The sequence below is a fragment of the Pipistrellus kuhlii genome, unplaced genomic scaffold, assembly GCF_014108245.1.
Source record: "Pipistrellus kuhlii isolate mPipKuh1 unplaced genomic scaffold, mPipKuh1.p scaffold_m20_p_18, whole genome shotgun sequence".
NCBI classification, from domain to species: domain Eukaryota; kingdom Metazoa; phylum Chordata; class Mammalia; order Chiroptera; family Vespertilionidae; genus Pipistrellus; species Pipistrellus kuhlii.
This window is the reverse complement of record NW_023425493.1, coordinates 6,816,790-6,875,693: the sequence shown is the minus strand read 5'-3', so window position 1 is coordinate 6,875,693 and position 58,904 is coordinate 6,816,790. Positions and strand designations below refer to the sequence as shown.

The window sequence follows — 58,904 nt, the reverse complement described above, 5'->3', positions numbered from 1 at the left end:
GAACAAAGAATTGTCTGGCCCAGAATGTCAGTAGTTGGGAAACTCTGGCCTAACTAGGGAAGTCCTAAAACTTGGGATATTGAAGGATTTTTCAGCTCATATCTTGATAATGAAATAAAGGTTTCTAATCAAATTAAAGGTGGATTGCCCCGGCCAGTGTGGCTGGGTTGGTTGGGCATGGTACCGTGCAAGGAAAGGTTGCTGTTTGATTCTTGGTGAGGACACCTGCCTGGGGTTGTGGGTTCGATCCCCAATAGGCGTACAGAGGCAGTCAATTGATGTTTCTCTCTCACATGGATGTTTTTGTCTCTCCCGTGGCCTTCCTCTCTTTAGAAATTAACAAACGATTCTTAAATAAATAAATAAATGGCGGATCTATGCGGAAAAAACCCCTGTGGGCAGATAGATGGTGACAGAATTTTCAGGTGAAATCAGGGAACATTTTGCCCAATTTTCAGTGCTGCCAATTTATATGTAAATTATATTTGTGATAATGGAAACCATTTGAAGGAGAAATACCAGTGGAGCAGAAGTGGATTATTCTATACCCCCGGGCCACACTGAGACACACACATACACATCCTGGCAAATAAATCAACTGGGCTGATTAAGATAGATGCCGGAATGGTGGTCTCCTCAGAGAATACGACAATGAGCTTGTACAATACGATAAATTTAATAACAGTGATACTCTGGTCTAGTGATTGGCAGGCGTCAGGCTGCTCCTATAATTTATGGAACTGGCTTTGTCTCCCAAGCAAGACTTCCCTTAAGCAGTGTGGCATGATTGTGCATTTAGACTCTGGATTCCACTGCCTAGGTTTAAGTCTCAGCTCCATCGTTTGCTTGTGTGATCTTAGACAAATTATTTAGCTCTTATATGAATCCGGTTTTTTTCTTTCTTTATTATTAAAGTATTACATATGTATCCTTATCCTCCCATTGCCTCTCACCCCCATTCACCACTCATGCCCTCACCCCTCTGGTGTCTGTATCCATTGGCTAGGCTTTTATATCGATACATGCATACAAGTCCTTTGGTTGACCTCTCCCTTACCCCCATCCTCCCCTACCTTCCCTCTGAGGTTTGTTGGTTCTGTTTCTGGATCGGTTTTTGTTTATCAGTTTATGTTGTTCATTATATTCCCCAAATGAGTGAGAGCATGTGATATTTATCTTTCTCTGATTGACTTATTTTTTTAATATATATTGATTTTTTTTTACAAAGAGGAAGGGAGAGGGATAGACAGAAACATCAATGAGAGAGAAACATTGATCAGCTGCCTCCTGCACACCCCCTACTGGGGATGTGCCCACAACCAAGGTACATGCTCTTGACTGGAATCGAACCTCGGACCCTTCAGTCCACAGGCTGATGCTCTATGTACTCAGTCAAACCAGTTAGGGCTGACTGACTTATTTCGCTTAGCATAATGCTCTTCAGGTCCATCCATGGTGTTGCAAATGGTAAAAGTTCCTTTTTTTTACCATAGCATAGCATTCCATTGTGTAGATGTACCACAGTTTTTTAATCCATTCATCTGCTGATGGGCACTTAGGCTGTTTCCAAATCTTAGCCATGGTAAATTGTGCCACTATGAACCTAGGGGTGCATATATCCTTTCTGATTGGTGTTTCTGGTTTCTGTGGATATATTCCTAGAAGTATGATTACTGAGTCAAATGGAAGTTCCATTTTTAGTTTTTTGAGGAATTTCCATACTGTTCTCCACAGTGGCTGCACCAGTCTGCATTCCCACCAGCAGTGCACAAGGGTTCCCTTTTCTCTGCATCCTCACCAGCACTTGTTTGTTGATTTGTTGATGATAGCCATTCTGGCAGGTGTGAGATGGTACTGCATTGTCATTTCGATTTGCATCTCTTGGATGATTGGTGACTGTGAGCATGTTTTGATGTGTCTCTTGGCCTTCCTTACGTCCTCTTTCAAAAAGTATCTATTTAGGTCCGTTGCACATTTTTTGATTGGGTTGCTTATCTTCCATTTGTTAAGTTGTATGAGTTCCTTGTAAATGTTGGAGATTAAACCCTTATTGGAGATAACATTGGCAAATATGTTCTCCCCTGCAGTGGGCTTTCTTGTTGTTTCATTGATAGTTTCTTTTATTGTGCAGAAGCTTTTTATTTTGATGTAGTCCCATTTGTTTATTTTCTCTTTAGTTTCCATTGCCCTAGGAGCTGTATTGGTGAAGATATTGCTTCGGCATATGTCTAAGATTTTGCTGCCTATGGATTCCTCTAAGATTTTTATGGTTTCCTATCTTACATTTTAGTCCTTTATCCATTTGAAGTTTATTTTTGTGTATGGTGTAAGTTGTTGGCTTAATTTCATTTTTTTGCATGTACCTGTCCAATTTTCCAAACACCATTTATTGAAGAGACTATCTTGACTCCATTGTAAACTCTTGCTTCCTTTGTCAAATATTAATTGAGCATAGTGGTTTTGGTCGATTTCTGGGTTCTCTATTCTCTCTCTCTTTTTTTTTTAATAAATCCTTATTTTTCATATTATTACAATTGTTCCTCTTTTTTCCCCCCATAGCTCCCCTCCACCTGGTTCTCACAACACCCTCTGCCCTTACCCCTTCTCCCCCACTGTCCTCATCCATAAGTGTATGATTTTTGTCCAGTCTCTTTCTGCACCCCCACACCCCTTTTCCCCCCAAGAATTGTCAGTCCACTCCCTTTCTATGCCCCTGATTCTATTATATTCACCAGTTTATTCTTTTCATCAGATTTTTTATTCACTTGATTTTTAGATTCACTTGTTGATAGATATGTATTTGTTGATCATAATTTTTATCTTTACCTTTGTTGTTCTTCTTTATCTTCTTAAAGAATACCCTTCAGCATTTCATATAATACTGGTTTGGCACTGATGAACTCCTTTAGCTTTTTCTTGTCTATGAAGCTCTTTATCTGACCTTCAATTCTGAACGATAGCTTTGCTGGGTAGAGTGGTCTTGGTTGTAGGTTTTTGCTATTCATCATTTTGAATATTTCTTGCTACTCCCATCTGGCCTGCATAGTTGAGAAATCAGCTGACAGTCGTATGGGTGCTCCCTTGTAAGTAAATAATTTTTTTCTCTTGCTGCTTTTAATATTCTCTCTTTGTCTTTTGCTTTTGGCATTTTAATTATGATGTTTCTTGGTGTGGTGCTCTTTGGATTCCTTTTGTTTGGGGTTCTGTGTGCTTCCTGGACTTGTAAATCTATTTCTTTCACCGGGTGGGGAAAGTTTTCAGTCATTATTTCTTCATATAGGTTTTCAATATCTTGCTCGCTCTCTTCTTCTGGGACCCCCATAATTCTGATGTTGGTACGCCTGAAGTTGTCCCACAGGCTCCTTACACTATCTTTATATTTTTGGATTATTTTTGCTTTTCTGGTTGAGTGTTTTTTGCTTCTTTGTTTTTCAAACCTTTGACTTGATATTTGTGATCCTCTAGTCTGCTGCTGGATCTCTGTATACTATTTTTTATTTCAGTCAGTGTATGCTTAATTTCTAGTTGGTCTTTTTTCATATCCTTGAAGGGTCTCACTAAATTTATCAGCCTTATCTAGGAAATTCTTGAAAAACCTTATAAACGTGGTTTTGAACTCTATTTCCAGTCATTTGCTTTTCTCCATTTCTTTCATTTGTGAGCTTGGGTTGATAGAGTGGCTTTGTATGCTAGGTGTCCTATAGGGCCCAGTGGCTCAGCCTCCCCAGTTACCTGAGGTGGACACTCTTGGTGCACCCCTTTGTGGGCTGTGTGCACCATCTTGTTGTATTTAAGCCTTGATTGTTGTTGGTATCACTGAGAAGAATTGACCTCCAGGCCAATTGGCTGTAAGGATCAGCTGTGTCTACAATGGGTGATCTTCTGTGCTGGAGACACCCTTATGAGGCAAGACTTGCTTCAGTGGGGCTTTGGTGCTCACTGAGTCTTCCCCCTGAGTGTGTCCCTTATGGATCTGAGGAGTTGTAATCTGGAGGTCTTACTCTGACCCTTTGGTACACTGCCTCTTGGATCTCCAAGGAGGTGCTAATTTAGCCTCTTCCTGAGGCCATCCAGCAGAAGCTATGTGGAGATCTGCAGATTCCTCTTCTTTGTTTGGATTTTGGAAGTGCCCAGATGAGGCCCAGCTGTGAAGCAGTGCAAGCTGCTGTGGGATCTTGGGCCTTCTTTTGGATGTTCTGGGTCTCAGTGACTCAGCTGCAGTTTGTTAGGTAAATTTAGATTTCAAAGGACAAGGCCATTCATATGTGCACAGTTTGGATGGGGTAGAATCTCAGGGCAGAGCAAACAGCAATGGCTTCCGTTCAGCCCTGCCTGGATCTCAATGTCCCTTGGTAATTGCTACAAGCACCTCTGAGAGAAAGCCGCCTTCGAGTTTCGCCCACGGCCAGTCAGTCCAGTTTCTCCCCGAATGAGTTTAGGTCCCCAGAGTCTCATCCAGAACTGGAGTTCAGAGCAGTTGGGAGCTTTTGTTTCCCTCTCGCTTGAAAATGTCAGCCACCTACTCAGTTGCCAGCCCTCTTTGTGTGCTAGCATCCATACTTCTGCCTTTACTTCCGCAGTTCCTCCTAATAGTGTGCTTTTCTCTTCCCTTCAGGTTGTAGAATTTCCAACCAGCCAGCCTTCCTGTGGTTCTGGATGATGTCTGTTTTGTCTTTTAGTTATAGTTTTGAAGTTGTCGTGCAAGGCAGCAAATTCAGGTGTTTACCTATGCCACCATCTTGGTTTCTCCTCTGGGTTCTTTATTCTATTCTATTGGTCTATATGTCTGTTCTTGTGCCAGTACCAGGCAGTTTGGAGAACAGTGGCTTTGTAATACAGCTTGATATCTGATATTGAGATCCCTCCTTTTTTGTTCTTCTTTCTCAGGATTGCTGCAGCTATTTATGAATCAGTTTTTCTATAAATAAAATAAGGCTGCAATCATGTCTGCTGTGGGAATGAACAGAAGTCATATATTTGGAGCACTTAAAACAGTGCCTGATGTACAGTGATCTGGGAGCGTCAGCTGCTAATGTTGTTGTGTCTCTCCCTGTGTGCCTCTTCCAGCTCATTGCTATGGACAGTGCTATCACCCTATGGCAGTTCCTTCTTCAGCTCCTGCAGGAGCCTCAGAACAAGCACATGATCTGCTGGACCTCTGACAACGGGGAGTTCAAGCTTCTGCAGGCGGAAGAGGTGGCTCGGCTCTGGGGGATTCGTAAGAACAAGCCTAATATGAACTACGACAAGCTCAGCCGAGCCCTCAGATACTATTATGTAAAGGTAATACACGCCCACCCGAGAACAAGAAGCATTCCTTCTCTTCTGTTCAGGTTATAGGTACAAAGATGCTGATTTATTTACTTAATTTTTTAAATCTCTATATATAAAAGCCTAAGCGATCATTACAATGGGACGACCAGAATGACTGGTCGCTACGATGCACACTGACCACCAGGGGGCAGACATTCAACGTAGGAGTTGCCCCCAGCCCACAGGCCCCGATCACTGATAAGGCCTGCCAGCCTACTTCCTGGTCCCTCCCCCTAGTCTGCAGGTCTTGATCACCTGATTGGGGCTTGGCTCTGGGCTGGGATGGGGAACTGGGGGTGGGTGGTGGCAGATATGGGTGGCAAGGGAAAGATGAGGGGGGGAGGGGCGGAACCTGATCAGCCCTGATCTCCGGCCAGGCCTAGGGACCGCACCTGTGCGTGAATTTTGTGCACCAGACCTCTAGTTGAGATATAATTGAAATAGTTTCAGGTATACAACATGATTTGATATTTGTTTCAAATATCAAAATGATCACTGTCATGGTTTATTTTAATCCAGTTTATTTTATAACTTGAACAGTTTGGAATTAAGATGGGGGCTAGAAATGTTCCAGTTGTCTTTCTGCAAACTGCTATTCAGTACCCCACCCCATTGCATCTATTTTATTCCAAACAGTTGTCTGGAAAAGTAAGGATAGGGTTGAAATAAGGAAAAAGAAATTTGAGATTCTTGAGGATAAATATTATTTTGTATATCATGATTTACTTTAAAAATTGTCATAGGCACTTGTTTCTTAGCTTTACTTAGTTTTTACTTTTTAATTTAATCCAGAGAACACAATTAATACATGCCTGTTTACCCATAGAATTGACTTCTTAGTTAAAATTTTAAATTCTCATTTTGAATACACATTGGGCCCTGAGGTAAAATAAGTGACTCAAATGGATAGAACTGGAATGAGAAGCTGAGATCTTTATTTCTTTCACCTTTAAGTGGTTGGTCTTATCAGCTTTGCTGTCTGAGACACGAGTAAAAGCAACAACTGGAGTTTTTGAAGGACGTAGGAACCTTAGTAGAAGTGATGTTTTCAATTCCTTTTTGCTTGCTCTGCATGTGTATGGCCTGTACCTTTGGACTTATTGTAGATTGTGTGTAGGTCAGCGATTTTTGACAATACAGGTCATTGGTTGAGGGCGTTAAGCAATTACAATCAGCTTTTATGTAATGTATTCACTACAGTTGTTAATACGACATGTAAGTGCTCTTAACTTACGCTCCACAACAGTAGGCACTGTGGTGAGTGTGACGAGGTAGTAACTTAGAGGATGTTGGATGAATTGGAAGCTTGAAGTAAACTGCTTGTCACACGGAGGACACCATTAGGTCAGTTTTTTTTCACGCGCTACTCGAGATGAGATTATAAGAAAGTATAAGAATGCTTTTTATCTATCTACAGAATATCATAAAGAAGGTGAACGGTCAGAAGTTTGTGTACAAATTCGTCTCTTACCCAGAGATTCTGAGCATGGACCCGATGAAGGTGGGCAGGATCGAGGGGGACTGTGAGGCCCTGAGCGCCGGTGAGGTGGGCGGCGGCTCCCGGGACACGGAGAGCGGAGGGAAGGAGCGGCCCCCGCAGGCCGGTGCCAAGGCCTCCAGCCGCAACGACTACATCCACTCCGGCTTGTATTCCTCGTTTACCCTCAACTCTTTGAACGCCTCCAAGAGGAAGCTCCTCAAGTCTATAAAGATGGAGAACCCAGCCGAGAGACTGGCAGAGAAGAAATCTCAGAAGCCAGCACCGTCCGTCATTAAATTCGTAACAACGCCTTCCACAAAGCCACCGGTGGATCCCGTCGCTGCCCCCGTTCCAGCGGGCGCCGGTGTTTCCCCATCTCCGGAGGAGACTCTGCAAGCGCTGGAGACGCTGGCGTCCCCCTCCCTGGAAGCCCCGGCCTTTCCCAGCACACCCGTCCCGTCCCCTTCCTTCCAGGAGCCCCCGAGATCACCCTCCCCGCCGCTCAGCTCCAACCCAGACATCGACACGGACGTCGACTCCGTGGCCTCGCAGCCTGTGGGGCTGCCAGAGAGCTTGGCGCTGGAGCCCAGGGACCAGGACTCGGCCTCGCCGGGAAAGGACAGGACAAACAGCTCATCCAGATCCAAGAAGCCCAAGGGCTTGGAGCTGGCCCCCATCCTCCTGATCACGGGCAGCGACCCCAGCCCCCTGGGCATCCTGAGCCCCTCTCTCCCCACAGCGTCCCTGACGCCAGCACTGTTCTCACAGGTAGCTCCTTCCTTCTCTCCCGTGCCACCGTGGTCTGTGTTCACTCGCCTTCCCGAACAAAGCCAGGTTTTTAACCTCAAGTTTTCATTCTGCTAGTTCGGTTTTTATTTTTTATTATCATTATTTTTAAAATATATTTTATTGATTTTTAACAGAGGGGTAGGGAGAGGGATAGAGAGCTAGAAACATCAATGAGAGAGAAAACATCGACCAGCTGCCTCCTGCATACCCCCTACTGAGGATGTGCCCGCAACCAATGTACATGCCCTTGATTGGAATCGAACCTGGGACCTTTCATTCCGCAGACCGATGCTCTATATCCACTGAGCCAAACCGGTTTCAGCTGCTATTTCGGTTTTTAAATGACCCCATGAAAGTCACCCAGTTCCTTATCTTGGTTAGGATCACCAACACAGAAGGTTTGGAGCACTGTGCTAAATAATTCATTGTTCTACAAGTAAAGAAATATTTTGGCTTTCCACTTCCTTCTATAGAAAATAAGTATTCTTTCTCTCTTTTTTTTTCCTCGTATAAAAATCTTACTAAAAACAAACAAACAGGGATAATCTCAACTTGCTTACGTGTAACATTTAAATGGATGGCTCGCTCACAGACCACCTCGTTATTAAGGAAAAACTACGTTTGTGACTCAGTTACCCGCTATTTTTCCATAGCTGAATTCAGATTCGTTTTTCTGTTTGAGAAAGACCCTACAAAAAGTAGGTTAGAAAATATTTGGACTTTTTCTTAAGATGTAAAAAATAACTTTTGAGTATATAAATGTCAGACGCGGAGAGATGTAGTGACGAGGACAGTATTCGGGTTCCGGGCTGTGGTATTATCACCAGGAGAAAGCATAAGCCCGATGCGCCGCTCAGTGAATGTTTTGCTTTTGTGTGTTGCAGACGCCCATCTTACTGACTCCCAGCCCCTTGCTCTCCAGCATCCACTTCTGGAGCACCCTCAGCCCTGTCGCTCCCCTCAGCCCAGCCAGGCTGCAAGGTGCTAACACACTTTTCCAGGTAAGTGGCGTAAAGCCCGTCTCTTGTAAGGGGGCATGGTGAACGGGGAGAGAGGCAGAAACACAGTATCTCCTGCTTTGGTGTAAGCATTATATTGTATAAAACTCCTATTTAATAAATATTCTTTACTTTTGGTTTTGAATTTCATATATTCATACAAACACACACACAACATATATGTGTGTGTATGAATATGTGCATGTGTATTTGTATGAATATCTGTGTGTATACATGTTTTTCCTAATCAAAAAGGATTTCTACAGTTTTAAAGTGATAAAAAACTGAATAGTCTCAAAATCTACAGTGATGAAATGTATGTGTGTGTGGAGGGGATTTTAGGGGGGGAAAATAGAGAAAACTCTTGATAATGTATTAAATACTCCCATTTCCCCCTCAAAAGACAAATTTATTAACATTTTAAATATATTTTTTAAATGACTATTGTATTATCTCTTAAGCAAGATCTTAGGAAAAGTCTCACAGCTTTTAATTATTATTTTGCCCAGAACATCTAGACTTTTTAACTGGTAGGCTTTCTTATGGTTGATTCATTTACTACTATTTAGAGGTGACTCCCTGGAGGATTTTCTTATGTTTTTGTGATTTAACTCTTCATTAATTCTTATGAAAATGAAATGTTAAAGAAGAAAACAACTTAAAAATACTCCTACTTCTGCACTTTTTGACAAAAAGTTCTAAATTATTGAGTAGAAAAAGTTGAGAATTTTCTTTGTTTCATTTTTCTTTGCCTCTTGCAAACCAGTGATTGCGTTATAGAGGGATCTGAGACCTTAAGCAAAGTCCTGCTCAGGTGGCTTCGGCCTAGAATCTCCTTCTAGAATTGGCCTCAAAATATATGATGGGGTGGGAATGGGGGGATGAGGACAAATATGTGATACCTTAATCAATAGAGAAATTTAAAAATACACATATATGATGGGGAACCCTCCTCTCCGATGAGCACCCTGTAACTGTTTGCACCGTTAAAGAGTTAGCAGGTGGGTGTCTCTTTCTGGATCTCTTTTGGACAGTCTGCGATTTGCCTTGTGATTGAATATACTCTGTAGGGTTATTGACCAACCTTTCTAAAACCTTCAACTGAAGTTAAATGCCATCCTGTGCACCTTTGGATATGAGGAAAGGTGTAGGTTTGTGCTTTGCATTCCATCAGGGCAAGCTGAAGAGTATTAATATTTAATATTCTTTTCTTTTTTTTAACTTTTAATTTTTATTGATTTCAGAGAGGAAGGGAGAGGGGGAGAGAGAAACATTAAGGATGAGAGCGGATCATTGATCACCTGCCTCCTGCATGGCCCACACCGGGGATCGAGCCTGCAACCCAGGCCTGTACCCTGACCGGAACTGAATCTCGACCTCCTGGTTTATAGGTCGATGGTCAACCACTGAGCCACGCCAGCTGGGCAACATTCTTTTCTTTAAAGTTTTGTTATGACATCATCCTCTTTCATGATGAACAGTTACTGCCTTTGTCCTATGAGCCACTGCTGATGGCTGTCATCTTCTGGCTCAGGAAACATAGAAGGGACGGAAAGTGAACATTCGGTTGAGTCAAAGGATGACAATGTATTCTCTTCTCTTTCTCAGTTTCCTTCTGTTCTGAACAGTCATGGGCCGTTCACTCTGTCTGGCCTGGATGGGCCTTCCACCCCTGGCCCCTTTTCCCCAGATCTACAGAAGACATAACGACGCACTTGCAGAAAGAGAGAACCAAGGAATAAAGACACAGAGGGCCCCTCCACACGATTGCCTTCGGAGTGAGTGGTGGACGGTTGCACAGTGCTGGTAACAGACTCTCGTGGTTTTTGCTATTCCCGTCAAAGTGCCTTTTTAGGATTCCCTTCCAAGAAGACTCAAGTTGGACTGTGTTTAACAATGCCTTAAGTGGAGTCTGAACTCCACCTCCCTCTTTTTCTTTCTTTTATTTTTCTAACAGATACTTGAGCTTTGTGTTAAGGAAATGTTTGGTGGGGTTTAGCAGCTAGCTATGTTTTGCCAGGGCAGTTAAGAACTGCCCTTCTTGGGACCCTTTGGTCAGGGGAAAAAAAAAAAATCATGCTTTGAGCATATTATTTAAAGAAATATTAGTTAAACGAAATTGGCCATTTCTCTAAGACTAAGTGTGCTTTGTTGGATAATGAGAAGTGAGCTATGCATAAACAGGAGAGGAAAAAGACATTTCTGTCCGCACGGAGGAAGACTGGAGCGGTGCTCTGGATTGCTGTGGAGTCTGACCAATGAGAAGCAACTCTGCGGAAACGCTTCCTACTTAACATGTTTGTTCAGGAGGGTCTCTCAGCCACACGTGTACGATCTTGTCTGGGCCTGTCTACAGAGCGTGGAGCTAGTCCGTTTCAGCAGAGGGAGACTTTCCAACCTGGGGTTTAACACTGTTTGCGACAGCCAGTGAGAAGAGGGGGCCCCGTCTCCACAGAAAAGGTGGCTGCTCGCGGCGGGGTGTTCCAGTCCCACATCCGTGGGCGACGCTTTTAGGAGAATAAGCCCGGGCTTTGAGATTTGGAGGCATCTCTGAGTAAAAGATCCAGGTGAATAACTTGAAACAGCATCTGTGGCCTTTCCCAGTTCAAGGATACATCCCTGTACGAAGGACCCTTTCTCGTTTCTGTTCCTGGCGCCTCATTTTCTACCGTATGCTGATCTTCCTTTAAATGTGATGTTGAGAGAGGCCGTGACAGTTATGAAATTGTAATTAGAAAGATGAGAAGCCTCCAGATCCGCAGTGAGGTAAAGGTGTGCTGATGTCTTTGTACGGTTGGTTCTTTTTAAATCAGGGAGGAGCAGAATTCCTTTGGGAATTCCCATGCACAAGAATTAGATGGTCCTCATTAGTAGGGGAAAATTCGGGCCTTAGTCTCAAGAGTACCAAATTTATAAAATACTCCTTTATGGTAATCAGTGCCAGCTTTGTTGATCCCCTAAACCGAATTGATACCAATGTCTCAGTGGAATCTTTTGAAAAAATCTTGGCTTTTAAGTCCAGGATTAGATAGTATATGTGGCCGCCACCCCTCCCGCGCCCCCCTCCCCCCCAACCTCTCTGTCCATTAAACTAGTCTTTTAACCCTAGAAATAGTTCCTATAATTCAATCGCATGAACTAAATGGAATGAGGGAATAAAGAATTGAGGGCTCAGAAGGACCCTGACACACACCAGCACCTTCCAGGTGTACAGACTGTGAGTGTGTGTACACCAGGGAGGAGAAGCGCTCGTGAGAGACGGCTGTGCTTGCGCAGGGATGGCTGAGGGATGGTATTCAGGGAGCTGCCTTTGCATTCGGAGCACGGGAGACCCATTCCTGCTTCCTCGGGGTCTCAGCTGGGGTCTGTCCCCGAGACGTGCAGTAGCCATGCTGAGAGGTCGTGGTGTTCAGCAGGGATGCAGACAGACTCCCCGGACTCCCCTCTCCCCCTCCCTCCACCCTGCATCATTTATTTCGCATGCCTGTTTGAAGGTGGACCTCTCAGCAGCACTTTGGAATAGTTTTATTAGGTTAACATTTTGTACATTGAATAATTTTTTTAAAATATATTTTATTGATTTTTTACAGAGAGGAAGGGAAGAGGGATAGTTAGAAACATTGATGAGAGAGAAACATTAATCAACTGTATTCCACACCCTCCCCACTGGGGATATGCCCACAACCAAGGTGTACATTCCCTTGACCGGAATTGAACCTGAGACCCTTCAGTACACAGGCTGATGCTCTATCCACTGAGCCAAGCCAGGTAGGGCAATAAGTAAATATTGATGGGTTGACTGAATTAGATATTTAAAATTGTGGAAGCACAAAACATATCTTTTGGAATTAAAGGAGAAAAGCCATTGGTTTGTTTTCCCAGATGCTCTCTTTAATAATGAACTGTTTCAGCACAGGGGTGCCTGGGAAGCGAGGACACCATTGGAACTGATTCAGAGCAACTTCCTAGGAACGAGGGTTGGTGAACCCTCGGTCCATAAACCTATCCTGGAGGCCTCTGAGTGGTGTGGGCCTCTAGGAGGCTGATGGTGACCTTCTTTCTATGTGAGATCCATTAATCTGGGACGCTCACGTGTGTGTGTGTGTGTCCTTTTTTAAATGAAAGTTTACAACCTTCGCTCAAGTTCTATTTGTAAACTACCTCCACCCTGGAGATGTCTCAGCGTCATGTTTTTTTTTTTTTAACATCCATGGAGTGACATGCCACTGCGGACCAGCACACTGGAGGGACTTCCATTTGGTAGCTGCCGCTGGTATCCATCGCGAGTCACTTTGCCAGGATGAATGCTGGTGGGCAGAGGTAGCCTAAGTTAAGATCGGGGAGTGGCTGCATGAGTCTTTTGAGACATCTGCTGCGATGATCTTAATTAGCTCTTTGTCTGCTCTGGTCCATATCTACTCAGTTGTTTGCTGGAAACTGTTTAACTGCCAGGCTCTCTGAAGGGGAAAAGAAGCCCTTCTCTGTAGCATTTGCTGATTCCCTTGTGTGAGTTCTCCCCGTAGGGCTGATCTTAGCGACCACATTGGAGCTGGGAAGGGACGCGCACAGCCGTGCCCTTAGCCAGCAGCCCGCTGCCTTCCTCCCTCCCTGGGGTGGTGGATTTTCACATAGCTTCTAAAACATTCTGTTTTTCACATGCTGATTTTTAAAAATACAAAATTAAGACCACATGTCTGACTTCAGTAATCTTTTTTCTCATGGTTTGTCACAGTGCTTTTGTGATGTTAAGTTTCTCATGGCATATTTTGTGTGTTCAAACAAAGGTGGAAACTGCCACTGATTTTTTTAAAAATTTTGTTTTTAATAATATTTTATTGATTTTTTTTTCTTTTTTTTTTTTTTTTCCACAGAGAGGAAGGGAGAGGAATAGAGAGTTAGAAACATTGATCAGGTGCCTCCTGCACACTCCCCACTGGGGATGTGCCCGCAACCAAGGTGTACATGCCCTTGACCAGAATGGAACCCGGTACCCTTGAGGGCACAGGCTGATGCTCTGTTCACTGAACTTAACTGGTAAGATAGTCTCCAGCATCTTGGTGAAGAAGCCATGGTCAGCTCCAGCAGCTTCTCTTGCACAGCTTTGTTGGTCATGACCTGCTTAGTCGGTTCCTTCATGTCCATTCCGTTCAGGTCCCTGGCGATGGCCATGACCTGGCTGCCTGTGTAGCTTCTCCTTCTCCTTGAGTATCTGAGGGTCAGACTTAAACTTCCCCCATGACATCCAGGCCCCCGGCGGCGCCCCCAATGGCCAGTCCCCTCGGGCCGTTGACCACGAATCCAATAAACATCATGACACTGGTGATCGCGATGGCCTGTGTCGTGTGCACCACGGCCGCCTTCACCTCCTTCCAGTTGAGATGTTCTGTAGCTCCATAGCATCCTCCACGTTCAGGAACGTAGCGGGTCTGGCCAGCCTGGGTCGTAGAGGAAAGTTGTCCGCATACACCCTCTCCTGTTTTTGGACCGAGTTCTGGGTGCCCTGTCAAAGGCCAGTGCTTCCTGTTGCTCCAGGTGGACTTCCCTCGATGGCACTTCCTCTTCCTCCTGGAGGACCGCTGTTGGTAAGCTCCATGGCTCCATCTGTTAGCAATGCTTTCAAAGATGGGGTGGCAGGAGACACACTTGGACCTGGACCAGCAAGGCAGAGGGATCCTTGAGAGGTGCTCCCCAGCTGGGATCCTGGGCCAGAGCACCTGCCATTGATTTTTAAAATCTTCCCTCCAGTCCATGGCTGGGGGGATTTCAACAGTGTAAGGTTCCCGTAAGGTTCCCAGAACACTCTCCTTCAGCTTCTTAGAATTAAAATATAGTTTTAATTTTTCTTATATTTATGGCTAAAAAGTAAGTTTAATTCTTTTTCTTCAAATTTTGATGGGAAAAGTGAGCTCATGAGCCTAAACTATATAGTAAAAGGGTCTGGAGATATATATATATATATATATATATATATATATATATATATATATACATATATATATATATATATATATAAATATATATATAAATAAATTGATTTCCAAGAGGGAGAGATAGAAACATAAATGATGAGAGAGAATGATTGATCAGCTGTCTCCTGCACGCCTCCCACTGGGGATCGAGCCTGCAACCCAGGCATGTGCCCTTGACTGGAATTGAACCCTGGACCCTTCACTCTGCAGGCTGACACTATCTACTGAGCCAAACCAGCTAGGGCTGGATTTTTTTAAAAACTGGAAGAATTTCTTAAAAGATTTATTTACTAGGTTAGAGATAAAAAAATAAGGGGGCAGGACTATCTGATACAGTTTCTAGCTTCTCCATATTAAGTGTCACTTAATCTTTCTCTTTTTTTAAAAAAATAAAAATTAAGTTTTATTTATAAAAAGGTAACAATTTATACATCCTTATAAAAGAAATGATAAAATTTTCACCAATGTAAAACATCACTGAATTCAAATCAGTTTGGATCGTCAAGATTCAAGTGCTGTATCCCATTAAGTAAAATGTGGTCAGTTTTAAGATAGAAATGCCTCCTCTGGATATCCTGTTCTCAATCAGTGCTCTCTTTATCGCCATCTCACACAGGAGGGTAGCTGGCCGCGGTGGCGATTCCATGGTGGTGGTTCCGGTCTTTATGTAGCCCTTCTTGCCCCAAGCTTCACCCTAGCTGTTCTTGACAATCCAACATTTATTGTTACAGAGTCTTCTCCTTCAAAGCCTTGGCCAACCCCCAGAACGCCATGACCTAGACCCACGCTGCTGCAGGGCCGCTCATCATAAATGCCATCTTCATAGAACTGGAAGCGAAGGCGGCTTGCATCTCTAGCAACAGAGATGGGCCCCACGGTTGCCACTGCCTTCATGAGGGCACTCTCCTGCTCGGGGATGTCCACGGAGCCAGTGGCATTGGCCACAGAATCCTCGGGCCTGTGTTTGCAGGGTCCAACCTTTGCTTGGTAGGGATAGAAGTCCTCTGAGTCCAGGCCTCCATTGGGCTTCACCTACTGGAAGGCATTATCCATTAGGCCACCATTGCAGCCCTCATTGCCTTGAGCCTGAGAGCAGTCTACAAGGTTCTGCTCACTCAGTGAGAGAAAAGTTTGCCAGTTTTCCGGAACAGCTGTCCTTGCACTAAATGCCCAACAAGAACCACAATGACCCTGGTTCTTCACGGGGGTTACATAGCCTTCTTCCCTCCAACCCACGGCTGGGGGGGGTGGGGGTGGGTGGGCAGGGTTCCAACAGTGAAAGGTTCCCAGAACATACTCCTCCTCTTGTGTTCCTAGTTCTGATGTCCATTCATCACTTGCGTGTACTCTTCGTTGGTCATGTCACCAAAAGCATTCATTGCCAAGGTGAAGGTTTCTCTCCCTAGGTTGTATTCTTGGCTGTGCAGGTCGATAATTTTCATATTCTCCCACACTGATCTCCATCCTTCATTCGAGCCATATAGTTTTCTGTGCGTTTGCCTTCCACCGGTGTCATCGTGCCTCTTAACTTCCAACAAGTTTTGGAGCAGCCGAAGCTATTCCTAAGTAAAGGGCACTCGAGAAGAATGAAGGATTCATGTTTCAACACCTTTGGTGGTGCAGCTGTGCATGTGCCATCTGCACGTGCGGGTCCAGATCTCTGACACAGGTTCTCGTTTTCGCTTCTGACCCTTTTCTTCACCAGCCTCTTCTTCTTCTTCTTGAGGTCTACTTCCCAGTCGTTATAATCTTCCTCAACCTGCTCTTCCTTCCCACTCACATCCTCCTCTTCACCTTCTTCCTCATCCTCTTCCTCCTCCTCTTCCACTAGATGAGCATCCTCATCATACTCTTCCTCCTCCTCCTCCTCCTCCTCCTCCTCCTCTTCCTCTTCTTCCTCCTCCTTCTCTTCCATGTCCTATACATAGCCCTCAGCGTCGGAATCGGGGGGCTCCTTGTCGTCATGGTCACGGCCATCGAGATAATGTAAGTTGTGGGAGGAGCTTGAACACGCTTTCTTGGTAGTTGTTCAGGTTGGTGACCTCACAATTGAAAAGGTCTAAGCCCTTGAGGTTTTCTAACTTTTTTCTGGCTCTATTGTGCTGAGGTCTTTAATTTTGTTGCCACTTACGTTTAGATGCTTGAGGTTCGGATTCTTTTCTGCCAATACTGCCAGGCCCCCCTGAGATTCTGTTATTGCTTCGTTCAAGCTTCTTACGTTTGTTTAACTTGGGTAAGTTTGCGACTGAGGTGAAACCCACGTTGATTGTACTTAAGAACTCCAGTTCTTCAGACTCATCTGCGAGGCCTTCGATTTTGCCCTCATAAGACCAACAGTTGTCCAGCACAAGCTCTTTCCCATCAGAGGGCATCCTGTTCCGCAGCTCCAAATGGATCCGTGTGTCATTCTCCATCTCTCGTGCTCGCTCTCTACAGAGGCTCCCGTGCCGGCGGAATTCAATCGATAAACCCCGAACCCACGGCCGGCCACTTTGAAGGCTCAGCCAGCTCTGCTCAGTTCCCCACTCACTTAGGCTTTCTGTTGCTGCTATTACTCCAGTTCCCTTCACATCTGGCAGAGTATGACGTCTTCTTGTGACATTGTTTCATCCTGACCTCAGAGTGTGTGTGATGATTCTAAAGTTCGAAAGGCAGTTTTGTGTGATTCTAGTGAATTTTAAGAATTAGACTCATTGGCATTTCAGAGTCCAGCGTGCTAACCATTACACAATGGAACCAACTTAGAGGCCCTCATTGCCATTTCAGAGTCCAGAGTGCTAACCATTACACAATGGAACCAGCTTAGAGGCCCTCATTGGCATTTCAGAGTCCAGAGTGCTAACCATTACACAATGGAACCAACTTAGAGACACCCATTGGCATTTCAGAAAATCAGTCTCCAACCTTTTTGACCACACACCTTCATCAGTAAAAGTTTTTGAACACAAATTCTCTCTTGCAAATTCGTACCTGTTATATACCGCTATACTAAAGTAATGTGTACATGAGACATACACAAAAATAGAAATAGGATGGCATAAAAAGGAAGTCTTGAAGCCCTGGCTGGGTGGCTCAGATGGTTGGAACTTGGTCCTGCACACCAACAGATGTCAGGCTCGATGCCCACTCAGGGCCCATACTTAGGTTGTGGGTTCGATCTCTGGTTGGGGCAAGTGCAGAGGCAACCAATTAGATGTTTCTCTCACATCGACATTTCTTTTTCTCTCCTCCTTCCTCTCTAAAGAAAAAAGAAATGTAAGACTTGAGTAGAAGTTTTATTTCTTCCTGCACTGGCGGCTTTGGCCACATGCATGCTAAGAACACTGACTCAGGATCTGTTTCTCAGTCTGATCTTGGAAAAAAACCCAACCCAAAACCAACTGTGGATGCTTTTGTTGGATGTATAGAGAAATCCTTTACATATTTGATCTGATTTTCATGTAAAATCTCTCATAGAGATTTGGAATTTTTCAGGAGGGCTTGTCATCAACTTTCTGAAATTTCATATTCTTTTTCATAAATTACCAAGTAACCCATTACCAAATGCTTTCCAGGGCTATTGTTTTGGACAGATACCTCTTTTTACTTCATAGTAAGTGTAACTCTATAATGTACTTTTATTTTACTAATCTGCTTACAAACTTCTCCGGCCTAATTAGTATTATATTTTAACCAACAAATTCAGAATTATTTTAAGTTGCTTTTACAATATGTTACAATACATAGTAACCTACATTTTATTGCTGCATTAGTAAATTTTCTTTGTAACATTTCAGCATCTGAAGAAATACTTTTCTTGATGGGCCTGTTCTCTTTATCACTTCATTTATTTTACTTATCCATGCCAGAAAGCTAGGACTATGCTGAGGCACCATTCTCAGGTGTGTCAACAGGTACAGAGGCAAATGCAGGTCTCTGAACGGAAACCTGGGGCTCTGAAGAATCACCAAACCAATAGGAAAGTTAAAAGACGCATGATATTTGCAGTCTGTTATCTGAGGGTGTGACAGGATATATCATTTCTAAAAAGGAATCAAGAAGTTAACTAATCCATAGTAGTGAAGTGGAGGTAAACCATAGTTGTGTTTCTTTACCAGAGAATGGGTACTATGGAAAGTATTTTGTTAGTTACCTTCTTGATTTGGGGTCAGCAAGTAAATGCGTTATTACTGTTTTTAATGCTGCAGGCATAGCCTGCAACAAGGTGCTCTGTTCTTGCTCTGAGGTCAGAATTCTGCTTTCCGAAGCCAATGTTTTCATCTTAGGATCTGGAAATCCTGTGGGTGGTAGTGTATTAGGCAAGAAAAGAAGGCAGTTTGATTTCAGTTCTCATACTTGGTGGAACCTGTTATATATAAAAATCAAGTTTTGACCTGTAAACAGAGCAGATTTGAAAGGTGGGTGGTGGTTGTAGTATAAATATTCCACTGGAAGCTGCCATGTTCTTAAGGCTATTTTTTGGGGGGCCGGGGGGGGGGGGATCGCCAGGTTGACGGCCTGTCAGAATAAGCAGTTTCTTGGTGCTGCATTCACGCTCAGCCATTGTGAACGCTGGGATCCAGCGTGGTCGGTGGGCAGGGACCTGTTGGCTTTAAGCTTTCTTTAGAAACCAGGAAAATGAAACCTTTAACAGGAAAATTCACGAGGGATACAATCAAACGTAGTAAATTGCTTGAACTTGAGTCTTTTGAGTATAACATATATCAGGAAGTTTTATGAGGTTTAAAATTTTATTTTTAAATATTTAATTAGGAGACTAGAACATTTCTTCCCAAGTGTCCTGATGTATTGGCTGAGTACATGGATGTGTATGTGTATATATTGACTGTGTGTATGTGAGAATCTGTTTTTCAGAGGAACCATTTATTATTCATCCTCTGGGATGGCTCCTGGGCTATTTTATACTAAAACTGAAAAGAAATTGGCACACTTTGCAATTGCCACTTTTTAAAAATCAATGCCTTGCACTTTTTAGTTTTTTAAAATGCGTAGACTCATAGGCCTTAAAGACTAACTGCTTGCCAATATTTTAGAAAGAATTACAGTGCTGTATGTGACATTTTAAAGTCATCTTAATCTGTTCTCTTAGGTTTTATTGAGCAAGTAAGGATGTCCTTTCTTAACATTTCTTACATTTACTTTTGCTTTTGTGTAAAACCCTTATTACGTTGTGTTCTAAGTTTCTCAGAGGAGAGATTTATACTGTCATATTTCTGAAGTACCGATTTGCCCATGGATTGGTATAATAATGGAGAAATTCTGACATGGTAGCTTCTTTTAACTTCTTAACTTGTATGTAATAAGTATTAGAAACCTCAGCGTATCTTGGGCTGAAGGTTCTCAATTTTGCTTTGTTTTCCATCTCATCTTTGTTGTCCATTCTAAGGATTGTGAGCGGTGCTGGGACAGGCCTGGGGTCTTCTGGACGGGGGTGGGGGTGTCCCGTGGCTGTGTCAGAGTTCTAGCCAACGCAGTCATTAAAGTGTGCCTGGAGTTCAGGGCTGGGAATGCCAAATATTGGTATTAATTCACGTGGCACTTTTTTTGGGGCACCATTATTAGCACTGTTTTTAATGTTTTTAATAACTGGAAGCACTTAATGATTATTTTGTTAGTCAAATTCCCACTTACGGATGTTAAGAGTCAGGGAATTAAAGTTTATTTATCATTTATGTTTTCTGGAGCTTAAGACTGTTTGGAGAAGGGGTAAATGAATTGCTGTAGGTGTGCTCTTTTGCCTAAGATGTTTTAAATAACATAAGCTTTTAATATTCTGCTTGGTAGAAATGTATGACTTTTGATGATTTGCAATTGGTAGATGATACTCAACTTTGTAAACTCTTCAGTTTCAAGTTTCTTTTCTGTGTAATCATGGTTGTTTACTGTCTGTTATTTAGGAGGTGCAGTTCCTTTTAAGATATTTCATTTTTTTTATTGTTTTTGAGGGCTATAGAACCGTGGCCTTTGTATGTACATTATATTCATTGCTTATGTGGTAAAGTAGCATATTTGATGAACTTCCCTGCTCTGTATCAGTGAAATTAAGATGCAGATAGAAAGCAATACAATTACTGTTTTATTACTTAAGGCCTATTTATCCCATTTGGCCATTCAATTGTCTCTAATTATAGTCATATCTCTTTTTTCACTTTTGCCTTCTGGCAGTTTCGTTTATCTTTGTGGGTAGGGAAGGTTATATATGAAACTCAGTCCAGTCATTTTGCTACTGGTTAGCTTTGGTTTGAGGCAATAAAATTTTACTAAAATTAGTTTTTTTTAATTATGCCTTTTAGTCACCAAATAATCAAGTTGGCAAAAAATAAAGTGTTTAACTTTGTATTTTGAAGAACAAACAATTTTTAAATGAGTTCTACTCATATTCAGTGTTGACATCACTTGAAAATTAAATGGTATTGAATAATAAACTTTTAACTTCCACTCCCCCAGTCAGTAATTCAGAAGAAAAGTCTGCTGTGGCATTAACACAGAAGAGATGTGTCAGATGATCGTGTGTTTTTTTTCTATCACTTCAAGTGTTATGCAAAAATTTTGTTAAATTCTGTAATGATAAGCATTTTATTAGATGACATTAAAAACTATTTTATATAAGAACTGACAGGAATTTGCTTTGTACGATGGCTAGCTGGCTTTAAGCACTCTATCAAATTTACTAAAGTCCCAAATTATATAGATATGTTAATAGATACATGTGCAACTAGATATGGACAATTGTATTTTTTTAAGTAAATATTTTTAACAAAATGGCTTTCTGAATTACTCATTTCCTTCCTCTCACATCTATGTCCTAGGCACCATCTCCTATGTAGTTTATTGCAATTGTAACGTTGCCTGTGTCCACAATTTTATTCTTGCCCGTCACACCTGCTCACAACTCTTCTAATAACTCACATAACTTAAAAAAAAAAAAATCTAGACTCCTCACACGGCTTGTATGATCTGGCCCCTAGCTCCCACTCCCACCCATTTCTTGCCACTCTTCTCCCTCATGCACGGGAGCACGCTGGCCTCTCGCCAGTCCTCACAGTCCGAGCAGTGCAGCCCAAGGCCCTTGCACTGTGGCCCCCGCCTGGTCCAGTCTCGCCCAGGTACTTGGATGGCTCGCTCCTGTCTGTCCGTCAGGTTTCTGCACAAGCGGTACCTCCTTAGAAAGGCCTTCCAGGCCATCTCGTGCCATTCCCTCTCCCACCCCTTTCCCGGCTTTCCTTTCCTTTGTGGCCCTCAGGTATCCCGCATCCTGTGGCGTGCTATCTCCGTTCACCGTCTGTGTCTTCAACTGCAGAGTGACCCCTGGGAGGCAGGGCCTTCCATCGCATTTTCTGCTCCACCTTTGCACATCGACCAGTGCCTTGAGCATAGTAGGGGCACAACGAATCCCTTTGGACGAATGAGTGAGTTCTCTCCAGCACCTGTCACGGTACCTCCCGTTAGTGAACCCGCGTCCAGTCGCGGAGGGAACTCCGGAGACGGAACGTCCACAGCAGCCTGGAATCTCCCAACTCTTAAAAGACGACCAGGAAGCTGGGTGTGAGCCTGGCATCAGCACCCACCCGCCTCTCTTCATTCTGATCCTCGGAGGGAACCGTGGTTCCCGGGCCGGTCGGTAAGGTTTTGTTTATTAGCCATGTGAACTCACACTGGGATACAGGCCTGTCTTTGGGGGGACCTTTGGTCATTCGTTTCTGGGGTTATATAGAAGGATCAATGGCCCTTGGTAATAGATAGCACACTTGTTCAATGTGTTTAAAATGTTTTATTTTAGAAAAGGCAGTCTTAAATTTGTTTCAGTCTTGTTTTCTATATTCACACATTAATCTTGGTCATTGTAGATATAGCCACGGATTCTTCTTTCTAACTCTGTATGAAAAGGATATTTTCCTGGGCTGGGGGGGTGGGAAATACAGCTGTTTTCTTTTTGTCCCAGTTAGGCACTCCCTACCGTTAGGCTACACATTTACATTTGGCTGGCATGGAATATTTTTTAAAATATATATATATTTCATTGACTTATTACAGAGAGGAAGAGAGAGGGATAGAGAGTTAGAAACATCAACAAGAGAGAATCATCCATCAGCTGCCTCCTGCACACCCCCTGCTGGGGATGTGCCCGCAACCAAAGTACATGCCCATGACTGGAATCGAACCCGGGACCTTTCAGTCCGCAGGCCAACACTCTATCCACTGAGCCAAACTGGTTTCAGCAACTTTTTTTTAAAGTATTTACTGACATATTTAAAACTATACCCAGAGACCACCAGCTTTTTTGGATCTGTTTGACTTAACCATAGACATATAACAAACAGAGGAACCATTTCTAAGCTGCTTATGAGGAGGTTGTATAAGCAATTTGTCAGGCATATGAATAATCCCACAAATTCACCACATTTTTTCAGAACTCCTTTGAGGTAGGGCAATTCTTTCTAGAAATGTCACTTTACAGATGACAAAAGCGAAGCTGGAGGAGCCTCAGTGACGTCCCTGCCCAGGGCCACAGCGAGACACGGAGGCCACGTCCCTCCTGCTGCCGACAGCAATGCCCACAGGCCCAGGACGCACCTTTTCACACCGGGCATGCGAACCGCCTTCCTTGGACAGGTCACTGCGAACTATGACCCACTTCCTTTTTATAGTGTACATGTGCATACAGACAGCAGGCGCACGAAATGCAGTCACCGTGACAGCACGTCATGACTTACGGCCGCAGGGCTCACCCCTCTCCCGGTCGCTGGGTGTGGAGAGCTACAGCACTGGCTCTGGACGGGCAGGCGGGCATGGCTCTCAGGGTACTGTGCTGCTTGAATTGCTCAGAAGTCCCATTTTTGTCCAAGAACTTGACGTTGGTACATAGGCATACCTCATTTAATTGGGATTTGCTTTATTGTGTTTCACAGATGTTGCCTTTTTTTACAAATTGAAGGTGAGAGCCTCCATAAGCAAAAAGATTGCAACTCACCTGACTGTGACACTCGCTTTGTTGCGATGGTCTGGAACTGGACCATATTCCTGAGGTATGCCTGTAAAGAGTTGTTTTCTCTATAGGAGTAAAGTTTAACTTAGATATTTTTGAGCCATTGCTACACCTTTTATAAGCTCTAGTCAGTGTCAGTAAAGAAATACAGAACATCCTTCTCATTCTCTCAGGCAACGTCTGGACCAGTTTGCATTGATTTCTAGCAGTGGTGTGCTGGCAAATGTTCAACACCTCTAGGGGAGAAAAGCCATGCTTTGTAGCTTTTGCCAATTGCTGTGGTGTAAATACTCCCGCTCTGGCTGACCTCAAGTCAGCAACACCTTATCACTGAAAGTGATAGCGTTTCTACAATACCGATACTGATAGGACAGTCATCAATTCCTCCAAGAGTACAGATAAAGAAAAATCAGGAAGTGATGAGTTTTGAGTAGGCATTACCTTTGTTTTTAATGTAATTAAGTTTCTATAATTTAAACTTTAATAATGGCTGCATTTAACAAACAGCTCTCAAAATGAAATTTTAACAAACAGCCTTTATTTTTATTTTTTATAAACTGGTAGGAGCTAGCCCAGCATACCACTGAGTTAGTGTCCCGAAGAAAGTAAGATTCAACGTTTCCTTGTGCTGTTTTAGATCACGGATGAGCTACTGATACCAGCAGCGGGAATTTGAGGGACTTTGGACTATGAATAAGGAAAAAGCACACAAATCCTATGAGCATGCCACAGAATAACTTGGGGTTTGTTCTGATTAACTTAAAGTAGATCTACATAGAACAGTGATCATCAAGCTTTGTAGTTTCAGCCTGGGTTTTCAAAGTCCTCTAAGAGTGATCGTCAAACGCGGGGTGCGGTCCGTGCGGGAGGCGGCCAGTGGAGAGGAGTGAGGATCGTCCTCATCGCCCCCCCCCCCCCAGGCGGGCATCCCGGACAGCTCTGAGCACGTGTCCCCAGGGAGGAGGAGAGTCACCGGAAGAGCCGGGTAGAGTCCTAATGATTTGCCCAGGGAGCACCCCGATACCAGGACTCGATTTTATCTCCTCTAAGCCGGTATTTGTGGAGAAGACCTGACCCGAGGCTCCTGGGGGGCCGATTGCCTCCGCTTCCACCCAGCTTTCTTCCACGCTTTGGTCTCTGCTGGTGCTCAAGAGGCTGGAGGTCTTGGCCTGCCTCTTTCCCCCACTTCTATCTCTGGTAGTGCTCGGCGCTTTCCGTCCCATGTAGTCTGTCCTGGGGAGGAACTGAAACAACAACAATAAAAACCAGGCGGCTCTGTCGGAGCTGCAGCCGGCGCCGGTTCTGAGAGCTTCCCCAGCCTGGGCGTCTCTGCTGCTCATGGCTCCTTAGTTGTAGGGGTGTCAAACTCAATCAGAGAAGGGGCCAAAATCTAAAATCCAGCCTAAATCGCGGGCCGAATGGTTTACTGAACAGTCATAAACTGTCATTGTGATGGAAACGCAGCGGAGTGCAGTGATGACAGCGCGGTGCGGGCCACATTGCAAGGCCTGGTGGGACGGATTTGGCCCGCGGGCCTTGTGTTTGACATATGTGCCTTAGTGAATCGGGTGGAAAAGTTAGACTCACTGGTTCTGGCAGCTGTAGGTGGAGGCAGTTTGTGGAGACTAGTGCCTGGAGCTTAGGGACTATGTCTTTCTTTTTGTCTCCCTTGATTAGGGAATTAGTGAGGTGTTACTCATTGCACATTCAGCAAACACAGCTTGAACGTGGGGCCTAAAGGGAGGGCTCTGTGCTGGGTGCTGGACCAGATGGCCGCTGGTACCGGGCACCTCACAGCACGACTGTCATTAGAGCTGACTGGGGGACCCCTTTGCTCTCCTCGGCTTTACACTGATTGCTTACGGCGGGCACGTGCCCACCTGCTGAGAGGGGGCTGTGGCTGCCTGACCCTCCAGACTTAGCTTTTCATGGGGAGGACGAGGGCTCTTAAGACCTGGCTTTGTGCACGGCTGAAGCAGATGTAGGGAGCTTGGGCGGGAAGGCAGGGGAGGGCTCAGGCAACAAAAATAGCCTTGGGATTCCCCCATCCGGGTCCTGCGGCCGGGAGACTGTTCGGTGTGCCTGTCCTGAGGAGCTTTTCTTTGTCCCTTGGCCTGAGCACTTCTTTTTGACAAAAGGATTTGGACTCGAGTCAAAATCCTAAACTGCAGAGAGAGGGCCAATTGGGCTGAGTTCCAGCCAAGGAGGCAGGCTCTGCCTCTCGGGGTCCCGTGCAGGCCGGGCGAGTCCTGGCCCACGGTCGTGAGGCCCGTGGGATGCAGGAAGCCAAGGTCACGTCCATGCCCCTCTCCTGGCAGAGAAACCGTGAGCCAGCCCCTCCTTGGCGCTCCTGGCCTGAGAGCGCAGCGCAGACAATCGCCCGGCAAAGCAGGAAGAGGGGAGAGGAAGCGGGGGGAAAAGCAAACATTTCCTTGCATTTTTCTTGGAACCGAACAGCCCTGGTGGCGTGCTGAGGGCCAGACATCTCCCTCCCACGTCCTCCCCTGCTCCGCTTCCTCCCCTTGTGTGGAAACAGCCTCTTCCCTACCTGATGGGAGTCCAGGGTGCATCCTGTGGAAAAACAGGAGCAAGATGTAGAAGGCGAAAGCCAAGCAGGCAAAGATCACACCGCAGACCAGGAAGCTGTAGCTGCCCCGCGCCTGGAACACCTGCCAAAGGGGAAGGCACAGAGGCGCGGGCGTCAGGGCCTCACGCGGAGATGCATGGGCGGGAGCGGCCCTTGGCAGGCTTTCTGGCCACGCCGAGGACGCCACCCCAGCGGACAGGAACGTGGGCCGCAGAAACGTGTTGGCCTCTCGTCTCCAGGTCATGTTTCTGGAGGAGACGGAACTCCTGCTCTGCAGCCGGGGTCGGACCCGGGGACCCGGCGTCCCTCTCAGCCCTGTGCCTGGAACCTTCTGAAAACGTCCCTCTCTTCCTTACACCACCAGGCACTCAGGGTTCCTCTCCCTACAAGGCCTGACCAGAACTTTGCAGAGGATACACAGACACACGGGGATACACACACACACGTGTCAAAGCTGCACATGGAATGCCCATGGACCCACCACCAACTTCAGCAATTAGCACATTTCCTCGGTAGCTTCCACACGGAAGCCCATCCAAGTCTCCCTGTTTGCACACACACAGGGCCCTGGGCCATGCAGCTCCTCCCCACCCAGCAGGCCAGGGCAGCGGGCAGGGGAGCAGTGAGGAGGGGACTCTGGAGACGGAAAGACCTGGGTTGGGAGTCGTCCGGACAGTCCCTAGAAGGGTGAGGACCGAGAAGAGCTGCTTAGTTGACCTGGGCTACAGTATGCTCCGCTGCAGAAAGGGGTGGCAGTGTCTACACTCCAGTCCTCAGTAAACAGCAGGCTCATTTCCCCTGGAGAGCACATGCCCGGTGGGGGTGGGACAAGAACTGGAAAGCCGGCCGGGGCCAGGGCGGGCGCAGGGTGTGGGCAGGAAAGCCCGGCCCTCTGCAGGTGGCCCGAGGCTCCGGGAGGCAGGCGGAGGGAGTGGCCAGTGGAGAAGCAACGGACAAAGAACTCTGCGGCTCGGCCTATCCCAGGCCCGGGAGCTAAGTGCTCCCACGGGGCCCCCTGGCCCCGCTCCCAGACAGGACTTGTGTTTGTGTTGGACGCTTGCATCCCTTCCCAGCTCCAGGTTCCCCGTGTGGAGGCTCAGCTTCCAGGGCTGGCTCAGCAGCGGGGACAGGTCACACCGCGTGTGCCCTGTTTGCCTTCCCACCTGCCTGAAGGAGCGCACCCCAAGTGCTCCTGTTCTCCCCCATCCCCCCCAGAGCTTTCCACTTACCCAGCCAACCAGCATCTGGAGGGACATCTCGCCCAGTCCCGCCCCTGTCACCAGCACTGTGGTCGCACAGCCTAGAAAAGAGGTTTAGCGGGAACAAGTCGGGAGACAGAAGGCGGCCGGCCTGACCCGGGTGGTTTTGGGGGGAAGGGCCGAAGAGCAGCACGGCTGCCCAGGAGGACCTGCCGTTCCTAGGGTTCCCTCAGACTTGAGCTCCCAACTGGGCTTTGGGATGCTCAGGTCCTGCTGGCATTAGGACCCGTGTTCTGAGACCTTCAACTGTTCCTTGTCTTCTTGGGAAATTCCAAGTCGCTTAGCCTGGCATTCGGGGCCCTTCCCAATCAGCCCGCCATCCACCTTTCCACAAGGACCTCCTGACCCCAGGCCCCTCCACTCTGGGCAGAATGGTGTCCTGGCACTGCCCTGGCCAGCGCACCGCTCGCCAGCCTGGCACCGACGTTCAGAGCCCACACTTCAGAGTCAGTAACACTGACATGCCTTGGCTGTTAGTGCAGTGGATACATCACGCCCCGCCGTGTCCCTGCAGCGCCGTGACCTGAGGCCAGTTCCCTCCCTTTTCTGGGCCTCGGTTCCCTTCTGTGAAATGGGCACCACAGGGTGCTGTGTGGGTCACTCCAGGGTGAGCCATGGAGTGCTTAGCACAGTCCTGGACAGAGCAGCCCCGGAGCCAGGCCAGCGCTCTGCTTACACCCTCCAGCCGGCCTCAGGACGGAGCCCGGGTGCCAGCCGGGGCTCCCAGGGCCCTTTACAGCCTGTGCCTGTGGAGAGCCAGACTCCTCTCACCCCTGCTGGCAGGCTGCTCTCCGGCCAGGAGGATCCATCAGCTTCGCACCTGCCTGCTCACTCACACTCACCCCCTGGTCCCTCATGTGCACTCCCCCCCCCCCCCCCCCGGCAAACTCCTGCTCAGCTTCCAGTCCTGCCTGGATTTCCTTCTGTTCTCTCCTCCTCCCATCCCTCAGCCTGGGTGAGCCGCTGCTCCTCTGTGCTCCCTCAGCCCCCTCATCCCTCTCATGTCCTCGCACCCCTCCTGGGTCTCCACCCTTCACCAGCATCTCCCTGCCCAGCCTCACCCACTGGGGTCAAGCCCCCGAGAGGATGTGCCTTGGCTGTTAGTGCAGTGGATGCATCACTGCTGCATGCGCTGTGGCCTACGGATGAAGACGGTGTTTCTGAATAAAGCAGTCTCCTCCCTGTCTCTGCGTTTTCTCTCACACTGGCCACGTCCCCGCCCTGCCCCACCCCTCCCCAGAATGCCTTTCCTTTTTCCTTCTGCCTTTCCAAATACCCGGCCAGCTCAGTCCCATCTCTCCCAGGAGGCCACATCGAGATTTACCACTGGCCACTCCCTTCTCTGAATCCCACTCATGCCTGTTCCATTCATTCAAAACCTCCCAGTTGCATCAGGTACTGTGATGAGCACTGATGAAGGGAGTTAACATAGATATTGGGCCCCTGGGAGCCAGTCAAGCTGCTAAATCCAGAGCGTCACGGTCCCTCTAATGCGCAAACCATCCGCACAGCGAAGTCTTGGCACCCCCACTTTCCAGAGGAGGAGACTGAGGCTCGGAGGGGAAGGGAATCGAGTCATAGCAGGCCACAAAGCCAGAGAGAGGAAGGCCGGAAGGGTACTCAGGTCTGCTGACCTCACAGCCCTCGCCCGGCCGGTGCCCCGGGGAGTGTGCTGTCAGGAAGAAGATGCAGATAGCCAGGTGCAGAAGCCTTGAGGGGATCCAACGTGAGAAGCAGGGACAGGGGAGGGGGTACCTTTCCGTGGGGATCAAGGAAGCTTCCGGGAGGGATGGAGTCAGAGTCGAGAGGTTTTTCATGCAGAAGGTTCATGTGCCAGGGAATGCCAGCTCCAAGGGAGAGAAGGGTGGGAGAAGGCGGGAAAGGAAGAGAGCTCCACGGGAAGACGCCAAGGTCAGGGCCGGCTTGTGGAGGCAGCTCTGGGCCGGCTGTGTGAGCCCCCCCCCCCCCCCCCCATCCCCGCCCTGGCTCCCGACCAATGGCATCAGACCCGGAGGAGAGGCAGCCCAGGTGCTGGGCTGTGTAACAAGTGCCCCAGGTGATTCTGATGGGGAACAGGCACGGAGAACCTCTGATGGGGGCCAAGGTGAAGGCCAGGAGACAAGCCAAGGCAGCGAAGGAGGCGACCAGATCCGGGGAAAGCTGGGTGCTTCGTCCTAGCAGGCAAGTGACGAAGGCCCGAGCCAAGGCAGGGTGGGGAGAGAGGAAGAGAAGATGGGTCTGAGGGATCGTTTGCAGGCAGAACCAACCACTGGACCTACTGTTATTACTGTTCAACTCTAGCCCTTGCCGATCATGTAACACTCTGTGGGATGCAGTGTGTGACCTGCATCACCATTATTTCCTGACTTCGTTTACTCGCTTGAGGTTTGGGGGATTATCCTTAGATTTCAAGGATCATCTCATGGCCATGTACTAGTAGCTCTAATGGCTCTGACCCCCCCCCCCCCCACTACACCAATTTCCCCCCTTCCTCCTCAAAAGAAACCATCCGTCTTGAATGCTGCTTTTCCGACACTCCAGGCCTAGAGTCTAGGGCAGTGGTCGGCAAACTGCGGCTCGCGAGCCACATGCGGCTCTTTGGCCCCTTGAGTGTGGCTCTTCCACAAAATACCACGGCCTGGGGCGAGTCTATTTTGAAGAAGTGTGTTAGAAGTCTAAGTTTAAAAAATGTGGCGCTCAAAATAAATTTCAATTGTTGCACTGTTGTTGCACTGTTGATATTTGGCTCTGTGGACTCATGAGTTTGCCGACCACGGGCCTAGGGCATCTCCAGGCCCTTCTAAAGCAGCAGTCGCCAGCCTTTCGGACCTCCCGGACCACAGTGGTCCGCGGACCATCCCGGTTGTTGACCGCTGTTCTAACGGTAATGTTACCTGTTCAACACACAACTAGTTTCCAACGATTTTCGCTACCAGCGTTTGAGGGGTCACAGAACGAGCAGGAAACGAGTGACGAGAACTTGAGGTTTCTACATCAGAGAGGCTGCGTCACCACCCCCAGCAGCGGTGGGCGCTGCTCCAGTGCTCTGTGTGGGGCAGCAGCCACGGGACAAGCGGGGGGCACGTGTCAGACCCCTCTCCCGGGCTGCGGCTCCTGTGCTGTGGAATGTCCACGCATGTTCCACACAATGCCAGCTGGGGGGTCAGGAGAGATCACTACGGGGGAAAGGAAGTGGGCAAGAGAAGCGTGCTGCTCCTCTGAGGCCTGAAATCACACACTGAGGTACCATGTTGAAAAGGGGAGCCCTCTGGATCAGAGCAGCCCCCTGCTGAGCCTGTTCCCACCATCACAGAAGATGGGGGGGAGGGACGGGAAGGAGCAGCCCACCCTGCGCTCACCCTGCACGCGTGCACGCTCACCTCGGTACTGCAGGATGTCCTCCGTGTAGGCCAGCGTGCTGGGGAAGGTGCTGCTGAGGAACAGGCCCAGGCAGGCTGTGCCCGCGAACAGGAAGACGACATTGTAGGAGAAGGCGAGGAGCACCAGGTGCGTCACCACTGCACCGACCTGTCACGGCGGGGACAGAGGTGATCAGAGACTGGGAAGCACGGAGTGTCCATCAGAGGAGCCACCTGGAGGAGTCGGTCTCCTGACCTGGACAGGGAGGCCTTAGTGTGCCACCCGGTGGAAGAAATGGGGACTGCACCTGCCGTGGTCCCAGCTGCCAACAGAGCCCAGAGAATGTGAGGCCGGGAGAAGGTGAGCCCACCCAGCCATCGCCAACAAATGGCCTACTGCCTACACCCAAGAAGTGCTTGTTGAGGGGCCCTGACTGTCCCCAGGGCCCTGTGTGTCAGCACAGGGAACTCCAAGTCATGAGCTCTGTGCCTCCTGGCTGGAGGCAGGGGTCCCCCACTCCTCACTAGGAGGAACTGCTTCTTCCTTAAAGTAAGGTGATCAGATGTCCCGATTTTTAACAATTTGTCCCGTGTCCCGAGGCGCTTTAAAAAAGTCCCGATTTTTGGAAAAAATCAGGACTTTTTTTAAAACACTGCTGGACGCAAGACAAATTGTTAAGAATTGGGACTGTCCCGCCAAAAGCTGGACGTCTGGTCACCTTACCTTAAAGGCCCCAAGTTCGCAGAGGAAGCAGGAGAGGCGGTGGTGGCTGCAGGGTCCCCCGCGCCCAGGAGTCCCGGCAGGACGCCCACAGAGGCCCAGCGGCTGCAGCAGCCCAGGGTGGCTCCCCCCAGATTCGGCTCAGACTCCAGGGGCAGATGGTAGCCCCTGCGATGCGCTAGGGGGCCAGCAATCCTCCTAGTTCAGTCAGAGGACTGCCCCATGGGAATGTTTTTGGTAAAACAACCCTTCAAAAATTTCTTTTAAAAATGTGTGTGTCGCCCTGGCTGGTTTGGCTCAGTGGATAGAGCATCGGCCTGTGGACTGAAGGGTCCCAGGTTCCATTCCCGTTGTGGTCACATGCCCGGGTTGTTGGCTCGGCCATGCAGGAGGCAGCCGATCAATGATTCTCTCTCATCATGGATGTGTCTATCTCTCTCCCCCCTCTCCCTTCCTCTCTGAAATCAATAAAAATATATTTTAAAAAATAAAAAATGTGTTCATCAATGTTGATTGTTTTCTATGCAAAGTGCATCTGGGCTCAGCTGGTGTGGCTCAGTGGTTGAGCATCAGCCCGGGCACCAGGAGGTCACCAACTGGGTTCCCGGTCAGGGCACGTGCCCAGATTGTGGGCTCAGGCATGCAGGAGTCAGCTGATGGAGCTGACAGATGTTTCTATCTCTCTATCCCTCACCCTTCCTCTCTCTCTGAAATCAAGAAAAACATTTTATTTATTTATTTGTTTGTTTGTTTGTTTTAATTTTTTTTTAGAAAAGCATATGGGAGGAAGCCCAGGCAGCAGCGATTTGCAGCCAGAAGGCCCAGGTGTAAGTGCCCTCTGTTGGGCCTCAGAGTAGAGTAGCCATCTGATCCCTCGCCTCCTGCTCTGCAAGGGGCCACACAGCCTCACCAAGAAGCAGCAGGGCACAAAGCTGACACGGGGCTCTTCAAGGGCGAAGCTTAGACAGGTGTCACCCCCAGAGTCTGTGTGAGCTTTTCCTAATGTCTCAGGAGACACGGGCCTTCTACAAGCCCCAGAGTGCCGAGGTAACATTCTCCTGGGTGAGTGCATCTGTTTCTATAAAGTAAGATCCAATATAATGAAAGCCTAACATGCTAAGTGTCTGGTCGTTCATTCAACCAATCAAAGTGTAATATGCTAATGTTATGCTAAGGCAGCCCAACCGCTCGCTGTGATGTGCACTGACCACCAGGGGGCAGACGCTCTGACCAGTAGGTTAGCATGCTGCTGAGGTCTGGCCAATTGAGACTGAGCAAGACAGGCCAGCCATACCCTGGAGCCCTCCCTGGTCCCTCCCCAGCATCAATCATGCACCAGTGGGGTCCCTAGGCCTGGCCTGTGCCCTCTCGCAATCCAGGAACTCTGGAGGGGGGGCCCGAGAATCCGATTCTCCCTTTTAAAAACCTTCACTCTGCTCTAACTGGTGTGGCTCAGTGGATAGAGTGTCGGCCTGCGGACTCAAGGGTCCCAGGTTCCATTCTGGTCAAGGGCATGTGCCTTGGTTGCGGGTACATCCCCAGTAGAGGGTGTGCAGGAGGCAGCCGATCGATGTTTCTCTCTCATCGATGTTTCTAACTCTCTATCCCTCTCCCTTCCTCTCTGTAAAAAATCAATAAAATATATACATTTAAAAAATAAAAATAAAAACCTTCACTGTGCGTGAGCTTTCACCATCGTGCCTCTTGTGCCTTGGATGCTTCAGACGTTCTTCCTTCTCTGAGACCCAGATGCCCGCCCTCTCCTCGCTACGCAGCTGCCCTCATGGCCTATGGGGCAGCCACCAGCAGGGCCTGTGCCCTCACTGCTCTCTACCTCTTCTCCTGCCGGGCACCATGTCCTCGCGGCTCCCTGACCTCCCCACTGCCTTCCCCTCTGCTCTCCACCCCCTCCCCTTCCCCCCCACCCTACCAGGGCCCTCTTCCCTCAGTTCCTCTCTGACAACGGTGTCTTCACAGGCCCCAACCCTTCAGCTCTGCCTACAACCAGGCTCACCCCACCCTGCCTCCTGCCCAACAGAACTCCCTTCCGCTCAGAAGTATGTGCCATGCTCTCCCCTCCACCTCCAACCCCCTCCCACCCTCATCTCCTGAGCGTGGCTTCTGCCGGCCCACCCAACCGCCGTCTGCCTTGAACAGAAATTTCCTTCTGGAAGGTCGTAAACCCGTACAAGGCAAATCCAAAACCTTGCTTGAGGCTCATCACGTTCGGTCTGTGTAGCCCCAACAGTATTTCCTAACCCCCCTTCTGCTAGAAACCCAACCCAGGAAAGGACTTTCTGACAAGAGAGGGGCTACGTGGGAAGGGAGGGAGTTCCAGTCCCTGGAGGTTAAAACGGACCGGGTGTCTCGTCTCGAGCAGGGGTGTTACGGAGGGCAGTCCGGCCCTCCCAGGAGCTTGGGTAGAGACCTTTCTGGAATCCAGAATCCGGACCCTCGGTCAGAGGTGGTGGCAGAGATGCATTTCAAGGTGAAAGCTAAGACCCATCCCTCAGGCCCCGACCTCCCGCCTCCTGGGCAGACCAGTTCCTGGAAGGCGGCCCACATGCCAGCCTGGCTGCTTGAGTTTCAAAATGCAAACACCAGGCTCCGGCCCAGGGCGGGCGATTCTGAAGGCCAGGGCTTTTCTGGCTTCCACTGGTCACAAGGCTCTGCCAGCTGGGCACCAAGGAGGGCACGGGACCCACGCCAGCACCTCTTCCTGTGCAGCCAGGTTGTGAGCTGTGACCTACCCACACACAACAGGAGTCACCTCCTTCCTCGTCGGAGCACCGATGGGGGGAGGGTGGAGGGAGGAAGGGAGCATCGATGGGGCTACATGGGCAGGGAGTGAGTTCCCATCCCTGGAGGCTTAAACAGACTGTGTGCCCCCTCTAAGGTGCAAGAGTAGGCTCCACCTCCTGCGTCTCCATCCCTCTTCACCAGCATCTCCCTCCCTCCGCCATGACACCCACCCGGTGGGCAGCGTTCGGTCCTGAGTGAAGGCCTGGGCCGCCGTGGCAGGGCCAGGAGCGGATGGTTCTCCTGAGGCTCCGAGAAGCGCAGAGGCCACTCACCAGGTTGATGAAGACCATGGTGGCCGGCTTCACGCGGGAGGAGACGGGGATGGAGACGAGCTGGCCCAGCGTGATGAAGCCCCAGAAGAGGCTGGGGAGGTAGCCCGCCGTCTTGTGTCCCACGGAGAGCGGCTCCTCCACGGCGTAGCTGTACACGAAGGTGGAGTACGCGCCCTGCAGTGCGGAGACGGGCCCGCTGAGCACCCCGAGGTGCGGCCGGGCCAGACCTCGGGGACAGGACGCCCTGGCCGGGCAGGTGGGGGCGGACAAAGGGCAGGCTTAGGGTAAGGTGACCAGATGTCCCGCTTTTGGCAGGACAGTCCCAATTTTTAACAATTAGTCCCGCGTCCCGTGGCATTTTAAAAAAGCCCCGGTGTGAATTTTTTCCCAAAAAATCGGGACTTTTTTAAAACGCCGAGGGACGCGGGACAAATTGTTAAAAATGGGATGTCTGGCAGAAACCGGTTTGGCTCAGTGGATAGAGCGTGGGCCTGCGAACTGAAAGGTCCCAGGTTCGATTCTGGTCAAGGGCATGTACCCTGGTTGCGGGCACATCCCCAGTGGGGGGTGTGCAAGAGGCAGCTGATGGATGATTCTCTCATTGATGTTTCTAACTTTCTATCCCTCTCTCTTCCTCTCTGTGAAAAATCAATAAAATATATATATTTTTAAATGGGACGTCTGATCACCTTAGCTGAGGGCCCAAGATCACCCAGTACTCGGGCAGGAGCCGAGGACAGACCCCGGGCGCCACGGCTCCCGGACGGCACCTGCGTGGCCTCGGGGCCCAGGGAGGGCGGAGGCTCTGTGGCCAGATCCGGGCCCACTGCGTGTCCTGTGTGTCCCGATTCCTCAGAAAGCTTTTCGCCGAAGGACGTTTGCTAACGGGTGTGTGTGCACAAGCATCTCATTTTACAGATGAACGGCGGAGCAGCGACTTTCCCGGGCGACTTTCCTAGCCAGCAAGGTCAGCACCGCGAGGTGGAAGTCACCAGCCCCGGCCGCCAGGAGTTCCTCCCCGGAGCGCCCCTCCCGTGGCCATCCGTGAATCAGCCACTCGCACCGTCCCCGTCGTCTAACCCGTAGAGATTTCTAGGAAAAGGCATTACACAGTGTGACAGAGGTCCCCGGCGGATGGACCGCCGGGCCCTGGTCTGTCTGCGGCTGGTTTGTGGGACAGAGCGAGGGAGCCCCGGTGCGAATTGTGTTCCTGGGAGCGGAGTGCCCCCCACGTTCACTTGACATGACTCCTGCTTGGCAGAACAGGGCTCTGCCCCTTTAAAAAAAAAAAAAAATCAAGCCGAAACCGCTTTGGCTCAGTGGATAGAGCGTCATCCTGTGGACCGAAAGGTCCCAGGTTCAATTCCGGTCAAGGGCATGTACCTTGGCTGCAGGCACATCCCCAGTGGGGAGTGTACAAGAGGCAGCTGATCGATGATTCTCTCTCATCAATGTTTCTAACTCTCTATCCCTCTCTCTTCCTCTCTGTAAAAAATCAGTAAAATATATTTAAAATAAAATAAAATAAAAAATCGGGGTACCCTGCCCTTAGTAGCAAACCTACAGGCCCCTCTCTCCAGAGTTCACGAACATGGAAACCACTGGCTGGGACAGAAGACCGTGGTACCTACCAAGGGGCTGTGAGCGATTCTGGAAACAGTCACCTCAGAACTTTTATTTGAAGTTTCGGTTCGACTGAACCCCAGGTGAGGTTTCCAGGAAACCTCCCTGCCCCTCTCCTGCTCTTGCCACCTCCAGATCGGAGTCTCGGGCGGAGGGTCCCCGGGAGGTGGCTGCCCCCCCCCCCCCGCCCCGAGGGCAGGCTCACCGTCATCCCGTCGGTCACGAACAGGACCAGGGCGGCTGTGACGTGGATGGCGAAGAAGGAGTAGGGGGCCCCTTTGAAGTTCCTCCTCTGGCAGCAGCTGAACAGGTCCTCGTGCGCTGATGAGACAGAAGCGCAGGGCTGAGCCTCGCCCCCGCCTGGGCCCCCTGTGTGCCCAGCGTGGAGGACCTCTCCCTGCCTCCTGCCTTCTCTAGCTTCAACCAGCCACCTGCCAGAATCAGCCCCTGTCCACCTCACAGTCCTCGGTGGACGTGAGGCTCAGAGAGGTCAAGTAACTGGCCCCAGGTCACACAGCAAGGCTAGGCAGAAGGGAGGCTGCAGCCGGAAGTCTGCCTTCCCGGGTCCCTCCGCCAGGCTGCTCCACCTCCTGCCTCCTGAGACCACGGGTGCCAAGGTCCTTGTCTGACCTCTATCGCCCGTGACCTACGTCACCCCCAGGGAGCGGGGTTCCTGGAGAGGCCTCGGTGGGGGGCGGTGGCGTGAAGGTCTGTGAGGGCCCCCACCTGGGTGCGCCTGAACCTTCGGGGGCAGCGAGGAGGCGGCTTCCTTCTCGGGAGGCTGAGTCTCCAGGGCGAGCTCGTCCGCGGACAGGAGCAGCGGCCTCCTCTGCGGGCAGCAGGTCAGCAGCCGCTCTTTGGACAGCAGGTACAGCACGGCCAGGGGCACCGGGAGCTGGGGGTGGGCAGAGGGTCAGGCCAGCTGTGCTCCCATCAGGCTCCCCCCCTTCCCACGCCCGGCCCGTGGCGTCCGCCTGCACGGTCGGTCGGTTGGTCGGTCGGTCGTGGGCACAAGTCCACGCGGTCCTGGGAGAAGACGGCTCTTTTCCGAGGGCGCCCACCTGAGAGCCTTGACCCTGACCCCGCGCAGGTTTGGTGGGACTGCTGCCCAGCCTGACCTGCCTCTGTTTCCCTGAGAAGACGGGTACGTGCCACCTGCAAAGCTTAGACGCGCCCGGGGCCTTTGCTGGCCAGGAGAGGTGCCGCTTTGGTTCATCTCGGCTCTACAAACAGTGCTGGGGGGGGGGGGGTTTACGATCCCCATTTCCCAGATGGGACCAAGGAGGCTCAAGGTTATCAGAACCTGTTAGAACTCGAAGAGACCTGAGAGGTGAGTCAGAGACCCAGCGAGCATTAGCGCGGGTCACACGGCTGATTCCATCAAGAGCAGGGCTGACACCCCCCCACCCCCACCCCCCGGGCACCCTGCTTCTGCCCAGCGCCGTCGCCACCTCGGGAGTTGTCTGGGTGATGTCTTACCCTGAGGCAGAGGCTGTCCTTAGGGGCTTGGAGTCTAAATGGGAAACAGAGACTCGGACTCCTTTTGATTTAAAAATGCCTGCCACAGCCCTAACCGGTTTGGCTCAGTGGATAGAGCGTCGGCCTGCAGTCAAGGGCATGTACCTGGGTTGCAGGCACATACCCAGTAAAGACTATGCAGGATGCAGCTGATCAATATTTCTCTCTTATCAATGTTTCTAACTCTTAGCCCTCTCCCTTCTTCTCTGTAAAAAAAAAAAAAATCAATAAAATATATTCTAAAAAATAAAAATGAAAATGACAATGCCTGCCACAAGCAACACACACACACCCAGTGTTACGGTGGCCGCTTAGGCGTTATGAACGCGCAGAGCAGGGAGAAGGGTCTCCCGTCTGAGGTGCCCGGAGAAGCCTCTGCCACCTCCCGCAGGTGCCTGCATGTGTCTAACCACCCGCTGCCAGGAGGGCCTCATCCAGTCCGGCCTCTGCCCTCGCTGCCGCATCCCACCAGCTCCTCCTCTTGGGAAAGAGGCGGCTCTGGAGGTTTCCCTGAGGCCACGGGCTCCTCCGGCTGACGGAGGGTGGAGGGGGGAGTGTGCCTGGTGCGGAGCGAGCCTCCCCCAGCCCGCAGCCAGGCCGGCTCGCTCCAGCATGTTCCAAGCCACCTGCACACCAGCCTGTGCTGGCACCTTCCTCCCTGCAGGCACCGTGGCTGCCTCCCCCGCCCTCCAAAGCAAGTCCAAGGTCAGACTCTGCCCGGAGAGTGAGAGCCCCGGAGTGGGGCTGACGGAGGGAGACAGCTCCCGCCCTCAGGAGGCCGGGTCTGGGGTGACGAAGCTCTCCCTCCGGTCTGATGGGGACACGGGAACCCACGGGAGGCCACGGGTGCAGAGGGCCCGATGCCCGAGGGAGGGCCAGGGCACACGGCTGCGGAGGGGTCACTCGAGCGGGGCTTCCAGGGAGGCGGGTGGTGGGGAGATGTCACACCTGGCATTGCCACAGGAACACACTGCCTCTGCAGGAGAAGCCACCTTGGACATCAGAGAGTGCCAGGTGGGCAGCGTGTGTGTGTGTGTGTGTGTGTGTGCGCCTGTATATATGTATGTGTGCGTGTATATATGTGTGCATGCATGTGTGTGCATGTGTGTGTGTGTGCGTGCATACCCACCACCATTGCCCACATGCTCGCTTGCACAGCCTCATTCCCTCTGTGTGGGCGGTTCACCTTCAGACACAAACCGATGGAAAATGTACAAAAACCCCACAGCAAACAAAGCGCCTCCAGCCTGCACTTTGGGGGGCAGGAGAAGCCTCAGCTTTTGTGGACCTCCAGCCTCCTGGCCCCAGAGCCCCGGCTGGCATGACTCCACTCCTTCTCTGTGCAGGTCTCCTCGGACATCATGGCCCAGCGTGCACGTTGTTCCCAAGCAGTGATGGGCAGGCAGGAGAGGGAAGGAGTGGAGGGCGAGGGGAAGATTCTGTTCCAAGGACAGGAGGTTGCAGAGGAGGAGGAAGGCCCCTGAGCAGTGACTGCAGGCAGGAGGCTGGACTAGGAGTCGGGCTTCCAGCCTGGCCTGGCCTCTTGCTGGCCCCCATGAGGGCGCTGAGCCGTAACGGTGCGACACCGAGGCTCAGAGGGCCTGGCCGGCGGTCTCAAGAGCCCCTTTCAGTGCCACGTGCACGGCAGCACCCCGAGTCCCAGTGGCAGCCGGCAGCCGCCGGTCCTGCCGGAACCCAGCTGGCCCGCCTCGGGGGTGACAAGTCCGCTTAGCGCAGGAGAGGCTCTACGGCGAGTGACGAGCCACGCAGGTACTCCACCCCCGTCAGCAGGCCAGTGGCCACCGAAACACTCCCCACTCCCAGCCCCTGCTGGGCCCAAACCGGGAGGCCAGGGCTGCTCCTGAGTTCCCCGGAGCAGGCCAGAGGCTGGGGTGGGGGGACCTCCCCCCTCTCCTTCTGTCCCAGCCCAGGCTACCCTGGGAGGACCCAGCCTGGGTCACAGGGCTGCAGAGGAGGTCTCCAGCCAGAGACCAGTCTGTGCTGACGGGGAGGGTGTGAGCTGGGGCCTCAGAGGGGCTCAGTGTCTGACCCAGTCCAGGGAGGTCGTCAGTCTCCATTCAGGAGCCCCGAGAAGAGCCCGGCCTGGTCTGCAGCCTCTGGCCCCGGGTCCCCTTCCCCTGACGACTGGCAGGCGGGCCCTGCCTCCACTGGGCCAACCCTTGCCCTGCCCTGTCTCCCCAGAGAACTACAGTCACATCACAGGGCGCCCCCTGGAGGCCTTAGAGGTGAGCTTCTGCAGCCCTCCTTGTGCTCAGGTAAATCCTGGGGGTCAGCTCTCCCCGTCCGCTTGCTTTCTCGAGGGCACTCTCAGCCTCAACCCGTTTCTCAGAATCGGAAAAACCCCCAGCAGGAGCGGGGACGGGCTGGTGCTCACGCGGTGACTGACGGCTAGTCCCGCCCCGCCCGCCCCTCCCAGGGCACTCACGTTGATCAGGGCCATGATCCAGAAGGCGTAGGACACGCGGGTCCCTGCTCCGTCCGGCGGGGACGGCCCGGGGAGCGTCTGGTTGGCCCCAGGCCGGGCCCCCGCGTGGTGCTGGCCCAGGACCCGGGAGGCGTGGAAGAGGTGGCTGCCGGCGGTGACGTTGACCGTGACGTTGGCCGGCAAGCAGCTGTTCTCCGACAGGAAGGGGTCGGCGATAAGGGGGCTCAGCAGAGCCCCGAAGCCCACAAAGAAATGGAGGACCTGGGGAAGGAGGGGTGGGATGGGGGGTGATGGCTCAGGCGTCACACCCCACCCGCGTCTGCGTCCCCTCGGGGAGCCCCTGCCCGGCCCAGCGGGGAGCGAGGGCGTGGGAAGGAGAGGGAGTGAGCTCCCCAGCCGCCGTGTGTCCTGGGATGGTGACGACAGTGGCTGCTCTCCCTCCTTTCCCAAATCTTCACCCCCAGTGGGGGGCTGTTCCCCTGTTAGCATCCACCAAAGGGAAGGGATATGGGAAAGGGAAGGGTATATTAAAAGAAAGGAAGGAAGGAAGGAAGGAAGGAAGGAAGGAAGGAAGGAAGGAAGGAAGGAAGGAAGGAAGAAAGAAAGAAAGAAAGAAAGAAAGAAAGAAAGAAAGAAAGAAAGAAATGCAGAGAGTGGAAGGAGACAGGAGGCAAACAGCCCCGTCACGCCACTTCCCAGGGACAGCAAACTCCCTGGTTGGTGCCCAGACTCCCGGGACCACCCTGCAGGCAGGGCCGTTATGACATCCAGAGCCGCTGGCCCCGCTGGTCACACTGAACTGCACCCCCGCTGCCGCTTCTGCATCACCACCCGAGGCCCGGGCAGAGGGGCTGAGAGGGACGGACGGACAGAGGGCCAGGCCCCTCCCCGTGCCCAGCTCGTGCCCACGCGGGCTCACCTGGAGGAAGATGGCCGAGTCCTTCTGGTAGATCCTCACCAGCTGCATGTTGGCCACGGTGTCGATGCAGCCCATGGCCAGGCCGGCCAGCGCCATGACGGAGGCCAGCACCTTCACATCGCGGCAGAGCGGGATGACGGCGAACACCAGGGAGATGGTCAGCGAGGAGGCGAAGAGGGCCCACAGCGACTGCGCCAGGCTGCGGGGGGATCGGGGGGGGGGGGGGGACGCGGTCAGGGAGGGGCCCGGGGCCAGCGGGGCAGGCCCCCCATGCGGCGGTGGAAGGAAGGGGCGCTGGGAAGAGGCTCTGGGTTTGCAGGCAAGATGTTTAAGGAGCCCAGGCCTCAGGGGCCGTGTTGGGAGTACTGCGGAGAGGATGTGCAGGGACAAGTGGGCCTTAATATAGTGTGACTGCTATTATTTTATTAGCAGTAAACAAGGAGTCTATATTGTTTACCTTTAAATGCTTAGAGGGGAGTCTGGTTTGAGTACCTCAAGGGAACTGGGCCACATGCATGAAGCACCATCGCCTGAACCCAAGGCCCCACAGTGAGGTGTCGGGGCGATTTGGTGACCCCCGACGGGCAGAGCTGTTGGGCCCTGCATCTGGCAAGTATGTGGATGGGGGGCTCTGTGGGCACCCCCACTGAGAGGCATCCCCCGGAGCAGCCCACCACAGGCAGGTGGAGGGCCTATCCCCCACGAGGGAATGAATGGATGAGAGAGGGAATGAATGGGGCACCCAAGGCTCTATCCAGGTCTTAGCACCCCAGAGCAATTTTTATTTTTATTTTATTTTTAAATATTTTTATTGATTTTTTTTTTACAGAGAGGAAGAGAGAGGGACAGAGAGTTAGAAACATCGATGAGAGAGAAACATCCATCAGCTGCCTCTTGCACACCCCTTACTGGGGATGTGCCCGCAACCGTGGTACATGCCCCTGACCAAAATCGAACCTGGGACCTTTCCGTCCGCAGGCCAACGCTCTATCCTAGGGGTGTCGAACTCAATCAGAGAAGGGGCCAAAATCTAAAATCCAGCCTAAATCGCGGGCCAAATGGTTTACTGAACAGTCATAAACTGTCATTGTGATGGAAACGCAGCGGAGTGCAGTGATGACAGCGTGGTGCGGGCTACGTTGCAAGGCCTGGCGGGACGGATTTGGCCCGCGGCCTTGTGTTTGACACATGTGCTCTATCCACTGAGCCAAACCAGTTTCGGCCCAGAGCAATTTTTACCAAATGAAGAGAAAGAAAATGAAATTGCTCCTGACTAAGATAAGTTAATGAAGAACATGTGCTCCTCGCTCCTCTTCCCGCCTGAAGCATGGATGTAGGAGAAAACAACTAGAGGACGCAGAAGATGTCTCAGAAAGGACACAGAACGGAGTGCCCTGACGAGGGAATGCCACCCGAGGAGAATGCCGACTGCCGTTCAGGAATCACAGAATAAAGTACGCCCTGCCCGACAGCCCCTCTCAGAGGGAGGAAGGAAACCCCGTGTTTCTGGGACCAGCCTGCAAGGCTAACGTGGGGAGGAAGGAGACGGGGCAGCAGGAGGTTCTGGGCGGGAGAAGCTGTGGAGTTATGAGGCGTTGGGAGGCCCTGCCGGCCTCTGGCTGCCGAGCGTGGGAAGGCACAGGGCACGCGAGATGTGCCTGAGACGGCAGCTCCCCCAGACCCTGCCGCCACCTCCCCCGGAGGTTCCGGCCTCTGAGCCCTGGTGCTCAGCTCTCATCTCGCCCATCTCTGATCAAACCCTTTATCAGAGGGCTCTGTGGGCCGCAGCAGTCCGTTATTTTCTCTTTCTTGTCTCCAGGCTGTTCTGCCAGATTACTGACCATGACCCCTTCCTGTTCCCACTCCGCGCGGTGTGAGGGGCGTGGGAAAGCTCGCTCAGCCGGCCGCTGTGAGGAGAACAGGGACGCCCGGCCCGGCCCCCGCCCCGGCCCCGCCAGCCCTGCTCCATGGCCCCCCGCGCTGGCAGCCTGGGCTGCCCACTGAGCTTCTGCTTCCAGCAACCTGGAGGCTGCCGCTCAGCTGCCTCTGATGCCAACACAGGAGATGCCCACGCCCCCATGGGGCACGAAAAACGCAGGACTTTCATAACAGATCTCCTTCCCCTTCTTTCCCCTGCACAGATGTTCAAGGAGCCCCGATGCTGCCCCCTCCTGGCTGGCCGGACTTCAGGGACCCCAAGAGGGTCCCTCTCTCCTTCAAAGGTCCCCTGCGCTGACCCAGGACACAGGGTGACATCCCCACCACTCACTCGCCACCCGGGGAAAGCACAGGTGCCCGGGTACAGGTGCTCCCCGAAGAGCTGGCCCGTGGCCACCTGCCCGGAGCCCTGAGTGAGCGCTCAGTCTCTGTCCTGGGGCAGGTGGAGGGACCGGCCGGGCTCAGTCACCAGACAGGAAGGCGCCAGGGCACTGGAGGAAGTTCACACGACAACGACTAATGCTTGTTTAGAGTCCAAGACACCTGCACGTGACCGTGCCGGGAGGCAGACTTGGCCATTTTTAAAAAATATATATTTTATTGATTTTTTTCAGAGAGGAGGAGAGAGGGATAGAGAGCTAGAAACGTCGATGAGAGAGAAACATTGACCAGCTGCCTCTTGCACACCCACTACTGGGGATGTGCCCGCAACCAACGTACATGCCCTTGACCGGAATCGAACCTGGGACCTTTCAGTCCCCAGACGGATGCTCTATCCACTGAGCCAAACTGGTTTTGGCGACTTTGCCATTGTTGACCCAAAGTACACTGAGGCTGAGAAAGGCTGAGAAAGGAACTGGCAGAGCCTGGACTCAACCCCAGGTCTTGCATGCCATGGTCCACGTCCACGGAGGAGGGCATGCAAGCATGTGTGTGTGCCTGTGTGTGTGTGTGTGTGTGTGTGTGTGTGTGGCTGGAAGGCTGGCATTGGGCCGCAGTCCCAGCCAGGTGGGGGGTGGCCAGCAGGGAGCATGAGGGAGCCTGTGCAGAGGCTGGTCTCAGGAAGCAACGTCACAGCCACAGTCGCTGGAACAGGAGCCCAGGTCCCTCTGCTGGTGTCTGGGAGCTCCAGGCGCACTGCTGGCCTCCTCACCCCCTCCTCCCCACCAGGCATCCGCTGCCGCTGTGCATTGTGGGACCCCGGGCCTGGCACTGTGCTCAGCCTGAGGAGATGCTGAATGTGGCTGGGAAATGGGATGAGGGCTTGAAGAAGGCCTGTCTCATCCCAGCGCTCAGGATGGTGGCGCGGAGAAAGGAGAAAGCACGGGGGACTGGGAGGCTGATGGGGACTGCAGGGGGCGGCAGAGAGATGCCAGGAAGGTGCTGAGTAAGACAGCAGGGGCTCAGGAAAGGGGCTGGGGGAGGCTGGTGCCCGGCGGGCTGCCCTGTCCAGGCTGGACCCTCTCACCCTGTCATTCTTGAGAAGGACACCTGATGCCCACAGGGGCTTCTTGTGCCCAGGCCCAGTGACAGGCAGGAGGGAGGCATAGAGGCGGGCAGGAAGGGGAGGCGGGGGAGCCTGCCCGGGAAGTGCCCTGCCTGCCTCGCCTGGCCCTGCTGGGCAGCGGTGGGAGCTTGTCACCACTGGCTGAAGCTGAGGTGAGCTGACCCATCTGGGCCTGGGCTCCTGGGCATGAGGGGATGGAGACTGTTCCCAGAGAATGGGGCAGCTGCCATCCTCCCCGCTGGTCCTCCCGCTGGTCGGCAGGGCCATTCCTGAGCATTCCCAAACCAGCCGGAACCAATTTCTTTGGAACAGAGAGGGACCCCTGGGGCTCATGTTCTGGCGGCCAGAGCTGTGCACCGCCTGCTGCCCGAGACCAGGCTCTGCACACTCTCCCCCGTGCTCCCTGCTGGCCACCCCTCCCACACTCTCCCCCGTGCTCCCTGCTGGCCACCCCCTCCCACACTCTCCCCCGTGCTCCCTGCTGGCCCCCCCTCCCACACTCTTCCCCGTGCTCCCTGCTGGCCCCCCCTCCCACACTGTCCCCTGTGCTCCCTGCTGGCCCCTCCTCCCACACTCTCCCTCGTGCTCCCTGCTGGCCACCCTCCTCCCACACTCTCCCCCGTGCTCCCTGCTGGCCACCCTCCTCCCACACTCTCCCCCGTGCTCCCTGCTGGCCCCTCCTCCCACACTCTCCCCCGTGCTCCCTGCTGGCCCCTCCTCCCACACTCTCCCCCGTGCTCCCTGCTGGCCACCCCCTTAAGCCAAGAAAAAGGAGTCTCAGATACACCCTAGAGCCAGAAAGAAATACACAAACTGGCTTGGCCACTTAATGGTTTGGTCAATGGCCCCTTCCAGGATGATGGATAATTGAAAATTATAAAATAAAAATGTCGAAACAGCGTTGGCAGTGCGGGTGCGGTGGGATCTGTACTAGTCAGTGGAAGCCTGGCCTGGCCTCCACCTTTGCCACTCCGCATGGGCGGCCTGGGGCGGCCCCGTACCCGTGGCTTCTGCGCCTCGGTCTCCTCCTATCACCGGGGGCAGCAGGCTCTGCCTCAGGACGCTGCTGGGCAGTCAGTCAGTGCTCTTCCAGCCCGTCCTCCTGTGCTCCCTCATCAGGCTCTTCCCCTGGCCCTGCAGCCCCCGCCCCATGCTCCCCCTCCCCTCGGGTCCCCCCTCCCCGCGGGCCCCCCCTCCCCGCGGGCCCCCCCTCCCCGCGGGCTCCCCCTCCCTGTGGGCTCCCCCTCCCCGCGGGCCCCCCCTCCCCGCGGGCCCCCCCTCCCCGCGGGCTCCCCCTCCCCGCGGGCCCCCCTCCCCGCGGGCCCCCCCTCCCCGCGGGCTCCCCCTCCCCGCGGGCTCCCCCTCCCCGTGGGCTCCCCCTCCCCGTGGGCTCCCCCTCCCCACGGCCTCCCCCTCCCCGTGGGCTCCCCCTCCCTGTGGGCTCCCCCTCCCCTCCCCGCGAGCCCCCCCTCCCCGCGGGCTCCCCCTCCCTGCGGCCTCCCCCTCCCTGTGGACTCCCCCTCCCTGTGGGCTCCCCCTCCCTGCGGGCTCCCCTGGAGAGCACTGCCAGGCCCAGAGCAGCACGCCCCACAGGAGGGCACAGGCGGGTGCTGTCCCCGCGGCAGCACCCTCTGGGTGGCCCTGAGGCTGGTCCGGGGACAGCTAGAGTGACAAGGGCCCAGGAGGCCTCCCTCATGTTACAGATCAGGAACCGGGCCCGACACGGAAGGAGGGCCGGGTGACGCTGAGCCCGGATCCAGTTTCTCGACTCGCAATCCTGGCAGGGCCCGCGTGGAGTCATTGCTCTGCCCTCCCCTGGTCCCGGGTTCGGGGGTCAATCAGACCGGTTCTGGGAAGAGCCCCAGGCCCAGGCCCAGTGTGGGCAGCGGAGGGAGCGCTCCTTAGGAAGTTGGGAAACGTCCAAGTTACTCATTACCAGCTCCGCAGGGAAGGTGGGAGAGAACAGGGAGGGAGGGCGCGGAGCCAGGCCCTCCCCGTGCCCGGTGGTGGCTCTCCCGGAGGTGCCAGCCCCGCCAGGGTGCTGGGTGACCTTGAGCAGACGCTGACCCCGTCGACCAGGTGCTCGGCCTCGCCCAGAGGGCACACGTGATCCCTCACCTTGACCTGGCCTCGTGCGGCCCAGGGGCTGCTGGGCTTCACAACGAGGAGGACTCAGGCCGGGAGGCGTCCACGGCCTGTCCTCCCTCCCGCTCCCCAGGGCTGGGGGAGTGACTGCCCCTTGTCACCACAGACCCAGACACCCCGGGTTCGCCAGGTGAACAAGCCGCTGGCGAAAGAGGCACAGGCTTTCTCCACGGGAGACCAGCCAGGGCCCAGAGCGGAGGGAGGAACTGGCTGTGTACTGTGTCCCCGCAGGGGCCAGCACCCGGAGAAGCAGGTCTGAGAGTGGCCCGGGGCGTCTTGCACAGAAGGCTGGATTCCGTGCAAGGGCAGGAGGGAGTTGGAGCTGGATCATGCGCAGGGCAGGAATTGGGGGAAGGAAGGAAGGAAGGAAGGAAGGAAGGAAGGAAGGAAGGAAGGAAGGAAGGAAGGAAGGAAGGAAAGAAGGAAGGAAGGAAGGAAAGAAGGAAGGAAAGAAGGAAGGAAGGAAGGAAGGAAGGAAGGAAGGAAGGAAGGAAGGAAGGAGGAAGAGAGGGAGAGGGAGAGGGAGAGCGGGACAGAAGGAGAGAGGGACAGAGGGACAGAGGGAGGAGGAAGGAAGGAAGGAAGGGAGGGAGGGAGGGAGGGAAGGAGGGAAAGAGAGAGGGAGGGAGAGAGGGAGAGGGAGAGGGAAAGAGAGAGGGAGAGAAGGAAGGAAGGGAGGAAAGGAAGGACATAGTGAATTGGGGCAAAGAGGAGAAGCACTTAATAGGCTTCTGTTAGGAGGGTTGATCCAGGAGAGCGGCCAGGAGGAGACAGGAAGCTTGCAAAGCTGTTCACCTACCCCAATGCCATTCAGATAACGGGGTCTCCTAAACTGCCCAGGGTGGTTAGACAGGTCCCCGGGGAACCAGGAAAGAAACTCTCAACTTTTGTCCAAATACCCCCTCCTCCTTCCTGCCTGACAGAGCACATACCTGCACACCCTGCCCACCAGCTGGCTGTGCATTTTATGTGAACTATTTCCTGCTCTCCAGCGGGAGGTCTAGTCCTGATTCTTCTGGCCCTCGTTTGCACCCTTCTCCCTCTTTTCCTGCATGTGTGGCCTCCTCAACATCTCTCTCTGCTAGGAGAGCGAGAGCGAGAGCGAGAGAGAGAACACACAGCGTGCACACAGGCTCCTCCCCTGCACCCATTCTAGCATCCGAGGCTTTCCACACCCACTCCCTCCAATGCATGTCTCTACAGCGGCATCCAGAAACTGTTCAGCCCTGGCCCTGGGTCTGGGGCCAACCGCAGGCAGAACTGCGCAGGAATCCCGGAGAAAGAAGCTGCCAGGACTCTCCTCTCCAAGGCTCTGCATCTCCCCACTCCTCTGAAACAGCTGGTCCTCTGCAAGGTTCAGCCAACGCGCCCCCCCCCCCACACACACACGCATATACACACACACACACACACACACACACACACACAAGCAGGAGCCTGTGCAGAAGCCAGTAATCACTTAAGCTGGAAAGCACAGGCAGGGCATTAGCACTTTAACGGAGAGGCGGGGAGGCCCTGCGGAATCGAGCTTTAGAGGCTGGTTTCAGGGCTGGTGGAGGTTGTGTTTGTTGGGGGCAGGGGAGGGGGTGGATGGGGAATCATGATGAGCTGCCCAGCTCCGGCCAGCTGGTGACTGCCATTTACAGACAGGCCTGCCTGTGCTATCTCTCCGTTTCCACGGCTTCACTCTGAACCAAAGGGGAGGGTTCTTCCCAACATTGTGTCCTGGGGGTGGAAGGACTAAGGTCCAGAATTTGGACCTGCTCCCCTTCACCCGCTCCCTCCCATCCCATCCCATCCGCCCTGCCCTACCCCCACCCCTCTGCCCCCAGCAGGAAGCCCAGAGGCCCACAGTTTCCTTCCCAGGGGTGTCAGCTCTGGGAGAGCTGGCTGGAGCACAGGGGACTTATGCCTTGTACCCCACAGAGTTGAAAAGAACCTACTCATAGAGGCGCTTTACGGTATCTGGTTCTAGAGACAAATAAATGCCTGGGTTCACACCCAGACTAGGCCTCTTCACAGCTGGGGGACCTGGGGCAGGTCTCTTAACCTCTCTGTGCCTCGGCTCCCTTCCGCAAAACGGGGGTAACAGTGGAAGGCTTCCGGGTTGCTGTGAAGGGTAAATGAGTTGATACAAGTGCGGTGCTGAGGGTAGTGCCTGGCTTTGGGTAAGCGCTCAGTAAAGTTATTATTAGTGCCACGATCGTTTTTCTTTTCTGCGAGTAGATTTTCTGCTGCAAGACCCTTCCCGCTGCCTGTTCAGAGCCCCCTGTTGAGTAAGGAACCTGAGGGAGGTGCAGGGCCAGCGAGGAAGAGACAGCCCACCTGGACGTGTATCTGCCCCTTCACAAAGTCCGGCACAACAGCCTGCCGTTTAGAACCACACTCGTTCCCCTTTTGGCTCAGGAAGGGAGCGTTTGTAAATCAAAATACTTAGAAAACAAGAACAAAGCCAGAAAAACACCTCGACCGACCTCTAATGAAACTCCAGGCAGATCGCCTCACACCTGTCACAATGGCTGCCATCAATAAATCAACAAGCACGTGTTGGCAAGGACATGGAGCAAAGGGAGCCCTCCTGGCACAATCGGCGGGATTGCAAATTGGTGCCGCCACGTTGGCAAAGAGGATGGAGGTTCCTCAGAAAAATTAAAAGTAGAACTTCCCTAGGACCAGCAATTCCACTCCCAGGAGAAATCGAAAACGCTAACTTGAAAAGACAGATGCACCCCTCCATGGACAGCAGCCGTATTTACGATAGCCACGCTATGGAAACAGCCCGAGTGCCCATCCATAGACCAGGGGATAAAAACGTGGGGGTACGGCCGGGACCTGTTTGGCTCAGTGGATGGAGCGTCGGCCTGCGGACTGAAAGGTCCCGGGTTCGATTCCGGTCAAGGGCATGTACCTTGGTTGCGGGCACATCCCCAGTGGGGAGTGTGCAAGAGGCAGCTGGTCGATGTTTCTCTCTCATCGACATTTCTAACTCTCTGTCCCTCTCAATTCCTCTCTGTGTAAAATCAATAAAATATATTAAAAAAACAAAAACAAAAACGTGGTGGTACGTAAATAAAACGGAATGACTCGACCACACACGACGAGTGAAGTCGGGCCTTTTGTGACAACCTGGATGGACTGAGAGGCTACGTTGCTAAGTGAAATAAGTCAGACAGAAAAAGTCAAATACCAGGTGAAATCTAAAAAACCCCAAAGGCAAGCAAAACAGAGATAAACTCACAGTTACAGAAAACAAACTGATGGTTGCCACATGGGAAGGAGGCTGAGGAGGATGGGTGAAAAAGATGAACGCATGAAGAAGTACAAATTTGCAGTTATAAGAATAGGCACAGGCTGTAAAACACGGCACAGGGAATGCAGTCAAGAATATGTTAATGCCTGTGTACGGTGCCAAATGGGTAGGAGACTTATCAGGGCGATCAGTTGACAATGTATATAAACGCCTAACCACTATGTTGTACACCTCACACTAATATAATATTGTATGTCAAATGCAGTTCTAAAAGCAAATTAAAAAACACACCTCTAGGCAGAATCAGAATGGATCTTAACACTTTTAAAGATTTTCTGGCTCTCCTATACACCATATCCTGTACAAAACCCATAGAAACATTAGTATTCATAAAGAGAGGCACTTATTAAGAGAAGAATTCTTCCGTTTACAAGAGAATTCCGCAGTGGGGTTAATTGCTCCCTAACTGATCAACGTTTTGCCATTTGAGTGGCTTAACGCGGGGCCCATCTGTATGACACCTGTGCCCTCTCCACCCGCTCTGGAAGCGAGGTGGACAGGAACACCTGCCTTCACGGATTCCTCTAGGAATGAGCCCAAAGGGGTAGCCCTGGGCCCAGCACGGCCCCCCCAGCTTTCTCTGGGGGAGCCCTACTGTGGTTCTGCTGCCAGGCTGTGGGCCTGTTCCAGCCCCTGCAACTCGGAAAACCGCGCGGCCGCCCGCACCGGGACTAGGAAAATATCCCAGCAGCTTCTGGCTGGCAAGCCATCTACCCCCCGTTTTGGCTCTGCTCTCCCAGCTGCACCAGAGAGCCATCCTGCTACCTTCCCACCGGGCTCCGGGGAGGCAGCCCCATCCAATCGGAGCAGAAGGCTGCAGCTCTTCACTGAAACCCAAAAGGAAGTCTCTGGGGCCATGCCAGGTACTCCGGGGCCAGTGCTGGGCAGAGGCCAGCCAGGGAGGAGGAACGGGGTGAGGGAGCGGAGGGGACCTGGCACAGGGACAGGGCCACCTTACCCCGCTCTGGGTAGGACACCTGCCCTGCCCCACAGGCCCTGGAGGGAGGAGGTCTTGCAGGTGAATGGGCTCTGCCTCCAGGTGCCCTCTTCCCCCAGTGCTGGCCCCTCAGCCTGTGCCACCTGGGACCCGCGACAGCTGATCTGAACTGCTGGCGTGCGTGGGCAGAGTTCGCTGCCCCAGGGGCTCGGTCCAGCCTCAGCCGGCTCTGGCACCTGGCCGGCCTGGAGGGGACCCTCCCACGCTCCTTCCACCTCACTTCCAGTCCTCGGGGGCAGAGGCTGAGGACGGACCTCAGACTCGCGCAGGAGGGACCCTCCCTACAAACTCCATCACCCTCTCCCCGCTGCCGGGTGTGGGTGGGGGAGCGGCTGAGAGCTGGTTGACCCCCTCCAGGGTGAGTGGCGGCCAATAAACAATCCAGGCTCGGGGGAGAGTCTTCCGGGAGCTGGTGTGGGTGCAGGCATGGGGGGCGCGCAGCGGGCGGAGGGGAGAGGGGTCGCGGGGATGCACAGGGCAGGGGTGGGCAGGGGAGGGCAGGGCAGGGGTGAGCAGGGGTGGGCAGGGGCGAGCAGGGCCCCACTCACGTCCTCTTGAAGACGCCGCCGAGAACGCTGCCCAGCAGGAGGCAGAGCTGCTGCGAGAAGAAGACCCAGGAGATCTGGGCGAGCGAGCTGTGCGTCTGGCAGCGCAGGTCCAGCAGCGTGGGCCCCAGGAAGGCGATGCACAGGCCGAAGCTGAAGAAGACGCTCCAGTAGGTGAGCGTGGGCTGCAGGTGGCGGCGGAGCAGTCCCGACAAGCGGCCGTCGCAGCCCATGGCCCTGGCGGCGGCTGCTGCTGCCCGAACGCGGCGCCGAGTGCCGCCCGCCCGCCCGCCGAGGGCCCGGCCGGAGCCGGCGCCGGGGAGGGGCGGAGGCCGCGGGAGGGGAGGGCGGGGGCGGGGGCGGGTCTGCGGCCGCGGCTCCGTGTCCGGTGCGGCTCGCGATCCTCCCCGCACCCACGGCCTCCCTCCCTCCCCCGCGTCGGGAGACCAACCAGGAGCCGCTCTCCACCCCGCCCTCCTCCCGCTTGCTCCCGGGCCCGTCTGCTACCTACGCAGCCCCCGGGTCCGAGGGGCCCCGAGTGCCCATTGCAGAGCCGGGCACACTGAGGCCCGGGGCTAGGAGAGCGCCTTCCCCAGGCGCCAGCGGGCCTGGGCTTGGGAGCCCCCAGCTTCCCTCTCCAACTAGAGGCTTCGCAGGCGGAATTCAGAGTCTGCCAGCGCCTCCCATCCTCTGCACAGGAGGCACCATCATCTCCTGTGTGTGTGTGTGTGTGTGTGTGTGTGTGTGTGTGTGTGTGTATTTTATTGATTTTTTTACAAAGAGGAAGAGAGAGGGATAGAGAGTTAGAAACACTGATGAGAGAGAATCATCGATCAGCTGCCTCTTGCACCACCCCTACTGGGGATGTGCCTGCAGCCAAGGTACTTGCCCTTGACCAGAATCGAACCTGGGACCTTTCAGTCCACAGGCCAATGCTCTATCCACTGAGCCAAACCGGTCTCGGCTCTCCTGCATATATTTGTTCATGGTTTTCAGTAGAACCCTTTGGACAGAAAGCCCTAGAAGCTGTCCATCCTGGCTCTGAGCTCAGCGGAAGGGCCTGGAGCCCATCCTCACCTGCAGCGCACCCCTTGCTCCCTGGACAGGTGCGGGGGGGGGGGGGGGGGAGAGGTGGATGCTGGTCCAGACTTTCTCCTTCCTATCTGGGGGAGCAGAGGGGACAGAAAGGGGAGGGTGGTGACCTGGGGGAATCCCAGGAGGAATCTGGAAATAACCCTCCAGGAGAGGAGAGACTTCTGGGGGAAATTCCTATTTTGCTGGGAAAAGCCAGAAGGCATGGGAGGGAGGATGTTAGCCTCCAGGCTGGGAGTCCTCAGAGGGCCTGCCTCCCGCACAGGGGGGTCCCTCACCCCAGGCGGTCACAGGTGGTGCCCGTATGGCCTGCCCCTGGGCCTGGACTCTGGTCCTGCATTGTTCTCAGGAGGCAGAGCAGTCAGCCCTGCGCTGCCACCCCTGCCCCTTGTCCTGGTGGTGGTGGAGGAGCCATTATTCATGCCCACTGGCCCGGCGGGGGGGGGAGGGGGGGGGGGGGGGGGAGGGCAGGGCTAAAAGGACTGAGGAGGTTGTGGTGCCCAGTGACAACTTGGAATGAAATAGAGACCACCTCCTTCTCTTGCAGGTGCTGGCCCCATGTCCCAGTGCCCCAGCATCTGCTCCACCCCCCACCCCACCCCCAGACGCTGAGCACCAGGGAGGGGAGCACTGAGGTCTCTGGCTCAGTTGGCTTGTAGGTGATACTTATTCAGTCTCGATAATGGTGGGCCTCCCAGTACTTGTGCTTAAAAACATCTCCTCTTGCCCTAATCGGTTTGGCTCAGTGGATAGAGCGATGGCCTGCAGATTCAAGGGTCCCAGGTTCCATTCCAGTCAAGGGCATGTACCTTGATTGCAGACACATACCCAGTGGGGAGTGTGCAGGAGGCAGCTGAATGATATTTCTATTCCTCTCCCTTCCTCTCTGTAAAAAAATCAACAAACTATACTTTAAAAAATAAATAAAAACGTCTCCTCTGGAAAAACAGAATAATTCATAACCACAGCATTTGATTGAGTCTTCTGAGCTACTGTCACAGAATTCCGGGATCAGCAGCTCAGAGTTGGAGGGAGCCATCTCCAGTAAGCCCCGCCCCCCTCCCCCTCCCACAATCAGTGATCAAGGTTTGTCAGCCCTATTCCAGAGGGCACCTTGTATCAATGGGAACCTTATCCTTTCCTGGGGGTAGCCACTGTGGTAGGAAGGGTTTCAGGCTTAACGGGAAGGCGCCTTCCTGTGGCTCCCTACTGCCACCTACAGGACATCTAGTAGCTCTTGCCCTGTTAGTCCTCACAAATAATGACCTGCAACCCCGACTCCTGAAACCCTTTCATAATTCCCTGTGGCTGTCCACTGGCTCAGCTCCTCCGGCCACAGCGGCAGCGACCACCCGGTGGAGTCTGGGCCCCTGGAAATGTCCTGTGGCTCCATCTGGGCGGTGGTTTCGCCCAGGTAAGCATACTGCATTGTCCGCTGGGCTGTATGCTTAGGATCGGTGCCCTTTCCTGTAAGTGAATTATATTCCAATAAAATTGTAAGCAGACGATGGCAGGTGCAGCACCCAGCCAGGTCAGCAATGAGATACATCCTGTACTAGGGGTGCTCTGAGTCCTGGAGAAGGTCCCATGTTGCCTGGGAAGGCTTCATGGAGGAGGTGATTACTGAATTGGATCTGAAGGAGAAATACATTAAAAAAAAAAAAAAAAGTCTGTTTCTTCTCTTTCCTTCTCTTTTCCTGTGTCACTATTTTCCAGCATCATCATATGGTCCACCTCCCCCAGGAACTTTTCCCAGAAAAATTCTTCCCAAACCCCAAATTCCAAGGAGCTCCAGACTTACTTCTTGCCCCCCTACTGTTTTCACAATGTCAGCTACCATACAGGGTAGGGCGGAAGTATGGAAAATAATACAATCTATATATCTATATATCTATATCTATCTATCTATCTATCTATCTATCTATCTACACATACATACATATAAAGCTAAGCAACCGGACGACCGGACGACCAGCCGGTAGCTATGACACGCACTGATCACCTGAGGGCAGACGCTCAATGCAGGAGCTGCCGAGCAACAGCAACTTTGCAGAGTGCCCTCTCGCACTCCGGGACCCCTCAGGGGCTGCTGGTTTTGGCCTGATCCCCACAGGCCAGGCTGAGGGACCCCACCTACTAGAGGGACCCCACTCACTACACAGATGCCCTTCCAGCCCCAGTGCTGCCCAGGTGTGGCTGGCTGGGAGGGACCGTGGGAGGTTGGCTCCAGGGCGTGTCCTGCTCATCCCTGCCGTCCACCTCCTAATTAATTAGCTTTCAATGTGCACGAACCCATGCACTGGGCCTCTAGTGATTAATAAATAAGAATACAAGAGTAAACTGTTTCACGAGCTCACAAGTGTAAACCTACTATGCTTCATCAACTGTTACCCCCTCTTCCTGCCACCCTGCCTCCCCGAGGCCAGTTACACTGTGAGTACGTAAGAGCTGGGACTGCATTTACCTGTTTCTAACACTTCCCGCCCCTGCCCCTGTCTCACAAAGTACCTGCACTCAGAGTGCTGGATAAATAGCTGGGGAAGTGAATTATTTGCACAGCACTTTTGCAATTGTTCTTGTTGCTTTATTGACATATCTTGTTCACCAATGAAAGCATGTCTCCCAAGGGCAGAGCCTGCCCTATATTTCCCATGTGCTTTGTATCAAAATCTCTAGCCTAGTGGTAGGCAAACCGCGGCTCAAGAGCCACATGCAGCTCTTTGGCCCCTTGAGTGTGGCTCTTCCACAAAATACCGTGGCCTGGGCGAGTCTGTTTTGAAGAAGTGGCGTTAGAAGTTTAAGTTTTAAAAATGAGTCTCTCAAAAGAAATTTCAATCGCTGTACTGTTGATATTTGGCTCTGTGGACTAATGAGTTTGCCGACCACCGCTCTAGCCCATTAGCTAGGCACCTGTGGTTACTATTCAATTTTCCATGTTTTTTTTATTTTTTTTCCATAAAAAAAATCTATGGAAAAAATATCCTCGAGTGAGGATAACAATATTTTTTAAAGTTACAACTTTGCACAGTCCCGTTGTCATACTCTGAGTCCCTTCCTTGTAAATTGGAAGGGAAAGATCCCTCCCCCTCAAGCTCTGGAGAGCATTTGAGACCCCAACTGTGGAGACACGAATGGGGTGGCGTAAAGGAGCTGTAGTAGTGAAGGGTCCTCAACTCTTGCCAACTGAAATCGATTCCTTCGCCTCAAAGGTCACCTCCTCTGGGAAGCTTTCTCCCACCTTCCCAGGGTCGTTCCGTGGGGCTGCCAGCCTGAACCATTGCTGGTGATGCTTCCGGCTGCCCCTCCAAGGCCAGGGCCAAGGCCAAGGCCAGGGCCAGGCCAGGCCAGGCCAGGGTGTGGAAGGTGAAGGCTGGGGGAGAGGCGTTTGCAGTATAAAAAGGCGCTGTCACTTACACCTGGAAGTTGCCGAGAAGCAATAAAGCAGCCTCAGGTCTCGGGCCATTAACAGGTGATCTACATCCTGGAAATACTCAGGGAGAAAGCAAACAAGATTATGGAAGACAGAGCGAAATAAGAGCCGGATAACCTCACCACGATCCTTTTACATGCAACACAGCTGTCCAAATCCCTTCGTGGGGAAACCCCTCACGTCCATTTTATTCTCTCGCTGATGCTGTTAGAATTGAAAACCCTAAATATAAAAAAGGACCCGGGACCCTCGAGTGAGTCGCTGCTTTCCAGAGACTCTCAGGAGGCCAGGCAGGAGCAGTTCAAGGTCACCAAGCACATTCTGCAGTTCCCCTGGCCATTCTGGGGCGTGAGGCCGCCCCTCCTCCACCTCCAGATTTTGGTCTTCTCGGCCCCCGTGTCACTGCCTTGCTGCCCAGGGTATGGAGAGTGGATTGGCATGCTCTCTCTAAGGTTGGCCCGGGGCAGGTGGTAGACAGTTTGGTGCCAAGGACTGCACCCGGATGAAGCAGCCACCCTGCCCCACATGAAGGCAAACAGTAGAGCTGGGTGTGTGCACAAAGGGCCTCCTTTTCAAATATCCGGATGAACCGAGTTTCCAGCCGGCCTGGAGAGTGTGGAGGTGGTCACTCGGGTGGCAAGGAAGAGAGGAGAGGCAGGGGCAGGCGAGACGCAACGAAGCACCTGGGAGTGAGCTTGGTGGCCACACATGTCCCCAGGGAGTGTTACATAATGCCTGGCATTTAGTTGGTGCTGGATACGTGTTAGTGCTTACAAGCGCTAGCTGGAGCCAGGCTAATAAACCCTCCTGGGCCCCAGGGCAGCTGGGGTTTGAGAATCGCTGCTCTAGAGCCACAAAGGGTAATGTCTAGTTCCTGTGCTACAGAGAGCCAGCCGTTCGCTATCTGAAAACATTCTTCGTCTTCCTCCTCCGTTTTATTCCCACCAGCACCCTCTCCTCCTCTTTCAGCCACTCCTCACTTCCCATGGATTCCAGACCCTTTGCTGTCTTTTTCTCACCATCGGGTCATGCTTTCATCGTCAGTGACCCTCTTAACAACGGGGCTCCACCTGGCCAGTTTGGCTCAGGTACTGGCCTGTGGGCTGAAGGATCTCAGGTTCAGCTCCCGTTAAAGGCACATACCTCAGTTGCAGGCTCGATCCCTGGCCCAGTCGGAGCGCATGCAGGAGGCAACCAACCCATGTGTCTGTCTCACATCCATGTCTCTCTCTGACTCCCTGTCCCTTCCACTGTTTAGAAGAATCAACGGGAAAATATCCTCAGGTGAGGATAACAAAAATAAAGGGTGACTCCTAGCACTATAGCAGGGTTCCCAGTAGTCTAAGCAGCTCACGTATGCACGTATGCACTTGAATATATGTAAGGTTAGCCCAGTGGTCAGCAAACCACAGCTCATGAGCCACATGCACCTCTTTGGCCCTTTGAGTGTTCTAACACCTCTTCTTCAAAATAGACTCGCCCCGGCCAAAGACTGATTTCTGCGCATGGGCCAGGAAGTTTCAATTGCACTGTACCTACGTGCCCATACGTGGTATTTTGTGGAAGAGCCACACTCAAGGGGCCAAAGAGTCACATGTGGCTTGTGAGCTGCAGTTTGCCGACCACTGGTTTAGCCTCAGTAAAAAGAAACATTAATGATGAGAGAGAGAAGCATCTGCTGCCTTCTGCACACCCACACTGGGAGTCAAGCCTGAAACCTGGGCATGTTCCCTGACTGGGAATCAAACCATGACCTCCTGGTTCATAGGTCAAAGCTCAACCATTGAGCCATGTTGATGGGGCTTCTATCTACCTTTAAAATTGTGTGTCTCGCATTGGCCAGTGTAGTTCAATTAGTTAGAATGTCGTTCTATGTGGACTGAAGGATGTGGGTTCAAACCCCAGTTAGGGTGCGAGTGGGAGGCAGCCAACTGATGTTTCTCTCACACACGGATGTTTCTCTCTTGCCTTTAAAAAATAAAAACACAAAAAAAATTTTAAATTGGGTTGTCACTCTTTTAAACTTATTTAAGAGTTCTGGATATATTCTGGATGAGTCCTTTTTCAGTTCATTCATTGTACACACCTTTTCGTTGTCTGTACCTACATTATCTTTAATCTTCACAACGATCCTGTGAGAGAAGCATCATTTTGCTCCGTTTTATGGACAAGGAAACTGAGGCTCAGGAAGGCACACAGTCACAGAGCTAGGGAATATTGAAGCTGAATTTTGAGCCAAAATTCCTGACTCTGTTTCCTGGTCAAGCTTTCCTTCGGGGCACAGTGAGCTATCCCTTCTGCTGAGAGCGCCCCACCCACCCAGAGCTGCCCAGGAGCCGGCCTCGTGTGCCGGCTACCTCCTCACATACTACCCTTCCTGTTGTCCCCAGCTGGGGTGTCTGTGACACAGATCAACCGTCAGCTCCTTGAGGATGGAGTTGGGCCACTCATTAATCCTTTTATCCCAGGGGCCTGGCACAGCACCTGCCTAGCACACAGCAGGCACTCAGAAAACAGTGCCTTCCCACACGTGTGTTTAATTACTCTAACCTTGAACTTATGAAAACCTCTGAAGCATTTCACGAGGAACGTACAATTTATCTGTCTCACCAGCGCATCTCAGACTTGGCTATCTATTCACATCATCTCAAGGTTCAGAAAAGACTCTCTGGCTGATAGAATCCTGCCTGGATGTTTTGCAAAAGCTCCCCAGGGCTCTCTAATGTGCGGCTAAGGTTGGGAACCACTGCTGCCGAGAACCTACCTTTTATCATCGGAGACTTACCAGTACTTACCTGCCCTGCGCCATGTGGGCCCCTCATTAAGGTGCCTTTACTGACTTACTCATGGGCTTCAACCCTCGCTTGTGTGGGCCTAGAACAGTGGTCGGCAAACTCCT

General features: G+C 52.3%; 2 protein-coding genes, 1 long non-coding RNA gene and 2 pseudogenes across 5 annotated transcripts in view; 2 read left to right on the top strand and 3 right to left on the bottom strand.

Moving 5' to 3' along the window:
- ELK4 (ETS transcription factor ELK4) overlaps positions 1–10,639 on the top strand; it is a 17,273-nt gene extending 6,634 nt beyond the window's left edge. The window contains exons 2-5 of one of the 2 annotated variants that reach the window (XM_036442137.2): positions 5,068–5,283; positions 6,731–7,561; positions 8,467–8,583; positions 10,189–10,639. In XM_036442137.2, coding sequence (XP_036298030.1) covers positions 5,077–5,283; positions 6,731–7,561; positions 8,467–8,583; positions 10,189–10,287 — 1,254 coding nt within the window. In that variant the 5' untranslated portion in view covers positions 5,068–5,076 and the 3' untranslated portion in view covers positions 10,288–10,639. Of the gene's footprint in view, positions 1–5,067; positions 5,284–6,730; positions 7,562–8,409; positions 8,584–10,188 lie in introns of those variants that run through there. The other variant, XM_045583051.1, reaches the window with a different exon arrangement.
- On the top strand, positions 7,585–8,027 carry LOC118721300. The gene is made up of 2 exons (XR_004988692.2): positions 7,585–7,656; positions 7,905–8,027. It is a non-coding gene; the product is annotated as an uncharacterized LOC118721300 (long non-coding RNA).
- A 4,139-nt stretch (positions 10,640–14,778) lies between the features above and the next one.
- Positions 14,779–15,991, bottom strand: LOC118721298 (annotated as a pseudogene).
- Positions 15,992–16,144: 153 nt separating this feature from the next.
- Positions 16,145–17,225, bottom strand: LOC118721670 (annotated as a pseudogene).
- A 7,240-nt stretch (positions 17,226–24,465) lies between these two features.
- Positions 24,466–51,794, bottom strand: MFSD4A (major facilitator superfamily domain containing 4A). 2 transcript variants are annotated; one of them, XM_036442135.2, is made up of 10 exons: positions 51,487–51,794; positions 41,042–41,240; positions 40,123–40,383; positions 36,885–37,053; positions 36,364–36,479; positions 34,536–34,709; positions 30,762–30,909; positions 27,352–27,422; positions 26,084–26,204; positions 24,466–24,782 (listed from the first exon to the last, which is right to left on the bottom strand). In XM_036442135.2, the coding sequence occupies exons 1-10, from the start codon at positions 51,714–51,716 to the stop codon at positions 24,724–24,726; spliced, it is 1,548 nt and encodes a 515-aa protein (XP_036298028.1). In that variant the 5' UTR covers positions 51,717–51,794; the 3' UTR covers positions 24,466–24,723. The 2 variants fall into 2 exon arrangements, with proteins under 2 accessions (XP_036298028.1, XP_036298029.1); XM_036442136.2 differs by having other exon boundaries at positions 24,467–24,779; positions 51,487–51,792.
- Positions 51,795–58,904: the final 7,110 nt, after the last annotated feature.

Coding starts and splice junctions, on each gene's coding strand:
- MFSD4A (XM_036442135.2), bottom strand. CDS start 51,716: ATGGGCTGCGACGGCCGCTTGTCGGGACTGCTCCGCCGCCACCTGCAG. Junction 37,054..40,122: donor GGATCATGGCCCTGATCAAC/GTGAGTGCCCTG, acceptor GCCCACCCCCAG/CTCCCGGTGCCCCTGGCCGT. Junction 27,423..30,761: donor GGACATCCTGCAGTACCGAG/GTGAGCGTGCAC, acceptor CCTCTTTTCTAG/GCTGTGCGACCACAGTGCTG.